This window comes from Gymnodraco acuticeps, unplaced genomic scaffold (assembly GCF_902827175.1).
Source record: "Gymnodraco acuticeps unplaced genomic scaffold, fGymAcu1.1, whole genome shotgun sequence".
In the NCBI taxonomy this organism is placed as follows: Eukaryota; Metazoa; Chordata; class Actinopteri; order Perciformes; family Bathydraconidae; genus Gymnodraco; species Gymnodraco acuticeps.
Window position 1 is genome coordinate 277,981 of NW_022990192.1, and position 72,089 is coordinate 350,069.

A 72,089-nucleotide genomic window follows, 5' to 3' on the forward strand; every position below is an offset into this window, starting at 1 on the left:
AGATGGATGTTTCTAACCCTCTGTTCATTCTCCCATTATCCTCCTCAATCTGCCTAGAAGTATTTTAATGTTGTAGCTGTTACTATAACCAATACTAATGCTAGGGCTGCAACTGACAGTTATGTAGGCACATTGTTATTGTTTCTTATCGCTGTGTGATTAAAAGAATAAACACAAATAGCAGGATAGGCAATGCAAAACTTTATTTCGTACCTTCATACACACATAACACACCATTAGAATGAGCTTTTATCAACGCCTACATGATGATAACCTGTCAACATGACATTAATACAGAGTGGGCAGAACCCAAATCTAGCTCCAGTGCCGCACGAAACATGTTTTCGATGGACGAGAGTGAAAATGGAACGCATACGCTATTTGTTGTTTGTTTATATCACGGTCTGTTCTTCTTCTCTGTCTTCCGGTTGCTGCCTCTTTTGAATGACGAATACACACTTCCGCCGCCTGCTGGTAAGGAGAGTTATTGCCACTCACGCACTGACCTGTTGATCCAACAAAAGGGTGTACCCCAAGGATCAACTCTGGGCCCACTACTGTTCTCTATTTACATAAATGATTTATCTTCTTGTCTCATTAATTGTTGTATTCACCTTTATGCTGATGACACTGTTATATATACATCCAAATCAGATTTTTCACAAATTCAGATCTCTCTTCAATCAGATTTTAATATCTTACAGGACTGGCTATCACACAATAAACTACTGCGTAATAGGGGTGTAACGGTATCCGTATTCGTCCCGTACCGTCACGGTTCGGACGTCACGGTTCGGCACACACAGTCACACGACGAATACGCATTTTTTTTAGAGTGGGAAAAAAGTCTGTCATTCAGGGCATTATCCATTACACTACTTATAATCCAGGGGGCGGTATTGCGCCTAAAAGCTGTTTGCCAGCCGCCCTTAAACAACAAATGAAGAACAAGAAGAAACACAACAACAAAACGAACAAAATACAAGAAGAAGAAAAGTTAGTATGGCGATTTCAGATAACACAGGAGCTAGAACCCACCTGCTTCTTTTAAATCAGCTGTGTGGGAACATTTCGGCTTCCCTGTGGACTACAACAACGATGAATTGTGCGAGTGGTGGATCGGACGAGGACGGTGTGTCGCCGTTGTTCTACAGTGGTGCAGTATGCTAATAGTAACACACGCCAAGCATGCTAAATCATATCAGAAGGCATCACCCAGATTTGCCAATCACCGGAGCCCGGCAAAAGACAACAGCAGTTCAACTGCTGATCCCCGCCGTGAGACCAAAATAAATAACGGAAGCTTTTGGCATATGTTTTTCAACGACTATGCGCTCTTAACACTTTCTTATTATTTATGATGTCATATTTTCAAGACATTCTTTTTAGCTTTACAGCTTGATGAAACCTTTTTGTTTGACATCAGCCATTATAGATAATATGGCCATCTGAGTGTACTGTGTAAGGTTTGTCTTTAACTGTTTAATACAGTTAATTATTCAAAAAAGAGTTATTTAAAAAAAATAACTGAAACTTGCACTACTGTTCAAACATAAATAACAACAAACCTGGAATTATGCATTTTGGACTTTTTTTTTGCTTTTTCTTGTTGTACCGAACTGTACCGAACCGTGACCCCCAAACCGAGGTACGAACCGAACCGTGACTTCTGTGAACCGTTACACCCCTACTGCGTAACAAATCAGAAGTATACCATGGTCTTTGGTACCAGGCAGAAGCTCAAATCCAAACCTAATGTAGTAATAACATGTAAGGATGGCACTTCTCTGCATAAAGTCGATAGCTTTAAATATCTCCTGCCCCGCACTCGGCTCCATAGACAGGCCGTCGTCCCTGTTCTGGACGGGCCAATCGTCCTCCTCAGCCACAGCAGCTAGAGCGTCCGCTCTTCGCTTCCTGTCGGCTGACGGGAGACGGGCACAATGCGAACAAGCGACCTGCTGGCTGAGAGCCGCGTCCGCGTGCTCTGGCCCCAGGCAGGATTAGCATATCGCGTGCGAGTCGTAGCTCATGATGTACCCCGTCTTACATGAGCGGCAATCGCGGATACAGTTGTTGCTCATGATTTGACTTGTCTGTGCTTCAGTACTGTGCTGGTTGCTGAAGAAAAGAGGGAGCAGATTGCCGGGCCCCCTTCCTATTTATACCGGAAGGAGGCCCGAGGGTGGGGCCCACCTAGCGGGTGGGCGTGGACTACAAGTGTTTCAGTGCTGCGCGGGGGCGCAGAGGGATAACCCAATAGCGATAGCCTTAGAGGGCGAAGCCATATACGAAATAGTACTACAGCAAAAGTATTCTCCGTCGGGACTTCCTGCAACAACACCACGCTATTATCTTGATTCTGATTGGCCAGAAGACATTATCAAAGATGTTCTATTGAGAAGACGATCACTATGTGACAAAAGTTTTCAAAACCGTTTCTGGTCTTCGGTATTTCCAGACAAGTGGCTACTGAAATCAATCTGACTAACTGCTGTCTGTGCAATTTACTCCGCGAGTTGGCGGACTTTATTTTGCTTACTTTAACATTATTTTTCAAGGTGGGGCTAAGCCATTTCTTGGTATGGGTGTAGCCTACCCCAGCCATACCCTGGCGCTGCCACTGGTGGGATGTATGGGGCGGGCCATTCTGCACATGCGTTAAATGCGTTAAATATTTTAACGCAATTAATTACCGCCGTTAACGCGATAATTTTGACAGCATTACTAAATATACATTGCTATTAAAAAGTATTGTAATACATTACTCATATACTGTGACAGAGTTAAGACTAAAATGTGTTTCTCATGCAGCCCCATTTTGTAAATGCATCTTTGCCTCAGGATTGATTTTAAAATGCTTCTTTTAGTTGTAATGTAAGTCTTCATGTTCTTCATCTATATCATAGGGAAACAATATAACATGTAGTCCAAAATAAGTACTCATTCAACCATTTCTCATTGGTGGTCGCTATTGCTCCGCTAAAGATTCGAGTCTTCTGACCCCAAATTGTGCAACTTTCTTTCATCTGATCTGACATCTTTAATTATTTAAATACTTTTAAGTCTTAATTATACCCATTTAAAATGGGTAGTTATTTTAGTATTACTTTTAATAGCTTTTTTAACAGTTGAAGTGATTTTAATAATGTGAATATTAGTTAACTGTGGTTTTCATTTTTGAAGAAAAGCTGATACATTATTGTTGCTGCTGACATATTGAAAAAGGTTTGGTTTAATTATACCGTATGTTACTTTTTAAAACAGTACCTCCATGCCCTTTCAAACCACATTTATGTGGTTGATCCTCTGCAAGGGTCAAATGAAGTTGAGGACTCCAGAAAGGCTGGTTAAAAATGTGGGTAATATAAAATATTATTAGAGGAAATACATTGGTTAAACGCACATTTGGTAAAGGCAAAGAGTAAGCAGCAATTACATTTTTACCCTATTGTTCTATAGAGAGTATTTCAAGATGCGCCGGAACAGACTGGGAAAAGAGGACTGGGTTAACATTAAATGGCAGCCTGGAAAGATAACCCACACCTTCCAGAAGGATGCCACCAGTTGTGGAGCCTTTGTCATGCAGGTGATTTAATGCAACATGTTGTGTTCATTAATAATAATTCAAAAACACGTCATAACGTCATATTATTTTACCATCTGTCCAGATGGCCGAGATGACAGTGAAGGAATTTCCGAAAATTCCACAGACGTTTCACATCAAGTCATCAAAACAATGTCTTCAACATCTACGAAGAGACATGGCAGAAGAAATTCTCAAAGGATCAGGTATTGAAATGAATATATGGACGGCTTCCTGTAAATTGAACAGTAATACACCTGTTATTTTTTCAGTTTCAACGGATGACTTCTGTTCCTTCTGTGGAATTGAGGACCTGCCCACAACTGCTGTTGATGCTGTTTGGGTGAGGCTAAATGATGAATTGTGTCAAGGCGAGAACTCTGAGGCATGAACTCAAATGCACAACTCAACTCAGACTCAGGTAGTGTTCAAAATAAAGACTTTACTGGTATTGTCACAGTAACAAAACAGGGAAAACAATAACACTCTTTCGAGGAAAAACAAGGACTATGATAATGAGCTTAGAGGAACGTAATATGTCCGTGGAGTAGGCTTGGACGTGTATCCTAAATGAGGAAACGAACTGGCAATGGACAGGAGGGGACTAGCACAATATATACACAGGGTAAGGGGAAACAGGTGGAAACAATCAGGGCGGGGAAAACAATCACGGACACAGGAGACAGATAGGGGCGGGGAGTGTGGAGCCCTGAAATGAGAGGGAGAATTACTTATTGGAATAAACATAAAGCACAGGACAAAGGGACATGACAAAACATAAAGAATAAACTTTCACAATAAGTTTGTTAGACATGACAAATTGTTTTGAAACTCCAGAAGATAATCTGAATAGTAGATAATATATAGATCATCTGGAGTTAGATTTCAGGAATAACATAAAAGTAATGACATTTTGTATATTTTTATGCATTACAGGTTTCCTTTTGTGTTTCTTATAATTTGTTAAAGTTTTAGCACAGTACAGATAAACCTGAATAACAACAAGTATTTATATATATATATATAAAAAAAAAAATTATAATCTCTATAAAATATAAATGAATATGCCTGCTTTACAAGTGTCCTACACTTTAGATTTTCTTAATATCTTTGTTGTATTTGTCCCCATGTAGATTCAGTGTGAAACTTGTGAAAGATGGTTTCACACGCAGTTCCTCGGAATGATTGCTGCACCAATACCCAAAAAAGACCCTGTGGTATTGTGTGTTGTGTATCCTCCCAAACTAAAGAGGCTAGAGGTGAGTTTGTGTAACTTTTACCAGAGGTACCAGGATTTGGGGAGGTAAGGCTTGTAGTTTGAACTACTACCACAGAAGTCGTGTGCTTACAAACGGCATGTGGGGGAAATCCAGCCCAGCCAGTGATTTGAAATCGGCAAAATTAAAGCTGAATTTTGTACAAAACAAACACAAATCCAGAAAAAAGCTTTGCTAAAGATTTTGGGCATCTGAAGTAATGATTAATAATCACCTGTCCATAGTTTGAAATTGTTATATTCTTAATTAAGATGTTAAATATATTTTCAATTACAGATTCAAGTAGTCAAAGATGTTCATGATGTTTTCCGTGTCTGACATTAGATTGTAGATTTGTTCATTAATATTGTACAGTAGGTGAAAAGCCTGAAATGTTTTATTTTTCAATGTTAACTTTATTTTGTCACAGTCTGTTCCATCATTCACCAGTAGTTTTCCATTCACCTGTCTCACCTGTTAACCACACCCACGCTTTTGCTCACTCTCTTTCTCTTCTGCACCCATTGGCTTTACTGCCAGTATTTAAACCCCAAATGTATTATCTCTTGGATTTACACATGGCATCTATTGCACATCTGTCCGTCTTGGGAGAGGGATCCCTCCTCTGTTGCTCTCCCTGAGGTTTCTCCCATGTTCCCTTAAACTGTGGGTTTTCTCTGGAAGTTTTTCCTTGTACGATGTGAGGGTCTAAGGACAGAGGGTCTAAGGACAGAGGGTGTCGTTTTTCTCATACTGATATTCTGAACAATCTGTGCTGTTGTATTTGCTGTAAAGTGTCTCTACTGTAGGCTATTTTTATTATATGTACAGCACTTTGGCTCCACCAAGAATCGTTTATAAATGTGCTATATAAATAAAACTTGATTTGATTTGGGATAAGAGCTACCAGGAAGGGAGTGGAGCCTGATGGAGACACTGGGAACAGAAGGTGAGGGGGTAAGAGCTACCAGGAAGGGAGTGGAGCCTGATGGAGACACTGGGAACAGAAGGTGAGGGGGTAAGAGCTACCAGGAAGGCTATTCTTAAGTATTTGAGTGAAACAGGATTGATTGGAAGAATTTAAAACAACGTAACATAATGGTATAATTCCACAAGTGGTGATAGGATGATATGGTGATACACTCGCTTGTACAGTAGGTGGCGGTATGCACCTGAAAGCTGTTTGCAATCCGCCAAAAACTGAGAGAAGAAGCAGAAGCAGAAGAAGAAGAAGAAGAACCTGGATCCACGTGGCGTCTCGTCGCTACGGTTCTCTCTCTCTCTGTGTGTTCCTGAGAAAGTGTGTGTGAGCTCCAGCTCTACTGATCCATCATCTGTGTGTCTGGATAAACCTCTGAATGGACTGTGTGCTCTTTTTTCTGGAGCGTTTACCTCGGACTATAGGAGCTAGCTTAGCATGCTAGCTGGAAACACGTTAGCAACACTAGTCAGATTGAGAGTTTGATGCAGAGAGAAACGGTGTGTTTAACGGAGTCTGCAGGAAAAGGTGATCTAGGAAACATGAGTAAAGTCCAAATGCTGCAGTCCTTGAAGAAGCAGCGACTCACTGCTGCTAATGAAGAGATATTTGCTCTGTTTGAACAAACAATAGCAGAGCTCGAGGAGGAGCTGTTTCTTTCCAAAGAGGAGAACAAGAGACTCCAGAAACTACTGGACGCTGTTTCACAGCCTCAGCTTCGGATACACAGAGCAGGTCTGTTCCCTTTACCCTTAATTAACACTTTACACTCTTCAGTAGCACTTTATCATCACATTAATAACACTTTAGACCCTTTATCAGCTCTTGCTTATGATGAATTGGAAATGGGGGACCCTGATGTAAACAAGACGAAAGTCTTTCTCTGGTCTGCATCCCCTTAACAATTGTATGTTTTGAGCTGTACTATACTGTACCCAATATACAAGCTGTTAATAAACTTTTCAATCAATCAATCAATCTGCAGGTAGTACATCCTGAAGTAAAAGTACAAACACCACACTGTGAAAATACTCCATTACAAGTTAAAGTACTGCATTCATATCTTAAGTAAAATTATGTAAGTATTATTATACACATGTACTTTATTATAATAATTAATTATATATCTCCCGGCACTACAACATTGAATAATATGCCATTTAATGTACTGATTTAAATATGACCCATGCATGTGGGCACTAGTTGGTTAAATGTGACATACATTGATACTTTAGTTTTAATGTGCTTCTTTATTCACCTTTTCTTTTTAAATGTGTAAAAGCAAATACAAGCAAATACTTTGGATTAATTCAAATTGCGGGAGAATAATTCATAAAGAAATCAATGAATAAATATTAGGGATGCTCCGATCAATCGGCCACCGATCGATATCGGCCGATACTCACTCTCTACCGATCGATCGGGATCTCTAAAAATGCCGATCGCATGACGTAAAATGATGACGTAAAATACATGACACTTTTCTCAAAACAAGCTCACGAAAATGACAGTATTTGAAGGTGTCTGAAAAGGACAACAAAATATCGGTAGCCTATGCAACGTGTGTGAAGCAGAAATCCTGCAGCTCCACCCGCTGTGACGGACCGGTGAGCGGACTGAAACACACACTAACGGCCCGTTCACACGGCGGCGTGCGTTGAAAGCTTCACCATTCACTTGAATGGGGTGATGTCACTTTTCGCCTAACTGCATTGTGGGAAGCTTCGCTGCAAAAGTTGAGAAATGTTCAACTTTTGAAGCTTCGGTGGAAGCGTCAACTAATCAAATCCCGTTTATGCAAATCTGCCAGTAGAAGCGCTAGCCAATCAAAACACGTGTATGCTGGGAGAGACACACCGCAGGTCATTTCCTCATATTCCATAAAATGGAGGAGAAATTAATCATAGCGGTAGGGAATCACCCGGTCTTGTACGATCAGTCCCTGTTCACCTACCGGGATACAAACCGGAGGAGCCAGGCATGGAGGGAGGTGGCAGAGATAGTGGGTGAAACTGGTAGGTTTTCGCCTGTTTGGGGAGTTTATATCCAGTTTACTTCGTAAACTGTATGTCGGGGACGGGAGATTCATGTGATTGGTTGTTGGTCGCGTTGCTCACGAGAACTCCCCAAGCTTCAGACACGCCTACCGCCAAGCTTAAACGCACGCCGCTGTGTGGACGGGCCGTAAGAGTTTTCCCCCCTCTGCCATTTTTTTCTTTCTCCGTATAAACATTTCTCCCTCTTTCTCTCTCTCACACGGATTACAGTTGTTGCCGTCTATTCATATTCTGTTATATGTTTTTTATGTTATATGTGTTTTTCCCCCCTCCTTAGGTAAAGAAACGTTTGTATTGAATGTTTAAAAAGCACCACTCCAAATCTATGATGGAGGAGATTTGTTTTGTGGCAGTGATATTTTTATTTTATATGTTTTTCGATAAGTTAATGTTATTATAATGTTAATGTTGTTGGTTAATAGTGATTGAATTGTTGACAAAATAAAGTTTAATTGTATTTTAGTTGTGTGATTTGTGCTCAATGTATATTAAATGCATAGATTATTACATTTATTAGGTAACATTTTTCAAAAGTAAATAAGTAACAATTACATAATTAAAGTGAGTAATATAACTTGAAACAAATGATTAATTCAACATTTTAAACAGAAAAAATATGATAAAATCAATGTAATGTAATCAAATCTACTTATTTACTTCATAACAGTAACTATTACAGATTCATAATATTTACTTAATAATTTGATAACAGTGATGTTTCTGTCCATGAAGAAAATAATTAGACTTTACTTAATTAGTTCAAATAAATATGACGTGTAACTTAAACATTATTAAGTAAGATTTACTTAATATTTTCACAAATGTTACGTCTGGTGATAAGTACATCTTACTTGATACTGGAAAGTAAGTTCTACTTGATATTACAGCAGTAAAATATACTTTAAAAAAGTAAGTGCAAATACTTGCTAAGATTTAATCAAGTAAATCCTACAAGTTGTTTCTTTCAGTGCAGGCTGTCAGGAGAGAGAGAGAGAGCACTTCCGCTCTCCCGTGTTATTATCCACAGTTAATGTAAACTTGAATAATGTACTTCATTTGAATGTAATAATTATGTTGGGTGTTGTTTGTGGAAGCTCCAGTGAATGAGCCCCATTAACTGAGTTTTAAACAAAACTTTAAATGGAAGATCCCCATAGGCCCCGCCCACTAGATCATCGGTATCGGCCGATACTGATTCCGGCGATTGGTGATCGGAGCATCCCTAATAAATATATTCAATAATAAATTAAACACATCTAAAATGTTACTTGATAAAGAATAGGGGAACTAGTACAAAGGTCATTAAGTAATTAAAACATTAATATAAATTAATGTAAAATCTCATCAATCAATTATTGCCAACATGTATTTATAATATATTCTGTATATATATATATATATATATATATATATATATACAGAATATATATATTTTGTATATATATATATATATATACAGAATATATATATTTTGAGAGAGATATACACTAGTAGACGCAGTCAAAAGTTTGGACACATCTTCTCTTTCGAAGTTTTTTATTTATTGAAATTGTTTCTACTTTCTAGATTTATACTGAAGACATCAAAACTATAAAATAACACTTTAAAGGTGGGTTAGGTAATTTTGGAGAAACCAGCTCGAGTGCGCTAGAATTAGAAAATACACAACCGGAAAAATCTGCCACTTCCTTACAGAGCCCCTCTTCCAACACACACGAACGCGCACATGACCAATGAGGGCACGAGATAAGTGTGTGCACAGATGGAAGGCTGACAGGCAGGTCGGCCATCCAGTTACTTTAGCTGGCTCAGATGATTGGTCATGCTTTTTACAGTACTACGGCTTCCACAGATGAAATTTGTTTATGGATTTTTTGTCAAAGCACTTAAGATATTCATTGCTATCGGGATGTTAAGAGCATTCCATGAAATATAACAAAGTGTATCTCCAGCCGGTTTCTCAAACTTACCTACCCCACCTTTAACTAGAATTATCTAGTTAACAATCCAGAATATGATTTATATTTTGCTGGCTACTGCAGAATGCTGTGGTAGCCATGCTGGTTAAGGGTGCCTTGAACTCTGAATAAATCACCAACAGTGACACCAGTAAAGTATAAGTAACTCTTGCTCTTCCTTTCCCGGGGGGGTCCTCATGAGAGCCAGTCTCATCATAGTGTTCCATGGTTTTTGCGAATGCACTTGAGGATACATTCAAAGTTCTTGACATTTTCCGGATCGACTGGCCTTCATTTCTTAAAGTGATGATGGACGGAAGTTTCTCTTTACTGAGTTGAGTGGTTCTTGCTATAATATGGATTACAACAGCAGTCAAATAGGGCTTTCCACTGTGCACTAACTCTACCTCTGCACAACACAACTGATGGTCTCAAACACATTCAGAAGGCAAGTCATTCCACACATTGACTCTTGACAAGGCACACGTGTTAATTGAAAACCATTCCAGGTGACGACCTCATGAAGCTGACTGAGAGAAGCCAAGAGTATGCAAAGCTGTCATCAAGGCAAAAGGGGCAACTTTGAAGAATCTAAAATAAAAATAATATTCTTGATTTTTTAACACTTTTTTGTTAACTAGATAATTCCATATGTGTTCTTTCATAGTTATGATGTCTTCAGTGTTAATCTACAAAGTATAAACACATTAAAATAAACAAAAAACATTGAATGAGAAGGCGTCCAACTTTTGACTGGTACTGTATATAAAAAACACACATATTTGAACATTTATTAGGTTCCCTCATCTATAATCATTTATACAAGCGCAACTTTGAACATGTACAGCAGTAAAATGCAACATACAAAATAATCAAGAAACAACATAAATTAAACACTGACAGGGAACATTTTACTGCACCATCATTACTGTTACGTAAGAAGGTGCCGTCAAATGTTCTGTCAATACTTGCATACTTTTACTTAAATAAGGTTTGAATGCAGGATTTTAATTTGTAACAGAGTATTTTCATTCTATACTGTAGGCGTAGTGTATCTGTGAACGATCCCAAATACAATTCCTTCTTTACATTGCGGCTAGTGCTACGCCAGAAGAAAAAACCCTTTTACATTTTGAAGTGGAAAGGGGCTGGGCTACATGAGGTGACTTGAGCCAACAAAAATACACAATAGGTGGGACTAAGAAAGATAATGTGAAAATATAAAAACAAAGCCATTAATTAGGGCTGCAAAATGTCTCCCATTGTAATGGTGATGAGATTTGTAAATGCTAACACTTAACAGTTTCTTCTGACTGTGTTTCCTGTTTCCTGCAGACGTCCAGCAGCTGGTAGTGGTTAAAGAAGAGCTTCTCCCTGACCAGCAGGAGTGGAGCACCAGTCTGGACCAGGAGGACCCAGAGCCCCCCCCACACATTAAGCAGGAACAGGAGGGAGAGCAGCTTCAGGAACTGGAGGAGGCTGATATCACCAAGTCCACTTTCACTCCTGACCCTGTGAAGAGTGAAGATGATGAAGAGAAACCTCAGTCCTCTCAGCCTCATCAAAGACAAACTCAACACATGGAAACAGAAGCTGATGGAGATGACTGTCGAGGACCAGAACCAGCCAGGAACTCAGATCCAGAGAGCAGTTTACAACCAAAGACTGAGGACCACACTGAAGACTCTTCTGAACTTGACGCTGGAGACTCTTCTGAACCTGACACTGAAGACAGTGCTGATTGGAAGGAGACCAGAGAACCTGCGTCAGGCTCAAACTCACTGAAAAATAGACATGAATCTGTCAGTGATCCACAACGTAGTGCTGAAAATAAACCATTCAGCTGCTCAGTCTGTAAGAAAGCTTTTTCACATAGTGGACATTTAAAGATACACATGAGAATCCACACAGGAGAGAAACCATTCACCTGTACAGTCTGTAAGAAAGCTTTTTCACGGAGTCCAAATTTAAAGTCACACATGAGAGTCCACACAGGAGAGAAACCATTCAGCTGTACAGTCTGTAAGAAAGCTTTTTCACATAATGGACATTTAAAGACACACATGACAATCCACACAGGAGAGATACCACACAGTTGCTCAGTCTGTAAGAAAGCTTTTTCACACAATGGAAATTTAAAGCAACACATGAGAATCCACACAGGAGAGAAACCACACAGCTGCTCAGTCTGTAAGAAAGCTTTTTCACATAGTGGAAGTTTAAAGGACCACATGATAATCCACACAGGAGAGAAATCATTCGCCTGCTCAGTCTGTAAGAAAGCTTTTTCACAGAGTGGAAGTTTAAAGAGACACATGATAATCCACACAGGAGAGAAACCATTCAGCTGCTCAGTCTGTAAGAAAGCTTTTTCACAGAGTGGAAGTTTAAAGATACACATGAGAATCCACACAGGAGAGGAACAATAGATCTGCAAAAGTTTGTGACAAAAGATTTAAATGGCGTAATCGTTTAAAAAGACCAAGTGTGTTGGTAAGGGAATACATTTTTCTATTTTGTATCCTGATGACCTGATCCTAATGCCGTTACATGTAATACGTTACTCCCTAAGCCTGTTTTCACCCACCTGCAACCGATTCGCTAATAATCACAAATGTTCATTTCTAAAAAAAAAGTCAGAATCAATATAGATGTTTTATTTTTAATGTAAATTCAGATTGAACATAGTAAAAAAAAGATTACATATATTGCCTCCATATCTGTAGAATGTTTGAATATATCCGGCAAAAGGAGCCCCGACCAAGTATTGAGTATAAATGAACACACTTTTCAGAAGGTCAAAATATCTGTATTATAAACCCTGTTAGGATTGGCCTTGACTAATATTATACTATTTAGAGATACAGGACTGGTGATTTTCATGATCTGTAAACTGTATTACCACAAAACAAAGAAGCCTTGAAATATGTCACTGCTGAATCTGGAAGATATGAATGTTTCATTTCTTGAATGAAACGACAGAAAACAAGTTCTATGATCTGGTATTTGTTTAGATGCACCTGTAGATTCAGCTTTAGCATCTCACCACATGGCAAAGCAGCAGGTGAGTGCAGTACAGCATATTAAAGATACAGGCTAAGGTATGCAGTATTTACAGTAATGACGAGCATGTTAACGCTGATGTAAACTTTACACTATTGAACATACTTTAGACAGCATAAACTGTAAGGCAATACAATAAAGGCCTACAGCTATACATGATGAAGGGGATGTAAAAGGAATAGCATTTTGATGACTAGCCTATTACTACAAGCAGGGCAACCATTGGCTCGCCTCAACAGATGTAGATGGAAATGTAAGAGGTGAGGTAACATCTGAATAATGTGACGACCCCTCCACACCACAAGGGGTGCTGTCGGCTGTGTGTGTGTTTACAGGATCCAGTGCTGTGGGGCAGGCGTCTTACCTGATGAGCTGCACGCCTGCACCTCGGGAAGCACACTCCCCGTGTGACTGAGCTTCGCGTCGCGGCTGTATTTTGGTGTCCACTAAATAAAAGGATTGTTATACTTTCAGACCCCTCGTCTCACCTCCCAGCTTTTTGTTGCAGCTCAAGAGCCGGCTTGTTATCATTCCAAATGTCCCTGTATTTAAGATGGGAATAACCGTAATTGTAAACTCTAAATATAACTATTGATTAGCAAACAAATGACCTTGCTTTTGTCTAAAAGTAAGCTAGCAAGTTAACACTCTGTTCCATCAACGGTAACTACAATTCAATTGACTATTGATTAATGATCACATTAACGTTACTGTACCTTTGTCTTTGTCCCGTTCCTCCTCCTCTTTGCTTTTGTTTCTTCCCTGGGCTCCAGATAGCTTTGTTAGTTTCCACACGGGGATGGCTAATTATCGTCAGGTAGTTAGCGTCTTTTTTTTCCTGAGGCACGGCAGGTCAAGTGTCAGTTCAGAACCCCCCGTCCCTCTTCCCTGGGGCACTTCAACTTAACTGATTATGGGGGGGGAACAGACCCCATAGTTCAGGGGTCTGCAACCCGCGGCTTTAAGCCCTCTGCTCTGGCTCCCTTGAGCTTAGACAAAAATAAGAAGGAAATAAAATACAAATATTTGTACGACTATTTATATTTTGTTGCACGGTTGAAAATGTTTCGTATCTTGTATTTTGAGGTGATACTGTGACACAAATTAAAATAAAAACGGTTTTAATTAGGTCAACTATCATCCTGCTACGGTCCCGCGCCAGCGCCTTTTCTTGCAGGTGAATTACCTGACCCCCGGATCGATGAGCAAACTGGATAAATCAAAGAAAAGAAAAGTATCGGAGCAACACAGAGGGTTTGATTCTGCGTGGACAGATGTGACCGGAGGTCTTCTCCCTCTGTGCCGCTGCTTGGCACCGTGCCAGCGCACCAATTGTGCGCACCGGCTATTTAAGCTGAGGTGCCAAACTGGGTCCCTCGCATTTCCGCTTCTCCTGTGGTGGCTGCAGCCTGGCGTGGTGACGCAAATTGTTTGGCGTGGCAGCGTTCATGTCCTACTCTCTACCGGACAGGTAAAGCACGTTGCAGTCTGTCATTCATTCATGGACACGAGCTACACACTGCTGACACTTTTCTCGTCTTTGCGCCAGTTTTCTTTAATGTAATAATACATGCAAAAAAACTGTAGTTTTTGTCTATCAAATAACAATATATACAATGTTATAGGCTATCAAGCTATCAAATATGTTTTTTGGCTCCAGACAAAAATTGGTGGAAAAGGGGGCAAAATTGCTCTTTTGGTCGAAAAGGTTGCAGACCCCTGCCATAGTTTATGCCTAGTTCTGCTAAGATAGGATAATAATATACTTTATTGATCCCAAATTGGGAAATTGTTTTGTTATCAAATATCGTTAATACTATTCATATATATGTTTTCTTCCCCCCAATTTCCGGCACCCCCCATGGATGGATGTAGCCTTAGCATTCGCCTATACTGCCTATGCCAGTGGTTCTCAACTGGGGTCGCGGACCAGTTTAGAGTGGGTGATACAGTTCAGCTTTGGTTCCTTCATCTCATTAAACCTTTTTTAAATCATTATTTTGTTCTGTGAAGGGATATGAGGGACATATGCACTGTACTTCACTTTAATTAATAATATATGCTGAAAAGTGTATATATTACAGCACGACTTTTAGTTGAATAGATTTGAGTGGTTCAAAACTTCGGGTCGCGATTTGTTGACAAAGGAAAAAAGTGGGACCCGAGGTCTGACACGTTGAGAACCACTGGCCTGTGCTAAGGGCCGGCCCTGTTAATGTTTTTAAATATTATTTTGTAGAATATCTTAGGCCCTCACAGAGGGCCTAGAGGGCCCTGACGGCTCGCCACTGTTTAATACTAACCTAAAGCCTTGAGGTTTAGTTCTAACACAGAAACAAAGCAAACTGCATTTTCCAACCAGGAGAAACACTTTTAAAATCAGCTCACTCTCAGAGTTTCATGGATTATTAAAGGTCCCATGTCATGGCCATTTCTACTGAGCATAATTCCATTGTTTTCGGCCATCCTAAACTGAACAAATATTTGTTTCTCCGAATCGAAGGGGAAAATTACAAAAGCATTGTACACAACTTAAACCAATCAATGTTGTGTAATCAACAAGGATAATATGGTGTTTTTGAGTTGAGTAGTGTAGATATCACTGTAAAATCAATCGACAGTAAAGAGAAACTTACTTCCGGGTGTAAAACCCTCCGTTATCGAATGGGAATGGACGCTCACATTGCTCTCCGTAATACAATAAAGGGGACATGATCAAATAGGAATATAATGTTCTTTTAAAAAACGTTAACTAAAGGGAACAATCTATTGGACACAGCTGAAGCTCTGGCCTTCCTTAAAAACTAACTAATTTAATAAAAATCACAGTTGTATTACACACAATGCACTGTTTTTTGAGAACAAAAATTCGTAACTAATGCACCATAATACATTCTGACGAAAAATAAAAATGATTATGAATACAAATAAAATAAAATAAGCCTCCCGTAAGTTACTACAAGCTATAAAGTAGATTTTAAAAACGTTGTATAGAATAAAAGCTCACTGCTGGACGTTGTAGAAATGCGTGTGTGCACCACGACAAAAGAGCCTCATTCACTTTACATTGGGGTTGTTTGCGTGGTGCAGAAATGTAACAAAGTTCGTGAGTCCACCACGCAATGCGGTGTTAAGGAGTGGTGGAGTCACGCATTCTGGTGAGATCAGGTTGAACTCATATCAAAAACACACAATCAAAATGGAATGGTTTGGTTACCTTCATGAAAATACAAACATACAGAAAAAACTTTGGCTGGTCTTCAAACATAAAAGTTTTCCCTTGTGCATTACTTCTAGTTTTAACATTCAATATCACTTTTCAAAATGGCAGCAATTAGCTTGGTATTAGAACATGTCTTTCTCCCTCCTTTCACAGAAACCGTTCTCATACCACATTCAGTGTTAAGGCACTTGTTTTACAAAATATTTAAAAAATAATAATATTTTAGAATAGTAAAAAGTAATAAAAAACACAACATTTACTATTTTAGAATAGTATAAAGCAATACAAAATAAACTATCTTGGAATAGTGTAAAGTACATTTAAATGGATTCACTCCATTTTAGCATTGTAGCTGGTTCGCTTTTCACATGATTTCATCATTTAAAGTATCACATCAGCTGGACACTCATTGAACAATCTCATCTCTGAACATCCGTATCATTTAAACATCATTCAAACAAACTCATCATTTTCATCAATATCTGTATACGGGGGTGGGTGGTCTTGTTCTGCTTGCATTTGTACATGTTTCCTTATGAGAAATGTACCCTCCCTCCTTTCATACATTTTAAGGTATGAAAGTAATATGTTCTCTAGAAGAGGCCGTCGTGATCAATCGGTACGTTAGGGTGCGGGTACATGGAATACAACTGCAACATCTAGCCCTCCATGGGCGCCCCTATGCTATCCTTGTACACTCAAGCCTAAACTCCCCCTGGGACTGGTCTCTTAGCCCTACTGGCTTTGGGGTGTTTCGCCATGTTGATTAACTCAGTGGTTCCCAAACTTTGCCATGCCAAGGACCCCCATATAGCATTATCCTCTGGCGGGGACCCCTCTGTTGCAATTTTTTTTTAAATGATGAGTACATTATGATGGAAAATATGACAAATTAATCATACAGCTTAATACATTTTCTTAATATATATTTGTATTAATAATTAATAATCAGTTATTCTTGAAAACATTTTTAAATGTATCTTTTGTTTGTCATTCATTACATTGATGGTGTCTTCTGTTATAAACATTCTTAACACAATATTAAACAGTAATATCAACAGTAAACATATTTTAAAGCATTTTTAAAGTGATTTATGTCTTTATAATATTATATAATTTTGAACAGTAATATCAACAATTAACATATATTTGTTGCATTTTTTAAAGCTATTTATATATAATATTCAAAAGTAATATTAACAATAAACATCTGTATATTCATATATATAAACAACAATATTTGCTACATCCGAGCAGATGCTCAGTTTCACTCTCAGTAGCGGCAGCTCGATTCTGATTGGCTTGAAGGGCGGCCTTGTGATTTAAAAACAAAAAAATAAAATATTAATAAATAAAAAATATAAAAAGAATGGCATAGATTGATAGATATGCAGTTATTAATAACATCTAAAAAAATAAATAATGTAACTTTAAAAAAAGAAAATAATTCCCCTTTCCCTCAAACTTTGCGTGACCCCCCCTGATGCCCCCTGATGCCCCCTGATGCCCCCACTTTGAAAAACACTGGATTAACTGATCCACTGTCATTGGTACTGCATAAAAAACATCACTGGCTGGAGAGAGCACAGGTCCCAGTCCAATCCTGTGGCAAGACTGAGTACAAGGTTTTAGTTCCACGATGCCACCAAACACCTACTCTGGGATACGGCATTTTAGACAGTCATTTCTGGGAGAAGATTTTGGTCAGTTACAACAGTTGTAGAATTTCATCACTTAAAAGTTCCTACTTGGTGGCTTTGGGTGGTCTGTTCTAATGATGTGATAAAGTCCCTGAAATGGTGTGAAAACCGGTGGAATATCAATAACTCATTATACTAATTTATCTTCAATTCTGGTCTACTTGAAGAACTATGCTAACCCCTTTAACAGTGTGTGGAACCTTGGGTGCCCGAGCATGTGATAATTACTCCCTCCTTTATCAAGGATTTTAAAAACAGAAGTCATTTCATTAATGGTTTATAGTTCAATTCAGGAATTTTCACTTATGGCAGATATGTTTCTACTTTAAATAACATCTCTTAATTTCAGGTCATCACTGATTAAATGGATGACCATTAGGAGGTGGTGGCACTTGTCTTTTAAAACTCATACTCTGGTGCCGTGCGCTCCCTGTGAAGCTGCAAGTAAGATTTAAAACATCTGCAGAGTGAGTTGAGCGACCCCTTCTCCCTGAACGACATTGGTTGTCGAAAATATACACCATTACAATGAGCGATCCAAGGCCACGCATGTATTACTCCCAATTATATTAGTTTTTTCAAAATTAAAATTTGCAATCGCTCTTTGCCCAGTTTCTTTTTAAAACTCTACATCTTGGACGACAAACACATGTTATTTCCACCTTAACTCTTAAGCCCCACGGACCCGAGCTCGGGGCCAAAAATGCTATATATGTAGCAACAGTGCTATATCTGAAGTGTCATTCATGAAACTATAAATGTTCCATACCCATCCGACCGGAGGAAACTTGGCTAACTGACGATACGGAAAAAAACAAGTCTCACAAGCCACTAAATGACACAACTAAACTAAACACAACTACATGAGCCCATGGCAAAAACGGGCAATTGCTATTTCTGCTCATAACTCACAAAAACGATCATTTATAATTCATACTTTCTGCACAAACAACACATCTTCTGAAAGCTGAGATTCCACAGATTCCATGGGTATACACCCCATCACTACAGGCACAACATTAACCGAGCTAGCAGCCAGAACATAGCAAGTAAACAATATCAGTTTTCAAATCCATGACAATAATTAGGTCTTACCGTGGCTGTTTTGTGATCAAAAGTTGTGTTCAAAGGAATAAAAAACGCTGCTCAAGGTTAATCCAATGTCTCTTGTCACTTTAAAATGATTACTGATAATCAATCCTTTCATTCACGACAGAAGAGTAGGTCCAACGATTAACAGTCCGTGGCTTCAGCTGCGGGAGATGCAGTTTACGCATAGCTCCCCCTCCGCAGGCGTAACGTATTTACGTATTTTGAAACTGCCACTCGATTCGATTGGCTCTAACGATTCAAAAAAGGTGTCAATCACCCAAATCGACCAATGGGTTCCAGAGATAGGATCTTGTGTAAGTATAAATAAAGGCAGTATAGCTGGTTTACGCACACGCCCTTTTACGCAGCATAGCATAGCATAGCATAGCATGTCATGTCATGTCCCGTCCCGCGGCAACAGGAGAGCAGAGAACGGCAGATCGATCAGCGAACCGCAGGATTTGTTTTCTTTGTCTTCATTGTAACAACGGCAGCCAGAAAGAAGACTTTTTTTTGTCCGTCGAGGAGGCATTGGACATCGTATTTCAGGACTCTCCGTCGGAAGATAGTGATCTCGTCACGAATAAAGGGGACAGTAATGACTCTGATTATGAACCTCCGTCACCGGAAAGGTAATCTCTCTGTTTGTATCTATTACTTATTTATTTGGTGTAAGAGTATTCATCTGTTTTTATCTTTTTGTTATTTATTTGGTGTAAGAGTGTATTCATCTATAGTAATTTCACACACGTGACAATAACACGACGGCATCCATCTTGTGATATAATGTTCTTTCACACACTCAACAACAAACAAAGAAGATGGATGCCGTTTCTTGTTCTTGTTGTTGAAATAAACAAGACTTATACATGTTGAATTTAACACGGTATTACATTTCATTTAGCTGACACTTTTATCCAAAGTGACTTACAATTATTACTTATATTATATACACATGCATATATATATATATATATATATAAAATATACACATACATAAATATATGAAAGACGGAATATTAATATTAAATATTGAACAGATTATATGAACCCTGTCTCACATAATTTACACGGTATACATTTTGAGTGATATAATGTTATTTCACACTCAAAATGGATGTTCTGCTGTTGTTGTAGAGAAATTATTATTTTCATTTTTGAAAGTACAAGCCAGAGAATTAATCTATTTGTTTTTTCCACATTTGTTTTCACAGGGAGAAAGGCGATGATGAAATGGCTTCTGGATCATAGCCATCAACGTCTGCGTCCAAGCTACGATGTCATTCAGAGCCAGCCACACCTAAGATACAACGCCGGGCATCTGCACCAGCAGTAACTCAGCCTGCCCCTGCATCTTCTGATGAAGATGCACCATTCGAGCCGCCGTGCAAAAGAAAAGGATTAATACACTAATTGCAAACACAAACGCAAAGGCCCTGAAGAGATTGCAGGCAGGGAAGAAGATGGTTTGGAAAGTGCTGACTCAGGAAGAGTTTTTTATTTTCCTGGGCATTATCATTTTCTCAGGCCTAGTTCACGTGCACCAGCGAACAGACTACTGGAAGACTGCATGGGCGGTGTGGATGTGTCTGACGTTTTGATTGGATACTACAGCGTTCATCACAAAACGATGAAATGGTACAATAATTATTTTTACCATTTTATGGACATTTCCGTGGTGAACAGCTTCCTTCTCCACAAGGAGCTGCACAAGAGGAGGGGTGACCCCGCCAGGGCGAAGCCACTCACACAGAAGTCCTTCAGGGAGCAGCTTGCTAAAGAACTGGTTGAGTTTTCTGGAGTCCCTGCAGCAGCAACACCCCGCCCACCAACCCCCCCCCCCCCCCCCCACCATCACTCACATGCATGCCCGAGTATTATGGGGAAGATGCCACCAAGGTCAGGAGGTACTGCAGGAGGTGCTCTGATGCTGGCAACAGAAGGGTGAAGACACCTGTGTACTGCAGGAAGTGTCAGGTCCCTCTGTGCTTCACTACCAAAAATAACTGTTACAGGGCATGGCATGACTGGAGTAATACTGTAACATTCAGGGTTTGTATAAAGTTTTGAGTGTTTATTACCCAAATAATACTTGTTGTTTTTACCTAAATTTTTCTTGTATAGTGTGTTGCTAATTTTTTTTAAATAAATCTGCTCCAGTTGGAGTCAAATGTTTCCTAATTTTTATTGAGCAAGTAACATGCATCTCATGCAAAGAGGGAACTACCCAACACACCCACACACACATTTTTTTATTTTTTTTATGGAATGAATACCTATAGTGATAATTAAATGTTATACAATGATTTTTATAGTCTGGTACCTGAAAAACGTTAAATGGCACTGATGGAACCAAATGTGCCCAAAGCTTAGTCCGCTTGTACCTTTTTTTGCTAAACATCTCTAAAAAGGCCAATTTCCCCTTGTTTTGCCTCAATCTTGATACAGAGTACTTATTATATGTTATACTTTGGATTCTTAAAGCTTTTAGGCTACTAACCCATCATTCAAGGGTGGTTTTCACTATAAGTAATGGGTTTTATTTGGGCGGAGACAAGAATTGACACTTTTTAACTATGTTCCATCTGGATTTACTCTGACACTGAAACATCTTTATTGATTCTGACACTTCTACATCCAACTCACAGATGTGACCTTGCTTTGATAAAATACATTATTCATATAACCCTTTTAGAAGTTAAGTTATAGTCCTTTGTTTTGGGCATGTCATTTTCGAGCCTGAAAGCTGCAAAACTGGCTTGGGGTTTAAGATTAAAGAGTGAATGTTAATACTATAAAATGTTGTCATCACCACTATAAATGTGCTATTTTACACAAACTATCATTAAAATACTTGTACAACTGCGAGAGAAAAAATAAATAAGGAAATGCTTTTTGAAAGATTGTATTAAAACAAACCACAAAAGTACAATAAATACAACAAAGACTTTAAATAAAATAATTAAATACTGACATTACTATTCACAGCAAACCAATACATGTAAGTATACAAAAATAACGTTCATATTTCTCCTGATTATCATAGTGTTGAACGTTCAAAACAAAGCACTTAGGCAAGTTACCACATCAGTTGTAAAATGCTTTATAATCACCGTAACTTTCATGATATAATTTCTCGGTCATAATCGTCTGTTTCCGTGAACGGCCGAAAGTTGAGTCACGGTAAATGTTGCGGCCTCTGATGCGATGATTTGACATGTATCTGAAGAGAGAAGAGAGCGTGATGTGACGATCAGATATAAATACCATATAGGCCTAAATACGATCAGATATAAATACCATATAAATACGATCAGATATAAATACCATATACATACGATCAGATATAAATACGATCAGATATATTTCCAGAGAAACTCCACCTCTCCCTTTACGCTGATACAATGTGAGGACAAAACATGAGGAGAGAGAGAGAGAGAGGAGAGAGAGAGAGAGAGAGAGAGAGAGAGAGAGAGAGAGAGAGAGAGAGAGAGAGAGAGAGAGAGAGAGAGAGAGAGAGAGAGAGAGAGAGAGATGGACCAACTGCTGCTTCTGCTTCTGCTCTGTAGCTCAGGTAGGAATCCAATTTAAACTTTATGTTTTATTATATTTAAATATCTGTTTGATCTCTTAAGAAAAAACTACTCGTAAACACTGACAGGAAGACACACACACACACACACACACACACACACACACACACACACACACAGGCCCGGCGTCATCACAGACATGGTGCACTTCAATGCTACGATGTCTGTGATGTTATATAGTAATTCAAATGTATAAAAATAAATCCGACGTCAAATATAGACTTTAGTGATTTGTGATTAGCCCACATTTAGACCAATCCCTATTCAGAACAGATCACGCAATTAAGTTGTTGTGCCTCACATATTCCGGAGTTGCAGAATGTGGGGACCTGGAAAGCATCACGCAGTAGGGAGATGGTTTGCATGTGGAGTAGACATCGTGGTGCTTACTGCGTATCACACACCGATCACGCACTGCATAACGAGGTGTGGCTCTGTGTTCTGTGCTCGCTGCTCGGTCAGCGGTTGCCCAAGTTGAAGGCCCAAGCAAAGCTGCTTTGTGTTGTCACTGTGAATGTGTGCCTTGCTCCTGAGCGCTGTGCTCCCAGTGATTGTGCCGCCGTGCACACGGTGTTTCAAACGTGGTTGCTCTTTACACTGGAAAAAATGCTGCTCCTATAAAAAGTAAATATATAATAAAAACAAGGTGTTTTCGCTTTTAATAAGTGAATACATCAGCCAATAGAACAAGTACAACATGGCTCGGTGAGAGTTCTTGAAGTAAAGATGGGATAATTAGATAAATTAGATCTTGTATTTAGCTGGGGAAACTTATTTGGAACTATATTTGACCAGAATCAGGGAATTGGTACATGTGGACATTTTCTATTTTCTGATGTTAGCTGATTTTCCTCTAAAATAAGATGTTTTTAAGAGACTTTGACTTAAAAAGATGCTTAAGACGCCTTGTCTAAAAACAAGACTTAAAGGTGGGGTATGTACGTTTCAGAAACCGGCTCGAGATACACTTGTTATATTCCATGCAATGCTCTTAACATCCCGATAGCAATGAATATCTGAAGTGCTTTGACAATAAATCCATAAAAAAACATCATCTCTGGAAGCTGTAGCGCTGTAAAAAGCACGACCAATCATCTGAGCCGGCTAAAGTAACTGGATGGCCTACCTGCCTGTCAGCCTTCCATCTGGGCACACACTTATCTCGTGCCCTCATTGGTCATGTGTGCGTTCGTGTGTGTTGGAGGAGGGGCTCTGGAAGGAAGTGGCAGATTTTCTCCGGTCGCGTATTTTCAAACTCGAGCCAGTTTCTCAAACTTACATTTAAGTTATTCTTATATCCAATGTAACGACATATTCTGACTAGAAATCAGACAAATATACTTGGCAAGATTTTACACACACACACACACGCACACACACACACACACACACACACACACACACACACACACACACACACACACACACACACACACACACACACACACACACACACACACACACACACACACACACACACACACACACACACACACACACACACACACACACACACACACACACACACAACAAAGAGAACCAGGAATATGCTCCACTGAAGAAATATGACATAACCACTGCAAACCACGCAATATTAAAACAAGTACGGGTCAGTTAGTTAACGTCTGCAGTTAGTGGTAGGGGAGTGAGGCGTTCAGGTGACAGCAGCAGGTGGGAACTGGCAGCATCTCTTTCAGTTAGTTAACGTCTGCAGTTAGTGGTAGGGGAGTGAGGCGTTCAGGTGACAGCAGCAGGTGGGAACTGGCAGCATCTCTTTCAGTTAGTTAACGTCTGCAGTTAGTGGTAGGGGAGTGAGGCGTTCAGGTGACAGCAGCAGGTGGGAACTGGCATCATCTCTTTCAGTTAGTTAACGTCTGCAGTTAGTGGTAGGAGAGTGAGGCGTTCAGGTGACAGCAGCAGGTGGGAACGGGCAGCATCTCTTTCAGTTAGTTAACGTCTGCAGTTAGTGGTAGGAGAGTGAGGCGTTCAGGTGACAGCAGGAGGTGGGAACTGGCAACATCTCTTTCAGTTAGTTAACGTCTGCAGTTAGTGGTAGGGGAGTGAGGCGTTCAGGTGACAGCAGCAGGTGGGAACTGGCATCATCTCTTTCAGTTAGTTAACGTCTGCAGTTAGTGGTAGGAGAGTGAGGCGTTCAGGTGACAGCAGCAGGTGGGAACGGGCAGCATCTCTTTCAGTTAGTTAACGTCTGCAGTTAGTGGTAGGAGAGTGAGGCGTTCAGGTGACAGCAGGAGGTGGGAACTGGCAGCATCTCTTTCAGTTAGTTAACGTCTGCAGTTAGTGATAGGGGAGTGAGGCGTTCAGGTGACAGCAGAAGGTGGGAACTGGCATCATCTCTTTCAGTTAGTTAATGTCTGCAGTTAGTGATAGGAGAGTGAGGCGTTCAGGTGACAGCAGAAGGTGGGAACTGGCAGCATCTCTTTCAGTTAGTTAATGTCTGCAGTTAGTGGATAGGGAGTGAGGCGTTCAGGTGACAGCAGAGGTGGGAACTGGCAGCATCTCTTTCAGTTAGTTAACGTCTGCAGTTAGTGGATGGGGAGTGAGGCGTTCAGGTGACAGCAGAAGGTGGGAACTGGCAGCATCTCTTTCAGTTAGTTAATGTCTGCAGTTAGTGATAGGAGTGAGGCGTTCAGGTGACAGCAGAAGGTGGGAACTGGCAGTAATCTCTTTCAGTTAGTTAATGTCTGCAGTTAGTGAATAGGGGAGTGAGGCGTTCAGGGTGACAGCAGAAGGTGGGAACTGGCAGCATCTCTTTCAGTTAGTTAACGTCTGCATTTAGTGATAGGGGATTGAGGCGTTCAGGTGACAGCAGGAGGTGGGAACTGGCAGCATCTCTTTCAGTTAGTTAGCGTCTGGGGTTAGTGATAGGGGATTGAGGCGTTCAGGTGACAGCAGGAGGTGGGAACTGGCAGCATCTCTTTCAGTTAGTTAATGTCTGCAGTTAGTGATAGGGAGTGAGGCGTTCAGGTGACAGCAGGAGGTGGGAACTGGCAGCATCTCTTTCAGTTAGTTAATGTCTGCAGTTAGTGATAGGGAGTGAGGCGTTCAGGTGACAGCAGGAGGTGAGAACTGGCAGCATCTCTTTCAGTTAGTTAATGTCTGCAGTTAGTGATAGGGAGTGAGGCTTTCAGGTGACAGCAGGAAGGTGGGAACTGGCAGCATCTCTTTCAGTTAGTTAACTGTCTGCAGTTAGTGAATAGGGGAGTGAGGCGTTCAGGTGACAGCAGAAGGTGGGAACTGGCAGCATCTCTTTCAGTTAGTTAACGTCTGCAGTTAGTGATAGGGGAGTGAGGCGTTCAGGTGACAGCAGGAGGTGGGAACTGGCAGCATCTCTTTCAGTTAGTTAATGTCTGCAGTTAGTGGTAGGGGAGTGAGGCGTTCAGGTGACAGCAGCAGGTGGGAACTGGCAGCATCTCTTTCAGTTAGTTAATGTCTGCAGTTAGTGGTAGGGGAGTGAGGTGTTCAGGTGACAGCAGCAGGTGGGAACTGGCAACATCTCTTTTAGTTAGTTAACGTCTGTAGTTAGTGAAAGGAGTGAGGCGTTCAGGTGACAGCAGATGGTGGGAACTGGCAGCATCTCTTTCAGTTAGTTAATGTCTGCAGTTTGTGATAGGAGTGAGAATTTCAGGTGACAGCAGAATGTGGGAACTGGCAGCATCTCTTTCAGTTAGTTAACGTCTGCAGTTAGTGATAGGGGAGTGAGGCGTTCAGGTGACAGCAGAAGGTGGGAACTGGCAGCATCTCTTTCAGTTAGTTAACGTCTGCAGTTAGTGATAGGGGAGTGAGGCGTTCAGGTGACAGCAGAAGGTGGGAACTGGCAGCATCTCTTTCAGTTAGTTAACGTCTGCAGTTAGTGATAGGGGATTGAGGCGTTCAGGTGACAGCAGGAGGTGGGAACTGGCAGCATCTCTTTCAGTTAGTTAATGTCTGCAGTTAGTGGTAGGGAGTGAGGCGTTCAGGTGACAGCAGAAGGTGGGAACTGGCAGCATCTCTTTCAGTTAGTTAATGTCTGCAGTTAGTGATAGGAGTGAGGCATTCAGGTGACAGCAGAAGGTGGGAACTGGCAGTATCTCTTTCAGTTAGTTAACGTCTGCAGTTAGTGATAGGGGAGTGAGGCGTTCAGGTGACAGCAGAAGGTGGGAACTGGCAGCATCTCTTTCAGTTAGTTAACGTCTGCAGTTAGTGATAGGGGAGTGAGGCGTTCAGGTGACAGCAGAAGGTGGGAACTGGCAGCATCTCTTTCAGTTAGTTAACGTCTGCAGTTAGTGGTAGGGGAGTGAGGCGTTCAGGTGACAGCAGCAGGTGGGAACTGGCAGCATCTCTTTCAGTTAGTTAACGTCTGCAGTTAGTGATAGGGGAGTGAGGCGTTCAGGTGACAGCAGAAGGTGGGAACTGGCAGAATCTCTTTCAGTTAGTTAATGTCTGCAGTTAGTGATAGGAGAGTGAGGCGTTCAGGTGACAGCAGAAGGTGGGAACGGGCAGCATCTCTTTCAGTTAGTTAATGTCTGCAGTTAGTGATAGGAGAGTGAGGCGTTCAGGTGACAGCAGAAGGTGGGAACTGGCAACATCTCTTTCAGTTAGTTAATGTCTGCAGTTAGTGATAGGGGAGTGAGGCGTTCAGGTGACAGCAGAAGGTGGGAACTGGCAGAATCTCTTTCAGTTAGTTAATGTCTGCAGTTAGTGATAGGAGTGAGGCGTTCAGGTGACAGCAGAAGGTGGGAACTGGCAGAATCTCTTTCAGTTAGTTAATGTCTGCAGTTAGTGAAAGGGGAGTGAGGCGTTCAGGTGACAGCAGAAGGTGGGAACTGGCAGCATCTCTTTCAGTTAGTTAACGTCTGCAGTTAGTGATAGGGGAGTGAGGCGTTCAGGTGACAGCAGGAGGTGGGAACTGGCAGCATCTCTTTCAGTTAGTTAGCGTCTGCAGGTTAGTGATAGGGGAGTGAGGCGTTCAGGTGACAGCAGGAGGTGGGAACTGGCAGCATCTCTTTCAGTTAGTTAATGTCTGCAGTTAGTGATAGGGGAGTGAGGCGTTCAGGTGACAGCAGAAGGTGGGAACTGGCAGCATCTCTTTCAGTTAGTTAATGTCTGCAGTTAGTGATAGGGAGTGAGGCGTTCAGGTGACAGCAGGAAGGTGGGAACTGGCAGCATCTCTTTCAGTTAGTTAATGTCTGCAGTTAGTGATAGGGAGTGAGGCGTTCAGGTGACAGCAGAAGGTGGGAACTGGCAGCATCTCTTTCAGTTAGTTAATGTCTGCAGTTAGTGATAGGGAGTGAGGCGTTCAGGTGACAGCAGAGGTGGGAACTGGCAGCATCTCTTTCAGTTAGTTAATGTCTGCAGTTAGTGATAGGGGAGTGAGGCGTTCAGGTGACAGCAGAAGGTGGGAACTGGCAGCATCTCTTTCAGTTAGTTAATGTCTGCAGTTAGTGATAGGGGAGTGAGGCGTTCAGGTGACAGCAGAAGGTGGGAACTGGCAGCATCTCTTTCAGTTAGTTAATGTCTGCAGTTAGTGATAGGAGTGAGGCGTTCAGGTGACAGCAGAAGGTGGGAACTGGCAGCATCTCTTTCAGTTAGTTAATGTCTGCAGTTAGTGATAGGGAGTGAGGCGTTCAGGTGACAGCAGAAGGTGGGAACTGGCAGCATCTCTTTCAGTTAGTTAATGTCTGCAGTTAGTGATAGGGGAGTGAGGCGTTCAGGTGACAGCAGAAGGTGGGAACTGGCAGCATCTCTTTCAGTTAGTTAATGTCTGCAGTTAGTGATAGGGGAGTGAGGCGTTCAGGTGACAGCAGAAGGTGGGAACTGGCAGCATCTCTTTCAGTTAGTTAACGTCTGCAGTTAGTGATAGGGGAGTGAGGCGTTCAGGTGACAGCAGGAAGGTGGGAACTGGCAGCATCTCTTTCAGTTAGTTAATGTCTGCAGTTAGTGGTAGGGGAGTGAGGCGTTCAGGTGACAGCAGAAGGTGGGAACTGGCAGCATCTCTTTCAGTTAGTTAATGTCTGCAGTTAGTGATAGGGGAGTGAGGCGTTCAGGTGACAGCAGCAGGTGGGAACTGGCAACATCTCTTTCAGTTAGTTAACGTCTGCAGTTAGTGAAAGGAGTGAGGCGTTCAGGTGACAGCAGAAGGTGGGAACTGGCAGCATCTCTTTCAGTTAGTTAATGTCTGCAGTTAGTGATAGGAGTGAGGCGTTCAGGTGACAGCAGAATGTGGGAACTGGCAGCATCTCTTTCAGTTAGTTAACGTCTGCAGTTAGTGATAGGGGAGTGAGGCGTTCAGGTGACAGCAGAAGGTGGGAACTGGCAGCATCTCTTTCAGTTAGTTAATGTCTGCAGTTAGTGATAGGGGAGTGAGGCGTTCAGGTGACAGCAGAAGGTGGGAACTGGCAGCATCTCTTTCAGTTAGTTAATGTCTGCAGTTAGTGATAGGGGAGTGAGGCGTTCAGGTGACAGCAGAAGGTGGGAACTGGCAGCATCTCTTTCAGTTAGTTAATGTCTGCAGTTAGTGATAGGAGTGAGGCGTTCAGGTGACAGCAGAAGGTGGGAACTGGCAGCATCTCTTTCAGTTAGTTAATGTCTGCAGTTAGTGATAGGAGTGAGGCGTTCAGGTGACAGCAGAAGGTGGGAACTGGCAGTATCTCTTTCAGTTAGTTAATGTCTGCAGTTAGTGATAGGGGAGTGAGGCGTTCAGGTGACAGCAGAAGGTGGGAACTGGCAGCATCTCTTTCAGTTAGTTAACGTCTGCAGTTAGTGATAGGGGAGTGAGGCGTTCAGGTGACAGCAGAAGGTGGGAACTGGCAGCATCTCTTTCAGTTAGTTAATGTCTGCAGTTAGTGATAGGGAGTGAGGCGTTCAGGTGACAGCAGAAGGTGGGAACTGGCAGCATCTCTTTCAGTTAGTTAATGTCTGCAGTTAGTGATAGGGGAGTGAGGCGTTCAGGTGACAGCAGAAGGTGGGAACTGGCAGAATCTCTTTCAGTTAGTTAATGTCTGCAGTTAGTGATAGGGGAGTGAGGCGTTCAGGTGACAGCAGAAGGTGGGAACTGGCAGCATCTCTTTCAGTTAGTTAATGTCTGCAGTTAGTGATAGGGGAGTGAGGCGTTCAGGTGACAGCAGAAGGTGGGAACTGGCAGCATCTCTTTCAGTTAGTTAATGTCTGCAGTTAGTGATAGGGGAGTGAGGCGTTCAGGTGACAGCAGAAGGTGGGAACTGGCAGCATCTCTTTCAGTTAGTTAATGTCTGCAGTTAGTGATAGGGAGTGAGGCGTTCAGGTGACAGCAGAAGGTGGGAACTGGCAGCATCTCTTTCAGTTAGTTAATGTCTGCAGCTAGTGATAGAGGAGTGAGGCGTTCAGGTGACAGCAGAAGGTGGGAACTGGCAGCATCTCTTTCAGTTAGTTAATGTCTGCAGTTAGTGATAGGAGTGAGGCGTTCAGGTGACAGCAGAAGGTGGGAACTGGCAGCATCTCTTTCAGTTAGTTAATGTCTGCAGTTAGTGATAGGGAGTGAGGCGTTCAGGTGACAGCAGAAGGTGGGAACTGGCAGAATCTCTTTCAGTTAGTTAATGTCTGCAGTTAGTGATAGGGGAGTGAGGCGTTCAGGTGACAGCAGAAGGTGGGAACTGGCAGAATCTCTTTCAGTTAGTTAATGTCTGCAGTTAGTGATAGGGGAGTGAGGCGTTCAGGTGACAGCAGAAGGTGGGAACTGGCAGCATCTCTTTCAGTTAGTTAATGTCTGCAGTTAGTGATAGGGGAGTGAGGCGTTCAGGTGACAGCAGAAGGTGGGAACTGGCAGAATCTCTTTCAGTTAGTTAATGTCTGCAGCTAGTGATAGGAGTGAGGCGTTCAGGTGACAGCAGAAGGTGGGAACTGGCAGCATCTCTTTCAGTTAGTTAATGTCTGCAGTTAGTGATAGGGAGTGAGGCGTTCAGGTGACAGCAGAAGGTGGGAACTGGCAGCATCTCTTTCAGTTAGTTAATGTCTGCAGTTAGTGATAGGAGTGAGGCGTTCAGGTGACAGCAGAAGGTGGGAACTGGCAGCATCTCTTTCAGTTAGTTAATGTCTGCAGTTAGTGATAGGGGAGTGAGGCGTTCAGGTGACAGCAGAAGGTGGGAACTGGCAGCATCTCTTTCAGTTAGTTAACTGTCTGCAGTTAGTGATAGGGGAGTGAGGCGTTCAGGTGACAGCAGAAGGTGGGAACTGGCAGCATCTCTTTCAGTTAGTTAATGTCTGCAGTTAGTGATAGGAGTGAGGCGTTCAGGTGACAGCAGAAGGTGGGAACTGGCAGCATCTCTTTCAGTTAGTTAATGTCTGCAGTTAGTGGATAGGGGAGTGAGGCGTTCAGGTGACAGCAGAAGGTGGGAACTGGCAACATCTCTTTAGTTAGTTAACTGTCTGCAGTTAGTGATAGGGAGTGAGGCGTTCAGGTGACAGCAGAATGGTGGGAACTGGCAGCATCTCTTTCAGTTAGTTAATGTCTGCAGTTAGTGATAGGGAGTGAGGCTTTCAGGTGACAGCAGAATGTGGGAACTGGCAGCATCTCTTTCAGTTAGTTAATGTCTGCAGTTAGTGATAGGGGAGTGAGGCGTTCAGGTGACAGCAGAAGGTGGGAACTGGCAGCATCTCTTTCAGTTAGTTAATGTCTGCAGTTAGTGATAGGGGAGTGAGGCGTTCAGGGGACAGCAGAAGGTGGGAACTGGCAGCATCTCTTTCAGTTAGTTAATGTCTGCAGTTAGTGATAGGGGAGTGAGGCGTTCAGGTGACAGCAGGAAGGTGGGAACTGGCAGCATCTCTTTCAGTTAGTTAATGTCTGCAGTTAGTGATAGGAGTGAGGCGTTCAGGTGACAGCAGAAGGTGGGAACTGGCAGAATCTCTTTCAGTTAGTTAATGTCTGCAGTTAGTGATAGGGGAGTGAGGCGTTCAGGTGACAGCAGAAGGTGGGAACTGGCAGAATCTCTTTCAGTTAGTTAATGTCTGCAGTTAGTGATAGGGGAGTGAGGCGTTCAGGTGACAGCAGAAGGTGGGAACTGGCAGAATCTCTTTCAGTTAGTTAATGTCTGCAGTTAGTGATAGGGGAGTGAGGCGTTCAGGTGACAGCAGAAGGTGGGAACTGGCAGCATCTCTTTCAGTTAGTTAATGTCTGCAGTTAGTGATAGGGGAGTGAGGCGTTCAGGTGACAGCAGAAGGTGGGAACTGGCAGCATCTCTTTCAGTTAGTTAATGTCTGCAGTTAGTGATAGGGGAGTGAGGCGTTCAGGTGACAGCAGAAGGTGGGAACTGGCAGCATCTCTTTCAGTTAGTTAATGTCTGCAGTTAGTGATAGGGGAGTGAGGCGTTCAGGTGACAGCAGAAGGTGGGAACTGGCAGCATCTCTTTCAGTTAGTTAATGTCTGCAGTTAGTGATAGGAGTGAGGCGTTCAGGTGACAGCAGAAGGTGGGAACTGGCAGCATCTCTTTCAGTTAGTTAATGTCTGCAGTTAGTGATAGGAGTGAGGCGTTCAGGTGACAGCAGAAGGTGGGAACTGGCAGAATCTCTTTCAGTTAGTTAATGTCTGCAGTTAGTGATAGGGGAGTGAGGCGTTCAGGTGACAGCAGAAGGTGGGAACTGGCAGAATCTCTTTCAGTTAGTTAATGTCTGCAGTTAGTGATAGGGGAGTGAGGCGTTCAGGTGACAGCAGAAGGTGGGAACTGGCAGCATCTCTTTCAGTTAGTTAATGTCTGCAGTTAGTGATAGGGGAGTGAGGCGTTCAGGTGACAGCAGAAGGTGGGAACTGGCAGCATCTCTTTCAGTTAGTTAATGTCTGCAGTTAGTGATAGGGGAGTGAGGCGTTCAGGTGACAGCAGAAGGTGGGAACTGGCAGCATCTCTTTCAGTTAGTTAATGTCTGCAGTTAGTGATAGGGGAGTGAGGCGTTCAGGTGACAGCAGAAGGTGGGAACTGGCAGCATCTCTTTCAGTTAGTTAATGTCTGCAGCTAGTGATAGGGAGTGAGGCGTTCAGGTGACAGCAGAAGGTGGGAACTGGCAGCATCTCTTTCAGTTAGTTAATGTCTGCAGTTAGTGATAGGGGAGTGAGGCGTTCAGGTGACAGCAGAAGGTGGGAACTGGCAGCATCTCTTTCAGTTAGTTAATGTCTGCAGTTAGTGATAGGGGAGTGAGGCGTTCAGGTGACAGCAGAAGGTGGGAACTGGCAGCATCTCTTTCAGTTAGTTAATGTCTGCAGTTAGTGATAGGGGAGTGAGGCGTTCAGGTGACAGCAGAAGGTGGGAACTGGCAGCATCTCTTTCAGTTAGTTAATGTCTGCAGTTAGTGATAGGAGTGAGGCGTTCAGGTGACAGCAGAAGGTGGGAACTGGCAGCATCTCTTTCAGTTAGTTAATGTCTGCAGTTAGTGATAGGGGAGTGAGGCGTTCAGGTGACAGCAGAAGGTGGGAACTGGCAGCATCTCTTTCAGTTAGTTAATGTCTGCAGTTAGTGATAGGGGAGTGAGGCGTTCAGGTGACAGCAGAAGGTGGGAACTGGCAGCATCTCTTTCAGTTAGTTAATGTCTGCAGTTAGTGATAGGGGAGTGAGGCGTTCAGGTGACAGCAGAAGGTGGGAACTGGCAGAATCTCTTTCAGTTAGTTAATGTCTGCAGTTAGTGATAGGGGAGTGAGGCGTTCAGGTGACAGCAGAAGGTGGGAACTGGCAGCATCTCTTTCAGTTAGTTAATGTCTGCAGTTAGTGATAGGGGAGTGAGGCGTTCAGGTGACAGCAGAAGGTGGGAACTGGCAGCATCTCTTTCAGTTAGTTAACGTCTGCAGTTAGTGAAAGGAGTGAGGCGTTCAGGTGACAGCAGAAGGTGGGAACTGGCAGCATCTCTTTCAGTTAGTTAATGTCTGCAGTTAGTGATAGGAGTGAGGCGTTCAGGTGACAGCAGAAGGTGGGAACTGGCAGCATCTCTTTCAGTTAGTTAACGTCTGCAGTTAGTGATAGGGGAGTGAGGCGTTCAGGTGACAGCAGAAGGTGGGAACTGGCAGCATCTCTTTCAGTTAGTTAACGTCTGCAGTTAGTGATAGGGGAGTGAGGCGTTCAGGTGACAGCAGAAGGTGGGAACTGGCAGCATCTCTTTCAGTTAGTTAACTGTCTGCAGTTAGTGATAGGGGAGTGAGGCGTTCAGGTGACAGCAGAAGGTGGGAACTGGCAGAATCTCTTTCAGTTAGTTAATGTCTGCAGTTAGTGATAGGGAGTGAGGCGTTCAGGTGACAGCAGAAGGTGGGAACTGGCAGCATCTCTTTCAGTTAGTTAATGTCTGCAGTTAGTGATAGGGGAGTGAGGCGTTCAGGTGACAGCAGAAGGTGGGAACTGGCAGAATCTCTTTCAGTTAGTTAATGTCTGCAGTTAGTGATAGGGGAGTGAGGCGTTCAGGTGACAGCAGAAGGTGGGAACTGGCAGCATCTCTTTCAGTTAGTTAATGTCTGCAGTTAGTGATAGGGGAGTGAGGCGTTCAGGTGACAGCAGAAGGTGGGAACTGGCAGAATCTCTTTCAGTTAGTTAATGTCTGCAGTTAGTGATAGGGAGTGAGGCGTTCAGGTGACAGCAGAAGGTGGGAACTGGCAGCATCTCTTTCAGTTAGTTAATGTCTGCAGTTAGTGATAGGGGAGTGAGGCGTTCAGGTGACAGCAGAAGGTGGGAACTGGCAGCATCTCTTTCAGTTAGTTAATGTCTGCAGTTAGTGATAGGGGAGTGAGGCGTTCAGGTGACAGCAGAAGGTGGGAACTGGCAGCATCTCTTTCAGTTAGTTAACTGTCTGCAGTTAGTGATAGGGAGTGAGGCGTTCAGGTGACAGCAGAAGGTGGGAACTGGCAGCATCTCTTTCAGTTAGTTAATGTCTGCAGTTAGTGATAGGGGAGTGAGGCGTTCAGGTGACAGCAGAAGGTGGGAACTGGCAGCATCTCTTTCAGTTAGTTAATGTCTGCAGTTAGTGATAGGGGAGTGAGGCGTTCAGGTGACAGCAGAAGGTGGGAACTGGCAGCATCTCTTTCAGTTAGTTAATGTCTGCAGTTAGTGATAGGGGAGTGAGGCGTTCAGGTGACAGCAGAAGGTGGGAACTGGCAGCATCTCTTTCAGTTAGTTAATGTCTGCAGTTAGTGATAGGGAGTGAGGCGTTCAGGTGACAGCAGAAGGTGGGAACTGGCAGCATCTCTTTCAGTTAGTTAATGTCTGCAGTTAGTGATAGGGGAGTGAGGCGTTCAGGTGACAGCAGAAGGTGGGAACTGGCAGCATCTCTTTCAGTTAGTTAATGTCTGCAGTTAGTGATAGGGGAGTGAGGCGTTCAGGTGACAGCAGAAGGTGGGAACTGGCAGCATCTCTTTCAGTTAGTTAATGTCTGCAGTTAGTGATAGGGGAGTGAGGCGTTCAGGTGACAGCAGAAGGTGGGAACTGGCAGCATCTCTTTCAGTTAGTTAATGTCTGCAGTTAGTGATAGGGGAGTGAGGCGTTCAGGTGACAGCAGAAGGTGGGAACTGGCAGATCTCTTTCAGTTAGTTAATGTCTGCAGTTAGTGATAGGGGAGTGAGGCGTTCAGGTGACAGCAGAAGGTGGGAACTGGCAGCATCTCTTTCAGTTAGTTAATGTCTGCAGTTAGTGATAGGGGAGTGAGGCGTTCAGGTGACAGCAGAAGGTGGGAACTGGCAGAATCTCTTTCAGTTAGTTAATGTCTGCAGTTAGTGATAGGGGAGTGAGGCGTTCAGGTGACAGCAGAAGGTGGGAACTGGCAGCATCTCTTTCAGTTAGTTAATGTCTGCAGTAGTGATAGGGGAGTGAGGCGTTCAGGTGACAGCAGAAGGTGGGAACTGGCAGCATCTCTTTCAGTTAGTTAATGTCTGCAGTTAGTGATAGGGGAGTGAGGCGTTCAGGTGACAGCAGGAGGTGGGAACTGGCAGCATCTCTTTCAGTTAGTTAATGTCCTGCAGTTAGTGATAGGGAGTGAGGCGTTCAGGTGACAGCAGGAGGTGGGAAACTGGCAGCATCTCTTTCAGTTAGTTAATGTCTGCAGTTAGTGATAGGGAGTGAGGCGTTCAGGTGACAGCAGGAGGTGGGAACTGGCAGCATCTATTTCAGTTAGTTAACGTCTGCAGTTAGTGGTAGGAGTGAGGCTTTCAGGTGACAGCAGGAGGTGGGAACTGGCAGCATCTCTTTCAGTTAGTTAATATCTGCAGTTAGTGATAGGGGAGTGAGGCGTTCAGGTGACAGCAGGAGGTGGGAACTGGCAGCATCCTCTGTGGTTCCTCCTAATGTAATTGTTGCTGTAGAACATGTTTCAGTGTGATGATGGTGCTCCATGACTCATTTGAACTGAAGGAGCATATTCTCTGAACTGTTGCTTTAACTCTGAACATGTGACTTCTCTGTATGAACGTGTTCTTCTCAGCTCGAGTAAACTGGTGAAATGACTCCAGAGTGAGTTCACTGACGTGTTTCTGAGATGATAGGAAACTCTGTTTACCTTATCTTCTGATTTCTCCTCAGGACTCCAGGCTGAAGGAGAACTCACCTCAACAGGTAAAGTGCTCAGTTTATTCACCCTGTTACTCTTTAAGTGATTCCAGCCTGTGAACAACCTTTATCATAAAACATGATGTATTTAAAGACTTCACCACTAACTGATCCTAGTTTCATCATTTATGATGTCATCATGTTTGTGAGACCAGGATATACTTCAGAGGTCAACAACAAACCATCATCACCTTTTCATCACCACCACTTTCATGATTATACTTTATAAATACCATCAGATCATCACATGTTACAGCCATGTTGGGGTTCTCCATCAGATCATCACATGTTACAACCATGTTGGGGTTCTCCATCAGATCATCACATGTTACAGCCATGTTTGGGTTCTCCATCAGATCATCACATGTTACAACCATGTTGGGGTTCTCCATCAGATCATCACATGTTACAGCCATGTTGGGGTTCTCCATCAGATCATCACATGTTACAGCCATGTTGGGGTTCTCCATCAGATCATCACATGTTACAACCATGTTGGGGTTCTCCATCACATCATCACATGTTACAGCCATGTTGGGGTTCTCCATCAGATCATCACATGTTACAACCATGTTGGGGTTCTCCATCAGATCATCACATGTTACAGCCATGTTGGGGTTCTACATCAGATCATCACATGTTACAGCCATGTTGGGGTTATCCATCAGATCATCACATGTTACAACCATGTTGGGGTTCTCCATCAGATCATCACATGTTACAGCCATGTTGGGGTTCTCCATCAGATCATCACATGTTTCCAACCATGTTGGGTTCCCCATCAGATCATCACATGTTACAACCATGTTGGGGTTCTCCATCAGATCATCACATGTTACAGCCATGTTGGGGTTCTCCATCAGATCATCACATGTTACAACCATGTTGGGGTTCTCCATCACATCATCACATGTTACAGCCATGTTGGTGTTCTCCATCAGATCATCACATGTTACAGCCATGTTGGTGTTCTCCATCACATCATCACATGTTACAGCCATGTTGGTGTTCTCCATCAGATCATCACATGTTACAGCCATGTTGGTGTTCTCCATCACATCATCACATGTTACAGCCATGTTGGTGTTCTCCATCACATCATCACATGTTACAGCCATGTTGGGGTTCCCCATCAGATCATCACATGTTACAGCCATGTTGGGGTTCTACATCACATCATCACATGTTACAACCATGTTGGGGTTCTCCATCACATCATCACATGTTACAGCCATGTTGGGGTTCTCCATCAGATCATCACATGTTACAACCATGTTGGGGTTCCCCATCAGATCATCACATGTTACAGCCATGTTGGGGTTATCCATCAGATCATCATGGTTCTCCATTCACCCCCTCGCAGTGCGGGTGCAGCGAGCCGTTTGGCTGATGTCACAACCCGGCTCCTGGGCTGCAACAGAAAGCTGGGAGGCGAGACGAGGGGTATGAATATAATAATAGTTTATTCATAATAAACAAGCAAGTAATGGAACCAGCAACAGGTCATTGAGGCTGGCACGGAGAGAGTGCCCACAGGAGTGAGAGAGACGTATCCTGCTGGGCTCTCTTCTTATAGGCCTTTTCGACCCAGGTGCAGCTCATCAGGTAAACACCGGCCCCACAGCACCGGATCCTGTAAACAGAGAGAGACCACGGAACGCCTAGTGGTGTGGAGGGGTCTTCACACAGAGCGGAGTGCACATGCTGGGGTGTATGGCTTAACCATGTTCTGGATGTAGGAAGGGCCAGATCCATTCGCAGCATGGTATGCAAGACCAGTGTCTTGAAGTGGATTCTAGCAGTTACTGGAAGCCAGTGAGGGGAGCGGACGAGCGGCGTGGTGTCAATCAATCAACAACTTTATTAATCCCACAATGGGCAATTGGTTATGAGCAGCAGCTTATGTCATGTACACAGGCAGGAACATACAAGGAAGAAAACACACAGATACACCCGGGAGCACAGATGTGGATCATTCCAATTTACACGATAAATAGTTCAAAGCATCACAATAATAAATAAATAAATAAATAATCAAGTTAAAAGCCTTTTCAAGAATTTAAAAGTTTGAGTGCAGAAGGGATGAATGATTTAGAAAAGCGATTAGTCCTTTGAGCAGGTAGAGCATATCTTCGCCCTGATGGCAACAGACGAAATTCATGTGAAAGAACATGACCTGGAGAGTTTAGAATGCTCTCTGCTTTCCGCAGAATCTGTTGGTTACAGAAGGAATTTAAGTCTCTCTGTTTCACGCCGATGATCTTGGAGCAGGTTTTAACAATGCTGTTCAGGCTGTTCCTGTCTTTCAGTGTAAGGCTATGGAACCAGCAGATAAAAGAAAAACAAATAAGGCTCTCAATAAATGCTTGGTAAAAACGACAAAGAATGAAAGGCCTGACAGAGAAAGAGTTCAGTTTGCGAAGAAGGTGCATTCTCTGTTGACCCCGCTTCACAATACACTCAGTATTCACATCAAATTTGAGGTAGTCATCGAAAATGGTGCCCAAGTATTTGTATGATGTGACAATTTCTACCTTGTCATTGTGTATGATGCACTCCTTAGGAACATCCTTGTGACGTCTAAAATCAATGATCAATTCCTGGGTTTTGGAGACATTTAAATCCTGAAAACTGTCATCACACCAGGAAATAAAATCGGTAAGAGCACACTCGTGGCCTGATTCTGAGCCGCTAAGGAGGGGCAAGAGGGTGGTGTCGTCAGAGAATTTAACCAGGTAGCTGTTGTCTTGCATGCTCCTGCATTTATCAGTGTACATTATAAAAAGTAGGGGCAAAAGAACGCATCCTTGAGGCGAGCCCGTGGAAGTGATGACAGAGTCAGAGAGGCGTCCGTTGACAGACACCTTCTGCTCTCTATTAGTTAGAAAGTTTAAAATCCATAAAACAAGTTGATCGGGCAGTTTAAAATGACATAATAGGCTCTCCACCAGGAGATGCGGCTGCATTGTGTTAAATGCTGAACAAAAGTCAGCAAACAAAAGCCTGGCATGGGCTTGTGTGTGGGAACATTTAGGAAGGTTGAAGACCAGAGGAGCCGCTGCATTATAGATGAGCTGCAGAGGTCGGATGGCACATGCAGGTAGACCAGCCAGGAGGGAGTTGCAGTAGTCTAGGCGTGAGATGACGAGAGCCTGGACCAGAACCTGCGTGGCTTTCTGGGTCAGCTGGGGACGTATCTTCCTGATGTTGTAAAGCGTGTATCTGCAGCAACGGGTTGTAGCAGCTATGTTGGATGGCACTTTGTTGGAGGCCTGAGTGTGGTCTGAAGCCAACCTCGGCTCCGCGGGTTCGTTTGGTGAGCTGGGTAAAATCATAAAGGAAGGAATTCAAAAACACCAGGATACAAGTTAAACAATAATCTGTTTTAATGATAAACAACAATACAATACACTTTAAAGGGGGCACCCCTTGCTCTGGTCCAGTGCCGGGAGAACCCATCATCTTGACGGCAGGAGGAAAAGAGAGCGAACACACAAACACAAATAGGAGATATGGAAGAACAACGGGGAGGAGTCGTGTTGGATTCTCCTCCCACAGAGCCCATCCATTGGGTGATATCAAAACGATGAGCTTTTTCGTAGCGAATCAGCGCGAGCCAGCCGAGGACCCGGAAACAAGAGTCTTTTAACATTTTAGGTAAAACAGACACATTTGGTGTCCGGCACGAACCTGCTCCGAATAACAAGTTTGTTATCTTGTGGCAGCCTCCACACACACACATTCTTCAGAGACTTCCCTCTTTCCGGCCCCCCTCCCCCATCAGTTCAATACACCCAGCTCCACACACCCTTGGCATTTTTAAGATATAGTTGTTTATAGTTGACTAATACAAGCAATACATATCAGTTACTTTAATATCACACACATATATTTAAGACCTGTATCGTTCCAGATACTGCGTTTAAATAAGAATGTCTCCTCCCCTACCTCTCTAGTCTTCTGTCATGAAAAAGCTGCTTCTATTTCATACAGAGTAATTAAGCATGTTTAAGCCAACCACTCCATAATGTTGTAGCAATTTAGTACCCACACATGAAAGAATAAAACAGAGAGAAATCAATAAAACACAAACACAGGCATTGTTCAGCAATGAATACATACATCTTATCCTGCAGTCCCTCATGAATGTCACATGTCTTTCTTTATGAAAGCCATATTTGTAAATGTTTAACCGTCATCGTCCCCTGACGGCCATATGATCAGCCAACTAACCAAAGTTAATTGTCCTTGTAGCCTAAGGCCATCGCTGAACTTCCTCTCACCTCTTTATGAGCCTTGCAGGAAATGAATAATTAACTAACAAGACTTTAACTGCATTATATCTGAGGAAAATCTCTCTTGGAGTTCCTCTGTTAATTGCCAAGACCATTGATGATTAACAAAGACACTTATGGGCCTCTCCTGATATCTGGAAACTGCAACAAGACAATATTTTACCTCAACATGCAGGTAGACCAGCCAGGAGGGAGTTGCAGTAGTCTAGGCGTGAGATGACGAGAGCCTGGACCAGAACCTGCGTTGCTTTCTGGGACAGGTGGAGACGTATCCTCCTGATGTTGTAAAGCGTGTATCTGCAGCAGCGGGTTGTAGCAGCGATGTTTGCAGTGAAGGGCAGGTTGTTATCTAGGGTCACACCCAGATTCCTTGCAGTGTGAGTCGAGGAAACAACAGAGGTGCTGATGTTGATTGTTAGGTCAAGAGTGGGACAATCTTTTCCCGGAAGAAAAAGCAGTTCAGTCTTGTCAAGGTCATTCAAACCTGTACGTACAGTACTTGTACTTTATCACTTCCCACCACTGGTTTATAGAGAGCTCCAGTTAATGATCTGATTATCACTCGGAAGTATTAATAGTATAAATGATTCATTATTAAAATATGCTAATATCAATGAAGGTGCACGACTCTCTTGTTTCTCTACAGAGCCTGGTGGTGTTAAGATGGTCGGAGGAAAGAGTCGCTGTGCAGGAGAACTGGAGGTGGAACATGAGGGAGAATGGAGACCAGTAGTGGGCTCTCTCTGGAACCCGAAGACAGGAGATTTTGTCTGCCGACAGCTCGACTGTGGCTCTGCTGTTTCTGTGGGAGAGAGATATGAGTCCTCAGACAGATCTGTGTGGGGGATAGGTCCTAGCTGTGTTCAGTCTGGATCTGCTCTGAGGAAGTGTGCAGCACCATCTTCCTCTAAATACATCCTGAATCTCACCTGCTCAGGTAAGCCCATCAGTGACATCATCAGTGACATAATCGATGACATTTTCCTTTATAGTTTTCATTTTCACAAACCCAAATAACAAGTGATGAACAGTGTATGAAGCAGCCGGGCGTTGTGGGTGGGCCTACTGGGTCTATAGGCCCACCCACTCATTCATCAAAAATGACTGAGAGAAAATATAGTCACAGCGCGGCGCAAACACAACGTAGGACGACCCCCAGACTCCGCAGATTAAGGAAGAAACTATAGCACTCATTTACAGAGTCACAAGAATCCATGTTCAGAGTTTTAAAAAGAGTGAGAGGGGAGAGGCCAGAGCCACCATCCTCACAGCAGGGGCCGTCTCACTCCACATTCTGCCTCTCTGCTTTCTGTGTCCCTAAAATGTATCAATGTAATGTGATCCAAAATAAATGAACAAGCAGTTTTACATTTCATTCCACTCCTTGCAGCCTGGAGCACGGCTGATATGAAGAGTCCTGAAACCCACCGGGTTATTTGGAGCCTCCTCCTCAGTGGCGGCTGGTGGAAAATATTTTTGGTGGGGCTATGGAAATAGGGACCAAACCATACTAAGGCGGTCCGGGGGGGGGGTGGGGGGGGGGGGAGGACAAATTGAGGCTTACAAATATGAGATAATCTATAATCTTCAGTGTGGTTAGCTATGAATCTTCCAAAACTGTGCAATAGTACAGTAGGCCCACACAAACTGCAGAACACTGGTGCTTTGGGAACACTCAATGATTTAATTCCCATTTAAAATCAGGAGACTAAATACGAACATTGTGTGTGTGTGTGTGTGTGTGTGTGTGTGTGTGTGTGTGTGTGTGTGTTTGTGTGTGTGTGTGTGTGTGTGTGTGTGTGTGTGTGTGTGTGTGTGTGTTTGTGTGTGTGTGTGTGTGTGTGTGTGTGTGGTGTGTGTCATACTTGCCAACCCTCCCGATTTTCGCGGGAGACTCCCGATTTCATTGCCCTCTCCCCGGTTTCCTCCCGGGGTCATATTTCTCCCGATTTCTGACAAAATCAGATTTACTCACGACTGTTTCCACTCGGACTTTAATACAGCTACACCGTTGTTTGGTTTCCATGGTAGCACGTCTCTTTAGCAGCGCGCGCAACTCAAAGTTTGAGAGGGTGAGGAAGATGAAAACTGAACAAGAATCGATAACTCCACCCTCTGCTCACTCCTTTCCTGTAGAATACAGGTCCAGCCCACACATATGCTCCATGGTGCTACAGGCATTGCCCTTACAACTACAATAAGCATGTAAATGTTAATCTACAGCTCTGGCGATTCACTAGCACTGAGACGCAGCCATCCTCGACAACTACTGTAGCGTCACCTTGGATACGAGTCCAAACAACTCACAGACACACAGGCCAGGGCGCTGACACGGCGCCCTTTGAGCATCAGATCTGATGACGCTGATTGGCTGAAATTATGTTTCAGCGGCATAGTTTACAGATAGCAACAGTCAGCTTGTTGGCTGCTGCTGCTCTGGCTGAGGGCTCCTTTCTACCGCCCGGACGAGAGAGGGTAATGATGCACGCTGCGGCCAGGCAGAAAACATGTGACTTATCAGTAACTTTAGACATCGTCAAACAATTTTAAACGAGATTTTATTGTAGATTATACATTTTACTGATACCAATTATATAATATTTACCTTGTTCATTGAAAAATGTTTTTTTTTTTTAAATATCTTTTTTACATTTTTTTTTTTTTTGAATTGCCTTGTGTTGAAAAGTGCTATATAAATAAACTTGCCTTGCCTTGCCTTAAAGACTGGATAAAGCGCTATATAAGTACAGTCCATTTACCATTTACCATTTATATTAGACGTTAAGTACTTTGTCAAGCTTAATATGTATCTGTTGATACCCCCAAATATTTTGTTATTTAAAAGAAGACCTTAATCTGAAGTATTATTTAATGTTTAAATAAAGGTTAATTCGTTTTTCTGTTTTGCACCTCCTCATATTAATATCTTTGTACATCCTGCACTAAACTGTTTTATTGTAGAGATCACTTATAGTATCTTCTTGATTTTTTATATTCTATATTTCTATCATTGACCTTCTACTTTCCCCCTCTGAAAGTATGTACTCTTAATGTTTTTTTTCATCAAATATAACACATAAAAACAATAATTCAATAACGTGCCTTAACCACTAGGCGGTGCACACAAGGTACACACAGCCATAATAACTTTGTATTATTAGTGTAGGACACTTATGTATGTACAACATCTGAAGATGTGTAGTTTTATACATGTTTTCACATAATTTTACAGCATATTGCTATAATATTTCAGACTCAGTATTTACATTCTTATATTCAAAGAAAATCAGTAATACCTTTAAAAACTACAGTCCTTTTATATCAGCTGTGCACCGTTATGGTGTAAATATAACCTATCTACGAATTAGATCAAATGTAAAAGTCAGCCGAATTAGTGTTGATACTGCAAGGAGACGTATTGTGTGAAGAGAAATTGAAGATGTTGTTTAATTGCTGATATATTTATGATCCACGTCAAGTATTCAGTTTCGGCAGCATTTCTTCCAGTTTTTCCAAAGGTCTTCTCATCAGGGCTCTATAAATAAAGAACTACGGCAGATGTGTAATATGTAATGCAGCCGAACTGTGTATTACAATGCCGTTATGTGATGACTTTCAAAGAGAAAAGCAAGAACACTCGGAATAAAGTATTATTTTATTTAAAAAAATAAAATAATTCGGATTTCATATCGCATAAACACCATATGTGTACCTACGTGCATTGCAGCTAAGCAATCCAATCAGTGAGCTTAAACCATAGCTGAGGATCTTGGGTAATCAGTTCAGTAGCTGTGTATCACAATGATGCTCGAATGTCCCGTATAGGCCTACGTCTGTTTCCGGTTATTTTTATTTTGAAATCCAGTTCCTGACGGACGCCAAAAAAGCCAGAGATTATGGAATTAAACAAATAAATAAAAACAAGGATAATTGTGTGTTATTGGTGAGTAAATAACATGTGTTATTTAGAAAATAATAACAAATTAGAAGGAAAAAAATATTTAAAAAAATACAGATTTCAGTATTTTGAGGCTCTGAGACATTTATTTTCCTCACAGACGACAACAAAAGTCCGACATTATACGATTTAAAAATAAAAACAATAATCGTGGCTTGATATTGAGTAAGAACATGTTTTACGGACCCCACAGCTTCCGGTCTTCCAAGACCCGAACGGACAAAAAGACGTGCTGCAGGCCCGAAACATACTACCAATAGAAATACATTGCTTTTAAAATCGTTCTGTGTGACACGAAAAAAAGGGGAAAATCGTGTTGGTGAACACTGTTAGAGATTTAAAGGGATATCTGGTCCGCTTTTCAAATCTCCGCGCGTCCCTATCAAGCTGGTTAATACAGGAAGGAATCCAGAGCTACCAAGTAACCGTTAATCTACTGTAATGGTAATATGACAATGCAATACAATCAATACAGTACAAATTCAATACAATTAATCTTTGAGATCGCGAATTTACCTGCACGTGAGCCAGCCAGAGGAAAGAGGCTGAACACCGCGTGTGTGTCTGTGTTTATACTCTTTGACAATGGGAGGAGTTATCAGATCCTCCCATTTGGACCTCCTTGATTGGCAGCCCCAAATATCCCTAACACCTTAGACCTTAGGTTTCCCCAATCACTGTAGCTAGATCTAAGTTGAATGCAACTCAAGACATGCTCTCACCTTCCCCCATCTTCCTTTGTCCTCAAAAACACATGTCAACAGGCCCCAAATCCAGATCACAGTTTTACCCAAATTATTCCCATTTTAAGCTTATCCATAGTTTGCTAACATGAATAAATACAAATATTTCACTACAACACGAATCAATAAATGTCATGTCGTGACTATAACACGAAATGCCGTAAGACTGGGTTGTATAAAGATGTGTTTTGTTGTTCATCATCAACTCATGTTGGAACTGAGTCCAGTTTGAATCTGAAATATAGTTTCATCTCTTTGATGGTGTGTCTTTGACCTCTGTTTGATCTTCTGTCCTCTGCAGACTCTGTCAGGCTGCTGGGGGGGACTGGTCTGTGCTCAGGCAGACTGGAGGTGAACTCTGACCCGTCTGACCCGTCCTGGTCCTCAGTGTGTGAGGCTGACTTTGACCAGCAGGATGCTCAGGTGGTCTGCCGGCAGCTGGGCTGTGGGGCTCCTTCAGTCCTCCAGAGGGCGCTCTATGGAGAAGGGGAGACTCCAATGGGGACCAAAGAGTTCCAGTGTGGAGGCCATGAGTCTGCTCTCCTGGACTGTAGCTCAGCATCAGAGAGAAGCACCTGCTCACCTGGCACAGCTGTTAGCCTCACCTGCTCAGGTAGAGAAGAGCTGTGATTGGTTAATTCTGTTCTCATCAAACTCACTTTATTCTCTCTCTGATCTCTCTCTTGTTTCTCTCCAGAGCCGGTCAGACTGGTGGGAGGAGAGAGTCGCTGTGCAGGAGACCTGGAGGTGAAATATCGGGGAGAATGGATACCAGTGGAGGGATATTACTCTCGCTGGACCCCGAAGACAGCAGGAGTCGCCTGCAGAGAGCTCGACTGTGGCTCTGCTTTTTCTGTGGGACGGAGAGAGGAGTCCTCAGAGAGTTCTGTGTGGGAGATCAGCTCTGAATGTGTTCAGTCTGGATCTGCTCTGAGGGAGTGTGCAGCATTACGTTCCTCCCAAAACATCCTGAATCTCACCTGCTCAGGTAAGATTATCTTTGACATCATCAGTGATATCATCAGTGACATCATCTAAATCGTTTGAAACAACCACAGTTCATGGGGGGTTAACCCAGATTACAAAGTGGAACAAATCCAGACATGATATGAACGTCACTGAACATTCATCTGGTAGCAGTGTGACGTCTCATTTAGTATCCATCACAATCTGTATGAAAATCCGTTTGATATTCATGTGGCGGAAGCTGTGTTTGTTTATCACGGGTAATCGGGTGTAATCAATACGTATACAAGGTTTAGAATCAGAACATACGTAATATTTAATATGAGAGAGACTTTATATTTAACATCCTTTATTTAGGCCACAGTGCTTACAATTTCAACTCACAGCTAAATGTATGTTTCTATGTGAATATGGATCAGTGCACGGTATTCTCAGGAGCAGCTGGTGTTAGGAGAGGTTAGCTGAATGCTGGAGCAGCTGGAGCAGCGTGACACTCCAGATGTGTGGGGTCAGATCTGTCTCAAAAGAAAGGAATGCTCACAGAAGGATTCACAAATGTGATTCTGGATTTATATACACATGTCTCCATCCACACAAATATGATTCAACGTACACAGACATACTTAGCGGTTTGTATAAATGTAAACAAGTTTCACAAATATATTTCTGATCCAAACACAAATAGTTATTGTTTTAAATAAAAGCAATATAAATCCACAAATATATGAATTTAAAAGTGTTAAATCTTTTGCATCAAAAACACATTTGAATGTTGTTAAATGTATACAAAAAAAACGCTTTTTGTGTGTGACTCCCTCTGCATTTGTAGTGCATTACAGAGGGCAGGGTGTCATTGATATGCAGGTGCAGGGGCGGATCTACAGGGACTTGCCACCCCAGCTGCCCCCCTAACTTTTGTGTCCCTAAAACTGTACTAGAAACAAACCTACACTATGTCCACAAGCTTCTCAAGCAACGAAACTTCTATACAAGGTTTCTATAACAAAAAAAGGCTACTATAACAAAAAAACATAAATATTTTAGATCAAATAAAGTATATCTAATCTTATTATCTTAATTGTAATTCAATAATATATAGTCTTTATATATTAAATAATCATAATAATAATGTAAATGTTTACACTTCTTTATCATTTATGCTCATAATTGTACCTTTACAAAAGTTTGCTTTAATATGCAGTATATTTGTTGTAATATTGTTGTGGTGTACACAGTACAGTAGATCGAAGTAAATCATCTCATACATTATCACGTATTATACAGTAATGTATTGTATTATTAAGTAATATCATACATTAAGCCCATTATAGCAGATGCCACATTGAATACATCAACACATTTATGCATCAATAATTACAACAGAGTATTTCTAAATATAAGTTGTAAAAATACTTATATGTATTTAATACTAATAACATAATGATTCATTTTACTGTCAGATGATAATACTTTTCACTTGGGCTAGTGACAATTTTGAATGCAGGACATTTGCTTCTAACACGTCTTTTTACCTAGGTAAATAATTGGAATACTTCTTCCACCTCTGATTTGAACCTGTCACTGTTTTTAAAACTTGAATTAAATGTTTGATATTTCCAGAGACCCTTTCAGACCGGCAATGCTGCCCTGCATGTAATTCCGATTGTCCATCGGAATGTCACAAAAGTCAAAAGTCTCCCATCCCCCTTGGGAGACTTTCTCCATACATTCCGATCACATTTAATTATTTTAAACAAAGAGAGTCCGCAACATAGGCTACTATCTCTTCTTAACAGAGGGGGGAAGGTAGAGCTTTGTCACACCGATGATGGCCGACAGACCCTCCCGTATTGCTTTCAACCCACCACACCATCTTTTATGGAGAAAACAAGTCATATAATAATTAACCAGAGGCATGTGTCTCACTATTGTATGTATAGAAACAACAGGCTACTGTGTGTGTGAGGAATCAGCTGTTTATTTCATATGACTTTCATTGTGGCAGCGTCCATCACGGCTCTCCCTGGTGGATCCATTAACCATTGCAGCTGGTTGCAATACACAAAGACAGCTAACTGGGTAACAGTATGTTCCCTGACAGTAGTTGACTTCTCACCTTGTCACTCAGAGGGGGGTGGGGCCTGGTGAACGGTATGGTCAATGTTTGTAAACACTGTGAAATGTTGACTTTATTTGATCATTTCAGTAAATACTAACGTTCATATTTTCGCAGCCTGGCTGGGAGTTTGTGTGTGTGCCCAGGCTGAGTTCCGCGGTGTCTCGCTGTCTCGCCGACCCCACACCAGTGAGCCAGCTCACAGTGTCCCGCTCCTCGCAGCAGCGAGCCTCGCTATGTCCCGCCGAGTGTGTGTGTGTGAGGAAGTCCGCGGATTGGTCCAAACGTAACGGCTCCGCGGACGTAACGTAAAGGCTGCGCAGATTGGTCCATTTGGACCAATCTGCGGAGCCGTTACGCTACGTTATGTCACTATACCCGAAATACGTCACTATACCCAAGAAGTAAAGAATGGAAAAAGAGAAATCTCCAACGAGACGTTCTGGGGCAGCATAGACAGGTCTTCTCTGTGTTAGAGTTTTACTCAGGGTGTGACTCTGCAGACCGTTTACATGCATACAAAGCTACATAACACACAAGGGGATGGGTAATAACCAGAAAAGCATGACATGTGACCTTTAAAATGATAAAGACGCTGCTGAAGGTTAATCCATATAGGTTAATCCAATGTGTCACTTTGAAATTATTTCTGATAATCCATCAGCAATAAACCTAGTTTTCAGTTTTCAGATTTCAGAGCGTAAGATTCGCTTTGGGCAAACCTGTGCGCATAGCTTTCACTTCTCAATGGTAGTGTGTGTGTAAGTGGAAGCTTCCCTTCGATTATATCGCTCTGACGGTTCAAAATAGATGTCAATCATCAAAATCGACCAATGGGTTCCAGAGAAATGGCAAATTCACCCACATCCACCCAAATGACCCCAGTGGTGTTTTTTTGTTGTTGCTAAATCTCTCTAAAAAGGTCAAATGTCACTTGTTTTGCATCAATCTTGATACAGGGTACTTATTATATGTTATCGTTTGGATTTCTAAAGCTTTTAGTCTACTATCCCATCATTCAAGGGTGGTTTTCACTATAAGTAATGTTTTTTTTTTGGACGGACACTATAATTTACATTTTTGTAATGTTCAATCTGAATTTACTTTAAAATTAAAGAATATCTATATTGATTCTGACTTATCTGCAACCAACTCACAGGTTTATCATTGCTTTGAGAAAAAAGATTATTAATTTACCCCTTTTAGAAGAGAAGATATGGTCATTTGTTCTGGAAATGTCATTTTCGAGCCTTGGCCTGAACAACAGGCCCAGGGCTTAACAGGTTAAATGATTGTGGAACATAGCCTGATAATAAAGACATATTCATAATATTTAATAAAGAAGTGCTTATTAATGGAAAAACTTCCTTCAACAGCTTAGTTGGAATTGGGTCTAAGATACACGTTGATGGTTTAGAAGAGAGAATCATTGAATTGAATTGTTCAAGATTTATGGCTGAAAAGCATTCTAGTTTACTATCTAGTGCAGGCATCCTCAAACTACGGACTCCGGTCCGGATCCGGACCGAACCACCACTGTCTCCGGACTCTGAGCAAATTATACTTTTCATATGTATTATCTCTCTGTATTATATGTGAGACATCGCCACAACGCATTCGCAACGAGTCAAAATTCTCCGCTATGTCCACTGCAAACAGCGCTCTGCATGTCTGACTGTTCCACTGTGTTCCACCTGTGTGTGTCAACGCTTTGGTCCAATCACATTCAGCATCCAGTCAGCGTTTTTTCCCCCCAAACAATCTGCGAATCAGAGGCACAGTAGGGCGGGTCTTCGCGGAATGCGGGTGGGGAAAATGTGTGTGTCTCTTTCAACCTGTCTAAGTCAGAGCGAGAATTAAAACAAAAACAAAAAAAAAATTCAGAGCGAGAGTTAACAGCTCATCTAGTTCCATCTGTACTGTAGCTAGTAGCCTAGTTTCACCTACCGGGGTGGCAACTGACACCCTAAAAATAGGCCTTGCCACCTCAGCTGCCACCCCAGTTGGCAGCTTTGTTTTGAAAGAAAAGTTGTGGACATTTATGAGAGAAAGTCTCTAATGTCCGAGTGCAAGTGAATGCAGCACAAGATGCACGTCATGTAACCCCTCCCCCGGTCCTGGCGCGAGCGTGGACATACGATTTGGCGACGATTTCATTTTTAACTGGACGGCGCAAAACGAGAAGCATTCGGACCCAAGCACTGAAGGAATGAGGTATTTGCGGTCTACACTGACAGAGAAGAGACTGTCAGTGTGGCTGTACTCAGCATTGAATCAAAACGCACTGAAGCTGTTGATCTTAATACGTTTGTGAGGCGTTTCGCTGAACAACATGGTAATCGCCGCATTCAGCTGTAATAGACATGTCAACTTGATGCTCTGCTCACGGATGAGCATACACAACTATTAAGATGATGACCTTACGTGTGTAAATATATTGTTTTCTTTGAGGGGGTCTGCCCCCAAAAAACAGTTTTAAGTCCTGAGAAAGTCAAATAAGACGGTGTGTAAAACTACACTGCCCAGCCAAAAAAAAGTAACCACTTTGATTGAACTAGGCCAGTAGGTAAGGACTTTCCACTGGATAATAACTGAGTATAAAAGAATGCATGACTGAAGTGATGGAGACCATGTTGAAGGCAAACAAAAAGAGGAAATAACAGGTCAAATCAAGCAAATCCCCCTCTCAGATTCCACAGCAACCAGAAGAACATAAATACTGGCTGGTGATTTGATTCATCAGCTTTGTGATGGAATAAAAAATGCACAGTGCATTTCCTTAGCTGTGGGTGAGTCCACTGACACCACTGACAATGCTCAGTTGCTGGTGTTTGAGAGTTTTTATGATGAGGCAAAGGGGGAGTTTGTTGAAGATGTGTTGGGCCTGACGAACCTCAGTGGACACACAAGGGGGAATACATTTATAAAGCAATAATGGGAATGCTGAATGAAAGAGGGTGCAGCTGCCTTTATTCATAACTGTGCAGCTCTGCGACTCTGAGGGGTCAAGCACAGACACAATAACAATGAAAACTGCTGCATACAGATTATTTTTGTTTTTGCAACCTCGTGTTAAGAATCTTGTTGCAATTGTTTAAAAGTTTGAATGACCGTAATAAACGGACCTTTGTCTTATTGAAACATTTATTTTGGACCTTTAAGATTTGTATTTGAGTACCCCTGATCTAGTGTAATATTAGAACTTACATTTCCGGGAGCTGTTGATAACACTATAATGGTCAAAGGCAAGAGGTCATTAATTTTGTTTCTAAGAGTAAAAATGTTATCGTTAAAAAAGCACATAAAATCATTGCTACAGAGTGCTATGGGAATAGAAGGCTCAATCGAGCTGTGGCTCTCTGTCAGCCTGGCTACAGTGCTGAAAAGAAATCTTGCATTATTCTTATTCTCATCTATTAATGAAGAGTAGTAGGCTGCTCTTGCTTTACGCAGTGCTTTCTTATATTCATTGAGAGTAATATGCCAAATTAAACGAGATTCTTCAAGTTTAGTGGAACGCCATATCCTTTCAAGTTGTCTCGACTTTTGCTTTATTTTGCGGGTTTCGGCATTATGCCATGGAGCTAGTCTATGTTGTTTTATTTTCTTCTTTTTCAAAGGAGCAACAGAGTCTAATTTTATTTGCAGCGCATCTGTAGCACTATCAACAACATGATCAATTTGGGGTGGTGTACATTTTGTATAAGTTTCCTCCCTTACATGCAGACATGCTATCGAGTTAAGTATTGGTGGAATCTCTTCCTTAAATTTGGCTATAGCACTAACAGATAGGTTTCTGCTGCAGGAGCTTTTGACTAATGCTTTGTAGTCTAGTAACAGTACTTCAAAAGTTACTAAGAAATGGTCGGATAAAGCAGGATTATGCGGTTCGACTAATAGTTGCTCAATTTCAATACCATAAGTCAGAACAAGGTCGAGAGTGTAATTATAGCAGTGGGTTGGTTTATTTACACTCTGAGGAAAACCAACAGAATCTAATATAGAGTTAAATGCAACAGTAAGGCTATTTTTATCATCGTCAACATGAATATTAAAGTCACCTACGATAACTACTTTATCTGTTTTAAGAACCAAAGTTGATAAAAACTCAGAGAATTCTGATAAGAATTCTGAATAAGGACCTGGTGCACGGTACACTGTAACAAATAAGATTGGCTGCAAAGTTTTCCAGGTCGGATGAGTAACACTAAAAACAAGGCTTTCAAAGGAGGTATAATTTAATTTTGGCATAAATGTTATGATGAATTATCAGTAATCATTTCAAAGTGACACAGAGACATTGGATTAACCTTCTGCAGCGTTTATGCGTTTTAATGCCCTTGAAAACAGCAAAGGTAAGACGTTGAAAAGGAATCTAACTTCGATACAACCAATGTTAATATCTAGGCCGTCTCCGATACCGAACTCCGGTGCTGATAGGACTCCGGTGAACGGCCGTCCAATCTTCTTAGGACTAAACCCCCCAGAATCTACATGCAAGATCACCGTAATCTGAATAGGGGGGCGTTTACAGCGTGGCCTCTAACACCACGCTGCCCGTCGTATCACTTATTTCAGGCACTTCAGCCACGGATGTCCGACCACCAGGATAGCAAAACGGTGTGTATGGTGTAGTAGGTGTTGGTTGGCTGGTAGAACCCCAGAGCAGTATCTAAACTGCCCCTGGAGGAGAATCCCTCTGTTAATGGGAGACTCCCTGGTAATTAGGGCAGCTTCAGAACCCACAGTCCCTAACCCCACCCTCTCTTGATCCCCAAATATATCAATCAAAACAATGCAAATGTAATATCAAACACAGCCAGAGTCAAAGATCAATGTCACAGCAGTGATATTACCACATCAGCAGAGCATATGTCATATTTCAACATTAATCAAAACCACCTCAACCACAAAGTTGAAACGACTTCAACTGTTATTAGTGCAATGTGAAAATAAAGTTTAACCTTAGCAGAGTTTATATTCCCCTTAAACAATTTAAAATCCAAATTATCAACTAATGTCAGCTTTTTCCAAGGAAGGGTGTTCTTACCTCACTCTAAGACCAAGCAGATACATTCAGAGACCACGAGAGAGACCAGGAGTTGGGTCGAAATGTACAAAGTACAAACCGGTTTTATTAAGATTTTAACAAAAATTGAGGATTAAAAGAATCCTTAAAAAATAACAAAGACACCAAGTCAAAATACAAAAGCAACAGGTACACAAGTCAAATCTCTTAAAGCGGTCTAAAAGAGCCCAAGCCCAGGCCCAGGGCCCAGGGCTTGGGCCTCAGAAGACTTCCCCCAAGCTCTCAAGCCCCCAAGCCTCCAAGACTCAAAAAGCCTCAAAAGCCTAAAAATCCCCCGTTTCTTCTTCTCCATTCTTCTTTATAGTCTTCCTCCTCCTCCCTCTCTTCATCATGGGTCATCCCCCTTCCTCTCTTTGAGTCAGAAGGAGGTAACAAAAGTTGGTCTTTTAATTATTGAACATTAAAAAATGTATGGTTTAAAAATACAACAAATAAAGACTTATAGTAATGATATGTAATTTTAAAGAGGGAACATGAACATTTTTCATGAAAGCAGAACACATTGTCAATGTCATGTGTTAGAATCAAGTTTTTTCTTTAAACGTTTCAATTTCAAATATACAAACTTTATACTTGAATTCATTAACAGAGACTTAATTTATTAACAGAGACAATAGGGACAGCTTGTCTCTGTTAATAAATGATACGTTCAGAATGTTCCATCTAGTTTCACACGTCTGAAAAGACATGATGGAAACATACATCCTTTCCATTCACAGCCAATTTAGCATATTGTTATCAATGGTAAGCTTAATAGAGGTAGGTGAGGTAAAGGTCAGGTCTGACACGGCCACCTACACAGCTGAACTGTCAACAACGTATTTGCCGTTTTGGACCCGTAAAGTGAAGTTGTGTGTTGTCTTTGCTGGCTTTCGCCGCTGTGAGTTTTGGTCGCACAGTGATGATACTTATACTTCTGGAATCTGTGGAATATCAACTTTCATATGATATCTAGTTTGTGCAGAATGCATGAAGTATAAAATATTGCTACCGTGAGTTATGTGCTAAGTGCGTTAGCACTCTTTCGCTTAGGGCTAATTGAGACGCTTGGCGTTAGACTTGTGTTTCGTTTCGAAAATGGATCATATCTTCAGTTAGCTGAGTTTCTTCCCGTTAAGTAAGTATGACACATTGATAGGTTGTTAAATGTTAAGAAGTCCTGAGACACAGTTTCGCTGGCGGGGGCAATCGGGATTAACAGGTTAAGAATATTTGTGTTAAGCCATGATTTAACAATGAATAGGTTATATATACAGTATAAAATACCCCTAACCCCACCCTCTCTTGATCCCCGAATATATCAATCAAAACAATGCAAATGTAATATCAAACACAGCCAGAGTCAAAGATCAATGTCACAGCAATGATATTACCACATCAGCAGAGCATATGTCATATTTCAACATTAATCAAAACCACCTCAACCACAAAGTTGAAACGACTTCAACTGTTATTAGTGCAATGTGAAAATAAGGTTTAACCTTAGCAGAGTTTATATTCCACTTAAACAACTGTTGGCCCTCCCATGCCACCATGACTTCTTGCCCTCCCTTTGCCCCCCCATGTAACATGTTCTAGACCCCCCACTGTGCAGGTGTGAGGTGAGACAGGTAACACGCTGCTGCTGCTCTGGCAGTGATAACTGGGAGCCTCTTATTAGGAATAGAACAGCGAACATGTCTGCAAACACTAACTCTGTCAGAAGTCTGCAGCTGTTAAAGCCACTGACAGCCGATCCAGCAGCGATCAGGAATCACACACGGAAGTCCTTTAAAATCACACTCCGAGGAAAGGACGTCTCATTGCTCTGAAAACACAATGCCTTACTCCCTCCCTCTTCGTGTGGAGGAAAAGGGAATTTTGCCCTTGTGTCTTTGACCTCTGTTTGATCTTCTGTCCTCTGCAGACTCTGTCAGGCTGCTGGGGGGGACTGCTCTGTGCTCAGGCAGACTGGAGGTGAACTCTGACCCGTCTGACCCGTCCTGGTCCTCAGTGTGTGAGGCTGACTTTGACCAGCAGGATGCTCAGGTGGTCTGCAGGCAGCTGGGCTGTGGGGCTCCTTCAGTCCTCCAGGGGGCGCTCTATGGAGAAGGGGAGGCTCCAATGGGGACCAAAGAGTTCCAGTGTGGAGGCCATGAGTCTGCTCTCCTGGACTGTAGCTCAGCCTCAGAGAGAAACACCTGCTCACCTGGCACAGCTGTTAGCCTCACCTGCTCAGGTAGAGAGGAGCTGTGATTGGTTCATTCTGTTCTCATCAAACTCACTGTATTCTCTCTCTGATCTCTCTCTTGTTTCTCTGCAGAGCCTGGTGGTGTTCAGCTGGTGGGAGGAGAGAGTCGCTGTGCAGGAGACCTTGAGCTGAAACATCAGGGAGAATGGAGACCAGTGGAGGGCTACCCTCTCTGGACCCTGAAGACAGCAGATCCTGTCTGCAGAGAGCTCGACTGTGGCTCTGCTTTTTCTGTACGGAGAGAGGAGTCCTCAGAGAGATCTGTGTGGTGGATCAGTCCTGCCTGTGTTGAGTCTGGATCTGCTCTGAGGGAGTGTGCAGCATCATATTCCTCTCTCTCCTTCCTGAATCTCATCTGCTCAGGTAAGCCCATCAGTGATATTGTGTATGACATCATGTGTCTCTTTGTTAGTCAGTCTCTCTCTCTCACAAAGAGACTATCCCTCTCTGCTACCTGGACCGTCACAGACTGAGAGCTGGTTGTAATGTTTCAAAGCGGTGTCTTCAGACTGAGGAGGTTTCCTCAGAGACTGTTTGTATTGTTGCTGCTGGGGCAGGCAAACATGTGGATCTCCAGAAGCAGGAGCAACAAAGTAAACAGTACAGCAGGTCAGCAACTCACTAACATGAGTTTCTCTTGGTGAAAGCAAGAGTGAGTTAGATTTTAGATTTCACTTTCTGATGAGAAACATGGAGGAGCTTTTAAACCGTTAGTGTTTCACTGCATCTGTGTGCTCTGTGGTGGAGGGAGAGCTTGCTTTGAACTCTGTCTCTATGAGAAGAGATCGCATTCAGAAATCCAAAGACAGAAATTATCTCTCTCAAAGTCGAGCTAAATAAGATCATTGTTGTTGTAAAGTCTTTAAAAAGTCTCTCTCTCTCTCTCTCTCTCTCTCTCTCTCTCTCTCTCTCTCTCTCTCTCTCTCTCCAGATAAGCTGTTTCAGCCCAACATCACTGTGTCCTCCTCCATGTACGGGGTCTCCGGGGCCAAGCAGCAGGGGTTCCAGGTGTTCAGAGGCTCCTCCTTCACCATCAGCTGCTCCATCCAGCCTCAGTACCCAGGAGGCTCCTTCCAGCTCAACTTCACCTCCATCAACTCAGCAAGCAACTACTACTCAGAGACAGCTGTCAATCACTCTGCCCACTTCCTGTTCCCGGCTGCAGAGCCCGCCCACCAGGGAAGCTACAGCTGTGTTTATCACGTCTCTGCTTTTTCTCAGGACTTCTCCTCTGAGAGCCGTCTGCTCTCCGTCACCGTCACAGGTGAGCTGTTAGAGTTTACTGTAGGACAGAGCGTGATGCTCCCCAGCAGAACGCTGGTGAGTGTTTTACTGTGAGCCCTGAAGCAGTCACACCCTTACATCACATGTAGCTTTCCAGAGCAACGTACAATAAGTGCAATGAACCGTGAAGACATGAATCCAGAACACACATTCTCCAGTCAGCTGTAGTTTACATTGGAGTATTTCCATGAGTACTGACTGTTCAACAGATACAGCTAGCAGCTTCTCCCTACAGTCCTACTGTCTGGTATGAACAGGAGAAAGGGTTGGGGTTGTGAAATGTAGTGTATTGTAATGTATACTGTAGAGAGGAGTCTCCATGCTGAAGTGGGTTCAGGTCTCTGGTGTGTTTGCTGACTCTTTGATGTTATGCTGTCCAGGTGTTCGATCGATCCAGAACCTTTTTATCATCCGAGCCGTCGTCCTTGCTGCCTGACTCTGCTGCTGGTGACCATCGGACTTTTACTTATACTGCAAGGTACGGAAAACATGTTGTTGTGTTCCACTGACTGAATGATGGGTACTGAAACCTGTTGTTGTTCCACCTGACTGAATGATGAGGGACTGAAACATGTTGTTGTTCCACTGACTGAATGATGAGGGACTGAAACATGTTGTTGTTCCACTGACTGAATGATGAGGGACTGAAACATGTTGTTGTTCCACTGACTGAATGATGAGGGACTGAAACATGTTGTTGTTCCACTGACTGAATGATGAGGGACTGAAACATGTTGTTGTTCCACTGACTGAATGATGAGGGACTGAAACATGTTGTTGTTCCACTGACTGAATGATGAGGGACTGAAACATGTTGTTGTTCCACTGACTGAATGATGAGGGACTGAAACATGTTGTTGTTCCACTGACTGAATGATGAGGTACTGAAACATGTTGTTGTTCCACTGACTGAATGATGAGGGACTGAAACATGTTGTTGTTCCACTGACTGAATGATGAGGGACTGAAACATGTTGTTGTTCCACTGACTGAATGATGAGGGACTGAAACATGTTGTTGTTCCACTGACTGAATGATGAGGGACTGAAACATGTTGTGTTCCATGAATGAATGATGATGGGAATTGTGTTCCACTGACTGAATGATGAGGGACTGAAACATGTTGTTGTTGTTGTTCCACTGACTGAATGATGAGGCACTGAAACATGTTTGTTGTTCCACTGACTGAATGATGAGGGACGAAACATGTTGTTGTTCCACTGACTGAATGATGAGGGACTGAAACATGTTGTTGTTCCACTGACTGAATGATGAGGGACTGAAACATGTTGTTGTTCCACTGACTGAATGATGAGGGACTGAAACATGTTGATGTTCCACTGACTGAATGATGAGGCACTGAAACATGTTGTTGTTGTTCCACTGACTGAATGATGAGGACTGAAACATGTTGTTGTTCCACTGACTGAATGATGAGGGACTGAAAACATGTTGTTGTTCCACTGACTGAATGATGAGGTACTGAAACATGTTGTTGTTCCACTGACTGAATGATTGAGGGACTGAAACATGTTGTTGTTTCCACTGACTAATGATGAGGTACTGAAACATGTTGTTGTTCCACTGACTGAATGATGAGGACTGGAAACATGTTGTTGTTCCACTGACTGAATGATGAGGTTACTGAAACATGTTGTTGTGGTTCCACTGACTGAATGATGCGGGGTACTGAACATGTTGTTGTTTCCACTGACTGAATGATGAGGGACTGAAACCTGTTGTTCGTTCCACTGACCTGAATGATGAGGTACTTGAAACATGTTGTGTTGTTCCACTGACTGAATGATGAGGTGGTACTGAAACATGTTTTTGTTCCACTGACTGAATGATGAGGCACTGAACATGTGTTGTTCCACTGACTGAATGATGAGGTACTGAAACATGTGGTTGTTCCACTGACTGAATGATGAAGGTCACTGAAACATGTTGTTCCATGACTGAATGATGAGGCGACGAAACAGTTGTTGTTCCCACTGACTGAATGATGAGGGACTGAAACATGTTGTTGTTCCACTGATCTGAATGATGAGGTACTGAAACATGTTGTTGTTCCACTGACTGGAATGATGAGGGACTGAAACATGTTGTTGTTCCACTGACTGAATGATGAGGGACTGAAAACATGTTGTTGTCCACTGACTGAATGATGAGGTACTGAAACATGTTGTTGTTCCACTGACTGAATGATGAGGGACTGAAACATGTGTTGTTCCACTTACTGAATGATGAGGTACTGAAACATGTTGTTGTTCCACTTACTGAATGATGAGATACTGAAACATGTTGTTGTTCCACTGACTGAATGATGAGGTACTGAAACATGTTGTTGTTCCACTTACTGAATGATGAGATACTGAAACATGTTGTTGTTCCACTGACTGAATGATGAGGGACTGAAACATGTTGTTGTTCCACTGACTGAATGGTGAGGGACTGAAACATGTTGGTTGTTCCACTGACGGAAAATAGATGAATGAGGACTGAAACATGTTGTTTGTTCCACTGACTGAATGATGAGGGACTGAAACATGTTGTTGTTCCACTGGACTGAATGATGAGGGTAACTGAAACATGTTGTTGTTCACCACTGACCGAATGATGAGGGACTGACACATGTTGTTGTTCCACTGACTGAATGATGAGGTACTGAAACATGTTGTTGTTCACACTGACTGAATGATGAGGTACTGAAACATGTTGTTGTTCCACCACTGACTGAATGATGAGGGACTGAAACATGTTGTTGTTCACACTGACTGAATGATGAGGTACTGAAACATGTTGTTGTTCCACTGACTGAATGATGAGGGACTGAAAAACGTTGTTGTTCCACTGACTGAATGATGAGGTACTGAACATGTTGTTGTTCCACTGACTGAATGATGAGGGACTGAAACATGTTGTTGTTCCACTGACTGAATGATGAGGTACTGAAACATGTGGTTGTTCCACTGACTGAATGATGAGGGACTGAAACATGTTGTTGTTCCACTGACTGAATGATGAGGTACTGAAACATGTTGTTGTTCCACTGACTGAATGATGAGGTACTGAAACATGTTGTTGTTCCACCACTGACTGAATGATGAGGTACTGAAACATGTTGTTCCACCACTGACTGAATGAAACAGTGTGTGTTATTGAACAGGAGTGATGCAGGATGTCTCACTGTGTGCTGTCATGTCTCTCCAGGCCACCAGGGGGCGGAGTCCGAGCCGACAGGAGGACATTGAGCTGGATTACCTGGGTGTTCCTGCTGAAGAGGAAGGAGCTCAGGGAGCAGAGTAGCAGCTCCACGGAGCTCCTCTCTCACACATGGGTTTATCAGCTATTATAGCTTTTAACCAACGTTAGAAAATATAGCTTTCACTCTGAAAGTCACCAGCAATGTGTGAGTGCCTCATGTTTCCTGACTTCCTGTCAGCTCCAAGCCCATTGGACAAAAGTAAATAGTCCATACACTTATTTTTTCATAATAATGCTGATGTTTTTTTATTGAAAAACGTTATTTCAGAATAATTGAGCTTGATTTTGGTCTGAAGAAATTGTTTGTATTTTGTAAAAAATAAATTGCTTTTTTAGAGAAATCCGATTATATTTGTAATTTGCCAAAATGTATAAGATTTTAACTTTTCTTTAATGTTCTTATTTCAAATGTACTGAGCTCAGTTTTGTAATCATTTTCAATCATTCAGTATTTTTTTTAACTTTATATACATTTTAATTACATTTTTTACGGTATTTTTCTGTATTTTGTAGTAATTTAGCTGTTTTTAAGAACTCCACCTATTGGAGAGCATTCCAAAATTCATAAGATACTAAATACCAAAAACTTGTTGCATCACAAATTCTACATGATTTTATAAATAAGAGTTTTGACCAATTTGGTTTGCATGAGATTACGATGAAGCAAATCGTCTTAAATTCTGAACACAGCAGAATCCTCCAGAAATTCTGAAGTTGTTAAACATCACTGCAATAAATGCATCGCTGTCATTTGCTATGTACCAAAAAAATAATAAAACGTCTTTAATAATCCATGAAACTCTGAGAGTGAGCTGATTTCAAATGTGTTTCTCCTGGTTGGAAAATGTTTTGTTTGCTTTGTTTCTGTGTTAGAACTAAAGCCTTAAGGTTTAGTTATAACAGGTTTGTATTAAAATAATCTCTGAGTCAAACAAACGTTTATGATTCTTACATGTTTAGTTCAGCAGGATAATCTCCACATATTAGGGCGTTGGTGGCGAAGTCCATAGGGACTTGACTTGCCAACTGGAAGGTCACCAGTTCAAGTCCCGGAAAGACCAAGTGCTACCGAGGTGTCCCTGAGCAAGGCACCGTTCCCTACACTGCTCCCCGGGCGCCGTACATAATGGCAGCACACTGCTCCTAACACAGGATGGGTCAAATGCAGAGAAACCGTTTTGTTACATAGTACCTGTACTACGTAATGACAATAAGTTGAATCTTCAAATCTTCTTCTTCTTCATATTAACACCACTTTATGATTTCTAACGTAAAAAGCTAATGTTGATAAAGGAGCTACAGCACGGTCACATGACTTCATATCGTCCTCTGAACAAATGGACAAAGTAAAGGTATTTCGGTAATCAAACTGTGAGTTTGCCTTAACATATTGTATTTTATACAGAGATATGCAAATATGATATATTAGCTATTTGACATGGCATTAGGGTGTTGTCTGCAAATGACCAGGTGATAAAAACCTTTGCGTTGCACAAAGTGGTAAAACTCTGCCTACAATACTACTTGTACAAAAAGAAGGGCTTTCAGAACAACTTACCGTTGATGGTAGTGCTGCGTACCTGGACTCACATTCAGGTTCAGGTCCGGACTCAAGTCCAGAGGTTCAGGTTCAGGTCCGGACTTATAAGTCCGGACCTGAACCCATGGCTTGTGTCAAGTTGTGTGAGTAACTAAAGTGAACATTGTGAGCTAATTATCAATTAAAAATAAACTCATAATCAACTCAAATTCAAACTTGTCAGGTTTATTGTGCTCCCTTCCAACTTGTGTCTACATTTCTCTACAAAGTACAAATGTAAAAAAAACACTTTTTGCCACTTAGTCTACAAATGACTTATGACAGCAACTACAGTGAACTACTACAAAGTTCAAACATGTCTTTCATTTAGCAAACTAAAGTAACCAAACAGTCCCTGAGCTGACTGAGCCTAAATCCCTAAAACGTTGCTGAAAGGTAGAGTGGAGAGTAGACTATACGCATTACACTGTTACACACCTACTATACAGTATACACTGTGACTGTACAGTTAGAGTGTACTGTACTGTCTGTACACCATGTATTTTCTACAACTCTACATGTGTACATTATACAGTACATATACATATAGTGATGTACATACATACTGTTAGACATTAAAATCAATGTTGATTTGGCGTAATTTTGAATTAAATAGACTATTTAATTTAAATCAGTTTTATTCTGAAAAAACCGGAAGTTCAAACTATTAACTTAATACGTTTATTCTGAAAATTATTCACTTCCGGTTAGCATTAGCATGTGGGGAAATGCTACGTTTTCAAACCGTGAATCGAAGGTGAAATGACATGTGATGTTGTACACTGAGGACACTGTAATTAGCACTCATTTATTGACGCTGAATAACGTTTATCAGGGAATGTTTAAATAACCACAGACACCAGAATATACGTAAATGCTAGTTTTTTTGCGAGTCCAAGTACCGGTTCCCGACGTTCCGGTACGCAGCACTAGTTGATGGTGACCACATAAATATGCTTCCAAGGAGTAACTGTGACGTCATCAGAGTATTCACAGATTGACCTTGGAGTAGGAACAGACAGTTGAAATACTACAATATAGAAAGAAGTTAGGAAGGGTGTATTTACAGTATTTCCTTAATCCCTTGGATGAATTTCCCAAAACGCTAACCTCATTCTCTAGATTATCGAGATATTGAATAACATTTTGCATCATTTCCACATATCTTGCAGCCCTAGTCAAAACCAATCATACTTTTTTCAATCAGCTATGTACACTTCCCCACTCGCACTTAATTTGGGAACTACACTATAATGGGACATTGTAATGTATTGTTAATCTGTATATACTTTGTTCACAAAACTGAGGCTGGCCATTTTCATCCACCACCACAGCAGTTGTAGGCGGAATGGGCTCCAGAAATCCATTGAACACAGCCTCTCTGTCATGGAAGATATTCTCATAATTCAGCAGGAGGTCAGAAATGTATTTTGGGCCTAAACCATTCAAAGCTTTATAAACCAGCAGCAGTATTTTGAAATCTATTCTTTGACACAAAGGAAGCCAGTGTAAAGACTTCAGAACAGGAGTGCCGGGGGTCAGGTTTTTCACGTGCAAGAAAAAGCGCTGGTGCGGGACCGTAGCAGGATGATAGTTGACCTAATTAAAACCGTTTTTATTTGTATATATGTGTCACAGTATCACCTCAAAATACAAGATACGAAACATTTTCAACCGTGCAACATAATATATATAGTCCGACAAATATTTGTATGTGATTTGATTTCCATCTTATTTTTGTCTAAGCTCAGGGAGCCAGAGCAGAGGGCTTAAAGCTGCGGGTTGCAGACCACTGAACTATGGGGTCCGTTTCCCCCCCCCCCCCCCCACAAGTTCCCCCCCCACAATCAGTTAAGTTGAAGTGCCCCAGGGAAGAGGGGGGGGGTTCTGAACTGACACTTGACCTGCCGTGACTCAGGGAAAAAAAGACGCTAACTACCTGACGATAATTAGCCATCCCCGTGTGGAAACTAACAAAGCTATCTGGAGCCCAGGGAAGAAACAAAAGCAAAGAGGAGGAGGAACGGGACAAAGACAAAGGTACAGTAACGTTGTGATCATTAATCAATAGTCAATTGAATTGTAGTTACTGTTCAGAAGGGGCATAACGTGAAACCCGCAGGTCCCCACGAACCCGTTCACGTATCTAACAGATATTCCCCACTCAGCGAGACACCCGCTGAGAAGCCAACTTGATTGATTGATTGATTGAAAAGTTTATTAACAGCTTGTATATTGGGTACAGTACAGTACAGCTCAAAACATACAATTGTTAAGGGGATGCAGACCAGAGAAAGACTTTCGTCTTGTTTACATCAGGGTCCCCCATTTCCAATTAATCATATAACTCTGGTTATTGGTAGCTCTATTATGAGACACGTGAATTTAGAGACCGAAGCCTCCACAGTCACATGCATTCCGGGGGCCAGAGCGGGCGACGTTGAGGCGCATCTTAAACTGCTGGCTAAAAATAAACGTAAATACAGTAGGATTGTTATTCACGTCGGTGGTAATGATGTTCGTGTACGCCAATCAGAATGCACCAAACTTAATGTGGAGTCGGTGTGTAGTTATGCTAAGACAATGTCGGACACCGTAATCTTCTCTGGTCCACTCCCCAATCTGATCAATGACGACATGTATAGCTGCATGTCATCATTTCAGCGCTGGTTGTCTTGGTGGTGCCCAGCAAACAATGTGGGCTTCGTAAATATTTGGACAGCCTTCTGGGGAAAACCTGGTCTGATTAAGAGAGACGCCATTCATCCTACTTTGGATGGTGCAGATCTAATTTCGGCAAACATTTCAGGGCTTTGTGGACTTAATCCATGACAAACTGGAGTTGAGACCAGGAGGCGGAGTCGCAGTCTTACACGCTTCTCTGCGCTCTCTCCTAGGCAGTCATCCATAGGAATCCCGAACCCAATAAAATACCCAACATTAACGGTGTGTGTGTCTGCCCAAGGACAATTTAAGGTAAAACCTAATAGAGGTGTCATACATAATAACCTAATAAAAGTAAATGTAACAACTACTACAGTGCAACAAAACAGGAATATTAAATGTGGTCTCTTAAAAGAAAGTTTGGGGCTCTCTGCTGGAACTGCTACCCCCGCGACCCGACAACGGATAAGCGGGAGAAGATGGATGGATGGATGGATGGTCTCTTAAACATAAGATCTCTAGCATCTAAAGCAATATTGGTAAATGATTTAATATCAGATTATAATATTGATATATGCTGTCTCACTGAAACTTGGTTGAGATTCTGTTGGTTTTTGTCAGAGTGTAAATAAACCAACCCACTGCTATAATCACACTCTCGACCTTGTTCTGACTTATGGTATTGAAATTGAGCAACTATTAGTCGAACCGCATAATCCTGCTTTATCCGACCAATTTTTTGTAACTTTTGAAGTACTGTTACTAGACTACAAAGCATTAGTCAAAAGCTCCTGCAGCAGAAACCTATCTGTTAGTGCTATAGCCAAATGTAAGGAAGAGATTCCACCAATACTTAACTCGATAGCATGTCTGCATGTAAGGGAGGAAACTTATACAAAATGTACACCACCCCAAATTGATCATGTTGTTGATAGTGCTACAGATGCGCTGCTAATAAAATTAGACTCTGTTGCTCCTTTGACAAAGAAGAAAATAAAGCAACATAGATTAGCTCCATGGCATAATGCCGAAACCCGCAAAATAAAGCAAAAGTCGGGACAACTTGAAAGGATATGGCGTTCCACTAAACTTGAAGAATCTCGTTTAATTTGGCATATTACTCTCAATGAATATAAGAAAGCACTGCGTAAAGCGAGAGCAGCGTACTACTCTTCATTAATAGATGAGAATAAGAATAATGCAAGATTTCTTTTCAGCACTGTAGCCAGGCTGACAGAGAGCCACAGCTCGATTGAGCCTTCTATTCCCATAGCACTCAGTAGCAATGATTTTATGTGCAAAGTTATGCATTTTATAACATTTTTACTCTTAGAAAGAAAATTAATGACCTCTTGCCTTTGACCATTATAGTGTTATCAACAGCTCCCAGAAACGTAAGTTCTAATATTACACTAGATAGTAAACTAGAATGCTTTTCAGCCATAAACCTTGAACAATTAAATTCAATGATTCTCTCTTCTAAACCATCAACGTGTATGTTAGACCCAATTCCAACTAAGCTGTTGAAGGAAGTTTTTCCATTAATTAGCACTTCTTTATTAAATATTATGAATATGTCTTTATTATCAGGCTATGTTCCACAATCATTCAAAGTAGCAGTGATTAAACCGCTTCTTAAAAAGCACAACCTCGATCCAGAGGTTTTAGCCAACTATAGACCTATTTCTAATCTTCCGTTCCTCTAAAAAATTCTTGAGAAAGCGGTCGCAAAACAGTTGTGTGATTACTTAAAAAACAATGATTTATTTGAAGATTTTCAGTCTGGCTTTAGAACACATCATAGCACAGAGACAGCTCTGGTTAAAGTCACAAATGACCTTCTAATAGCCTCAGATAAGGGACTTGTCTCTATTCTTGTTTTGCTCGATCTCAGTGCTGCATTTGATACTATCGACCATGACATCTTATTGCAAAGACTAGAGCACTTAGTTGGCATACAGGGAACTGCTTTAGACTGGTTTAGGTCCTATCTATCTGAACGCTCTCAGTTTGTACGTGTCAATGATGAATCTTCCACGCAAACCAAAGTTAGCCATGGAGTGCCACAGGGCTCAGTGCTCGGACCTATTTTGTTCACATTATATATGCTTCCGTTAGGCAATATTATAAGGAATAATTCTGTACATTTTCATTGTTATGCGGATGATACTCAACTATATTTATCAATCAAGCCTGATGAAATTAATCATCTAAATAAAATTCAAGACTGCCTCAAGGACTTAAAAACGTGGATGACCTTAAACTTTTTGATGTTAAACACGACCAAAACTGAAGTTATTGTACTTGGCCCGAATCATCTACGAAACAAATTATCTAAAGATATACTAACTATGTATGGCATTAATTTGGCCTCCAGTGAGACTGTAAGGAATCTTGGTGTTATATTTGATCAGGATTTATCCTTTAACGCCCACATAAAATCAATTTCAAGGACTGCCTACTAGAGCTGTGCATCTTCACTGGTCTCACGATTCGATTCGATTACGATTATCCTGTCAACGATTCGATTACATTTGATATCCCAATGCATCCCGATGCATCACGATTCATACCAATGCGTTGCATCCTCAATTTTCTATATTACTGCACATGGCTTATTTTTCATCAATGCATACATGCAGTAAATACATATGAACTCTCTTTTTATTATTTAGAAAGTGCTTCAGAAATTAATAACATAAATGTCTTGACATTCATTTATAAACCAAAATAAATGAATTGTATAGGTCTAGCCTCCCTATATCTGTGTGTGAAGTTGTTCCATCCTCAAAAACAAAAAAATAATGCTTCTGCAGTCTAGCTGCAGCTTCTAGCAACGGTCTTCTGTTAAAGAAAGGACACTGAATGTCCTGAATGTGGCATCACACACAGGACTTGAGTCTGAACACAGCAGACAACAGGAGTATTTACAACAGAATATACAAACAAAAATACTGCATGTTGGTGCACACTCACATTCTCTGTCTTACTGTTACATTAATCCCATGAATGTATGAGATTAAATTAGCTTCATCATATCTCAGTGATTAAGTGAATAATAAAGTTTCTATCGGGTCACTATCAGCCTGTCACTCATTATTTTCAGGGAGGGGGCGGGGTTTGGAGGAACGGAGAGGAGACGGTGATCGCGGAAGCTTTTTTTCCTCTTGCCTTCACAAACTTTACACACGTATATATCGTCTGAAAATTGCTAGAGGACATTCATACTTTGCAATCCAAGACTTAATTAAATCCACCAAAAACCTGACATGATTGTAACGCGATTATTTTTGAAAAACATAAATCCCTGTGCCGCAGCGACACGGAGTGATTCAGAGCGGGTCCTTCTGCTGTTGGTTCTGGACTGGTGGTGTTGTGTTGGTGGATAAAGCAGACTGCTCCGTGTTTGGTGTTGCTGTGCCGCTGTCACGTCTGTTCCCTGATCTCTGCGTCACCGACCGATTTGATATTAAAGTGACAGAAAAAAAAAACGTTATAGTAAAGCCGCGGCCGGAAAATCAGGAAGCAACGTTACTACGCTATAACCGATTATCTTCCGTCACTGCATCGAGACCGAATCGTCCACGTCCGCATCGCAATGCATCGTAGAAACGATTATTTTCAACACCCCTACTGCCTACTTCCATCTACGTAACATTGCAAAAATCAGGCATATCTTGCCTCAAAACGATGCAGAGAAACTAGTCCATGCATTTGTTACTTCAAGGCTGGATTATTGTAACTCTTTATTATGAGGGTGTACCAAGAAGTCAGTCAAGTCGCTTCAGCTGATTCAAAGAGCAGCAGCTCGTGTACTAACCAGAGTTAGGAAAAGGGACCACATTACTCCTGTTCTGGCTGCCTTACAGTGGCTCCCTATAGAACACAGGATAGAATTTAAAATTCTTCTTCTCGCCTACAAAGCCCTTAATGGGCAGGCGCCATCTTACCTTAAATAACTCATTATACCCTACTGTCCTACTAGGGCATTGCGTTCCAAGAATGCAGGGTTGTTGGTTGTTCCTAGAGTCTCTAAAAGTACAATGGGAGCCAGAGCCTTTTCTTATCAAGTTCCACATTTGTGGAATCAACTTCCAATTTGTGTTCAGGCGGCGGAAACCCTATCCGTTTTTAAGAGTGCACTTAAGACCTTCCTTTTTGATAAAGCTTATAGTTAGGGCTGATTAGATTCAGCCCCTAGTTTTGCTGATATAGGCTTAGTTTGTCGGGGGACATCTTACTTCTTCCTTCTCTCTGTCTATACCTGTGTACTCTCATGTTCCGATTAACCCAGCTTCCCCAAATGTCTTTCTTTTGGTGTCTATATACGCCGGGATCCGGAGTCATGGATGATCCTGCGGTCCTGTTTCCTGGATCGCGAGCCCTGGATCTTGAATCGTGGCTGTGGTCCTGGATCATAGGTCCTGGATGGATATCCTCATGGATTCATCTTCCTATTATACACACGCATTTCCAAACATTTGGACTACCTATGTTGCAAATGTATTATCTTTTCAATTTACACACGGCATCTATTGCACGTCTGTCCATCCTGGGAGAGGGATCCCTCCTCTGTTGCTCTCCCTGATGTTTCTCCCATTTTTCCCTTTAAACTGTGGGTTTTCTCCGGTAGTTTTTGCTTGTACGATGTGAGGGTCTAAGGACAGAGGGTCTAAGGACAGAGGGTCTAAGGACAGAGGGTGTCGTATTGTCATACTGATATTCTGTACAAACTGTGAAGTCCACTGTAGCTGCCCTCGGCAATAATCACAGCAGAGTCTCGACGGATGCAGTTTCTTTAATGGTCTTTCAATCATCGTGAAAACTAGAATATATACAGACATAGAACAAGTACAAGTCATTGATTAAATCACAAATATGTATTCACGGATCAAACAAACACTTGTAATACAGTCCCTGTAACGTACCTCGCTCCGCTCACCGAGGGTGCAATATGTGCGACGTCAGGCCTGGCAGTCCTTATCTTAATATATCACTTGGCACTATGAACAGTTGAGCCAAGGAACAACACACACAGTTTCAATTAAAACCTATATAAACCGATTATATAACACAATATTCGTGGCAATTCAGTAACTTACGTGTATGTTTGAGAGGTCCGTAGCTCAGGCTAGACCTCGTTGCCTGGCAATAGTTTAAATCAGTTATGATTCCGGGGTTCGAAGCGTCACACCCATACCTACGCCCGCCCCTAACCATGCATATTAAATAACGTAGCGGTCAGTTACACTCCCACCATATCCTGTCCTGATGAACAAACTTAACGAGGTAAACAAACTGGGTGAATCATACAGGATTTCTAGACCGTCAAAAAACAAAACACACTTAAAGGTATGGTGGTTCACACACAAATAAGCTTTGTCGCCTTAGCAAACATGTGTACTAGTATGTCTGATGCAAGTGTATTTTAGCCAATTATTCACCTTCAATGAGTAAAACTAGCTTCTGAATGGGACGTTCTATGATCGAGGGTTTGGAGGTGTAGTCTTGTTTCTTTGTTGATTTCCGATCTCCAACTTGCACCTTGACTCGACGAACCAAACCATCGGTTCCTTCAGTTGTCTCGACCACTCGCCCTAGCTGCCACTGATTCCTTGGAAGCATGTCTTCCTTGATAATGACTATGTCGTTAACCTTCAGGTTGCGCTGGGGTATGTGCCACTTTTGTCTTAAGGAAACGTTCTGGAGGTATTCTTTCTTCCACCGACTCCAGAACTGTTCGGTCAGGTATTGCACTCGTCGCCACCTTTTGGCCGAGTACGTGTCTTCCTTCTGCCTAATGTTGTCACTAAGGAGTTGCATGAAGCGAACATCATCTTGGGACACATACTTGTCTTCGTAGCATTTTTCATTGAAGTCTGATTCCAAGACTTTCAGCACGTCGGTGGCTGATGGTGTTGGCATCTCTTTCACTGTGACTCGATGTACGAAGCTTTGGTGTCCCTGTCTATCCAAATGGGGATTGGCTGAGCCAATGATGCTCCATCCAAGCACGGTTCTTTGTGCGAAAGGTTTGTTTTCGCCTCCTGTGACAACTTCCAAGGGAGCCAACGCTGATGGGCAGTCATAACCAATTAGCAATCCTACCTCGCAGTCTTGAAGTGGTGGTAGCTTGTTTGCTAAGTGTTTGAGATGAGGCCATTGGAGTGCTGTTCTTTTAGTGGGGATATGAGACCTTTCAACTGGTATGAAGTCTCGTGTGTAGGTCTGCTGTAGTTTGACATAGGCTTCAGAGTTGAGTCCCCGAACTTGAAGACCACTGGCAGTCTTACTTGCAATGACTGTGTTAGCCGCTGTCATTGTACTGAGTTTCAGCTGCACTGATTGAGTGTCCACGTCTAGTTCAGTAACTAAATCTTCCAAAATGAAGGTTGAATCACTTTGTGTGTCCAGTAGGGCATAAGTGAGAATTTCTCTATCTGGATCCATTGTTGACGACACCAGAACTGGAACAATGCTAGAGGTGGCAGAAGTATGCTTTGTCACTGCATGGGACATAACTTTGTGGATCTCCTTACTAGTATGTTCTCCTGTGGCAGCAGAATATTTGCCTGATGTCTCTGCAGGTCTTTTGTCTGTTTCTATATGTAAGCAGGTTGGGTGACGTCGACTGCATGTGCTGCAGGTGTGTCGCCTTTTGCAGTCTTTGGAAATGTGCCCCTTTCCTAGGCACCCGAAGCAAAGGTTATTTTCGTGAATCAAAGTTTTCTTCTCGTCTGTAGTCTTTGCTGTAAAGGTTGGGCACCTTGCAATACCATGTGTTTCATCCTTACAAACTAAACAAGGTGGCCATGGTTTTGAGTTTGAAGTTACAAATGTCTCTGAGGTGGGTTCATTCATTTCAGTACTGGTGTTGAGTGCTTTCGTTCTCCTGAGAAACCTCTCATCTGTGGTCTTGGTGTTTTTCATCAGGAGGGGGAATACAAAGGGATTACAAGCTATCCTAGCTTCCTTTTGTGTAAACTCTGTAAAACGTGCAAAACTTGGATAGTCTCCAAATTTGTCTAACTCTTCAACAACAATCCGACTCCACCTGTGAACCATCCACTCAGGCAGTTTTTGGAGAAGTTTGTGATTTTCCTCGCAATCGTTTAGGATGGACAGGCCCTTTACATGGGGAATAGCTTCAACACAACCTTGAAGGAAATCTGCAAACTCTCTGAGTGCTATGGGGTCGTTTAAATCTATCTTGGGCCACTTCATGAGCTTGTCTCTGAAAGCCTTTTGGACAATAAAGGGGTTTCCATATCTATCTTGCAAGACTGCCCAGGCACTGTGATATGCATCTTCTGAGTTTCTGTAGAAAAATCCTTCTACAGCCTTGCGCGCCTCCCCTGCGAGGTAACTCTTTAGATAGAGCATCTTTTCACCAACTGGGAGGGGCTTATTTCCAATGAGGGCCATGAAGGACATCTTCCAGTCTATGAACTTCAAAGGATCGCCAGTAAACGTTGTTGGTTCTGGGACAGGTAGACGATTCAGAGTAAAAGAGCTTGCAATTGCCTGGGTTAGGCTGACTTCTTCCTGAGACGTTGGCGCTTCAGGCGGTGCAGGATGAAGCCGGAATGGCTTTGCTTGTGGATTTAGTGGGGGGGGGGGGGTTTGTGGTCGGTATTTCGGCCACCATGTTGAGATGCGTGGTCGACCTCTTCTTCACAACTTTCAAACCCATCAAAATGTCTGTACGCTCTCACTCGAGCTGCTGCTACTTTTACTTCATTATCTACATGTAGCTGTTGTAACCTTGTTTTTTCCTCTTCTAGCTTTAACTTCATTTCAGCCTCCTTCTGTTTGATTTCTGCCAGCATTTGTGTTTCCTTGAGTTTCCATTC

The 72,089-nt window shown here is 42.2% G+C and overlaps 1 protein-coding gene across 1 annotated transcript; it reads left to right on the forward strand.

Annotated features, from left to right (window-relative positions):
- The first annotated feature begins 22,454 nt into the window (after positions 1-22,454).
- On the forward strand, positions 22,455-60,035 carry LOC117547306 (antigen WC1.1-like). The gene is made up of 9 exons (XM_034217933.1): positions 22,455-22,488; positions 36,019-36,051; positions 40,987-41,277; positions 45,343-45,654; positions 45,739-46,029; positions 55,119-55,430; positions 55,515-55,805; positions 56,374-56,762; positions 59,940-60,035. The coding sequence occupies exons 3-9, from the start codon at positions 41,004-41,006 to the stop codon at positions 60,033-60,035; spliced, it is 1,965 nt and encodes a 654-aa protein (XP_034073824.1). The 5' UTR covers positions 22,455-22,488; positions 36,019-36,051; positions 40,987-41,003.
- Positions 60,036-72,089: the final 12,054 nt, after the last annotated feature.

Coding starts and splice junctions, on each gene's coding strand:
- LOC117547306 (XM_034217933.1), top strand. CDS start 41,004: ATGGTCGGAGGAAAGAGTCGCTGTGCAGGAGAACTGGAGGTGGAACAT. Junction 41,278..45,342: donor CCTGAATCTCACCTGCTCAG/GTAAGCCCATCA, acceptor TGTCCTCTGCAG/ACTCTGTCAGGCTGCTGGGG. Junction 56,763..59,939: donor TGCTCCCCAGCAGAACGCTG/GTGAGTGTTTTA, acceptor ATGTCTCTCCAG/GCCACCAGGGGGCGGAGTCC.